The sequence below is a fragment of the Primulina tabacum genome, chromosome 16 (assembly GCF_025594145.1).
Source record: "Primulina tabacum isolate GXHZ01 chromosome 16, ASM2559414v2, whole genome shotgun sequence".
NCBI classification, from domain to species: Eukaryota; Viridiplantae; Streptophyta; class Magnoliopsida; order Lamiales; family Gesneriaceae; genus Primulina; species Primulina tabacum.
The window spans coordinates 11,952,111-12,024,199 of record NC_134565.1 but is presented as its reverse complement, the minus strand read 5'-3'; positions in this window follow the sequence as shown (position 1 = coordinate 12,024,199).

Here is a 72,089-nt window from a genome sequence, read left to right as displayed (position 1 = left end):
TAAATTTTTCAAAAACTTGTTATAAATCCTGGGAGGATGTTAAGACGACATCCCACACTCCCGGTAAGGGATACGACAAGTATAAAAGCCTATAAGATTTTTAAACAAAATAACTTACGACACCTCGTTATAATAATGTGATATACATAATTATTTAAACATGATTAATATTATATTCACCATATTATTACCATAAAATTATACAAATACATACATTTATTTTTTGTACACCAACGGTCATAAACGGTAACAAAACGGCTAGTTTTTGCCCTATAAATATCATCTCACAAACACATTCAATCACTCCAACTTTCTCTTCTTCTCTAAAATTATTCTTCATCAAATTTTTCGAAGAAAAAAGAAGATGACTTTCTCAAAGTTATTTTTAATTATTTTGGTTATCATACTCACGAGTCTTTTATTTATCGGAGAATATCCTCCTCGTGTGTTTTTTTTATTTTTACAAATACTTGTACTTGTTGTTTATCCATTACTTTGTATTGCAATATTCATTAACTAATAAAATGCATCGTAATTTTTTTAGTACCACCATGTCAAACTTGGCAAAACTCGAATTCATTCCTCTTGATATCACGGAAAAAAAATTATATGCCATGGACTCTCGATGTATAAATGCATCTTGAGTCATTGAGTCTAAATGAGACCATAAAAGAAAATGGCATATCGACATCCCAAGAAAAGGCAAAAGCCATGATATTTTTGCGTTGGCATCCCATGGCTTTGTGGAAGGGATTAAAAGAAAGATTCGAACAAATGAATTTAGTGAGAAATCATCAGGCACGACCCACTGGTTCAACGGCATTTCCTGAAGTAAATGTCGTAAGCAAAAATGAATTTAAATCTGGAAACCAAAATCAAAGTTATAAACAAGATTTTGGTCGTGGACGAAATCGAGGTCGTGGTCGTGGTCGTGGATGTGGACGTGGAAGTGGTCGTGGACGCGGCCGTGGTTTTGAAAATAATCGAGATAGTTACTTTTATAACTCATCTCAAAAGAACGTCCCAAACCATCCACAGAAAAGGCATCATGAAAATATGAGTGTTAATGAGAATCACTCAAAAAGATATGAAAGTTCTTGTTTCAGATGTGGTACTCCAGGACATTAGTCCCATATTTGTCGAGCCCCTGAGCATCTTTGTAAACTTTATAAAGAATCATTAAAGGGGAAAGAAAAGGAGACCAACTTCACTGAACAAAGTGAATCTTTGAGTGATTTAACTCATTTTGATGCTGGAGATTTTCTGATTGATTTCTCAGACAATGATCAATTTGCTGGTGGAATAAATATGTAAAATATTTTATGTACCCATATGATAATGTTTTATTGTGTGCTATATTTTTGCATTTTATTGTCAGTAATTTTATTTCATTGCATATATTTTTTGAAGTTGAAATATGGAAAATGCTATGAGCAAAGGTGAAGTTTGCATACCCGATAGTGGTACAACGCACACTATCCTCCGAGATAAAAGATATTTCTTGGAACTAAAACCAACAAAAACAACGGTGAATACAATATCAGGTCCTGTAGACTTGATTAAAGGATGTGGTAAAGCACAATTTTTGTTACCTAATGGTACAAAATTTTTGATCAATGATGCTTTATATTCACCACAATCGAAAAGAAATTTGTTGAGTTTTAATGATATATATTCCCATGGGTATGATACTCAAACAATGAATGAAGGGAATGAGAAATATATGTGTCTTATCACATATAAATCAGGAAAGAAATATGTGATTGAAAAACTACCAATGCTCCCTACTGGATTGCATTATACACATATAAGTCCCATTGAATCAAACATGGTAGTTGATAATTCTTCGATATTAACCAATTGGCATGATCGATTGGGACATCCTGGTTCAACAATGATGCGAAGAATTATAGAAAATACACATGGTCATCCACTGAAAGACCAGAAGATCTTTCAGAATAATAAGTTTCAATGTAAAGCATGTTCTCTTGGAAAACTTATTATAAGACCATCACCAGTCAAAATCCAAACTGAATCACCAATGTTTCTTGAACGTATTCAGGGTGATATTTGTGGACCAATCCATCCACCATGTGGACCATTCAGATACTTTATGGTATTGATTGATGCCTCCAGCAGATGGTCACATGTATGTTTATTATCAACTCGAAATGTTGCATTTGCAAGATTACTTGCTCAAATAATAAAATTGAGGAATCAATTTCCCGATTATACAATCAAGAAAATTAGACTTGATACTGCTGGTGAATTTACTTCCCAAACTTTCAATGATTATTGTATGTCTATGGGAATCATTGTTGAGTATCATGTTGCTCATGTACATACACAGAATGGATTGGCTGAATCATTGATTAAACGTCTGCAAATGATTGCTAGACCAATGATTATGAAAACAAAGCTCCCTATTTCTATATGGGGACATGCAATTTTACACGCTGCTTCATTAATTCGCATCAGACCAAGTGCATATCATAAATACTCCCCATTGCAGCTTGCATTTGGTAAAGAACCAGACATTTCTCATCTGAGAATTTTTGGATGTATGGTGTATGTGCCTATTGCACCACCGCAACGAAAGAAAATGGGACCTCAAAGAAAGGTTGGAATTTATATCGGTTATGATAGTCCATCAATCATTCGATATCTTGAACCTCAGACGGCGACGTGTTCACAGCACGTTTTGCTGATTGTCATTTTAATGAGGAAATCTTCCCAATGTTAGGGGGAGAACAAAACATACTGAAAAGGAAATTACATGGTATGTATCATCATTGTTACATCTGGATCCAAGAACAAAACAATGTGAAAAAGATGTACAACAAATTGTACACTTGCAAAGAATAGCAAATCAAATACCAGATGCATTTGCTGACACAAAAGGGGTAACTAAATCATATATACATGCTGCAAATGCCCCTGCTCGAATTGAAATTCCAAAGAAACAAATGGAAGATACTCATGATGTCATTAAACGCCTGAAGCGTGGAAGGCCAGTCGGTTCCAAGGATAAAAATCCTCGAAAAAGAAAATTCATAGAGAAACACGATGATCACAAAATAAAGAATGACGTTTCTGAAGAAACACATGATGATCACAAAATAGAGAATGGTGTTCCTGAAGAAACACATGATGATGAAAATGTTCTGTCAGAACCACAAACTGACGAGAATCATGAAATCTCTATCAATTATATTAATACTGGAAAAATATGGAACCGAAAAGATATAGATGAAATTGATGATATATTTTCTTATAATGTGGCAATCGACATCATAAATGATAACGAAGATCATGAACCAAAATCTTTTGGTGAATGTAAAAATCGGCAGGATTGGATAAAATGGAAAGATGCCATTCAGGTTGAATTAAATTCGCTAAATAAACGTAATGTTTTTGGACCTATAGTCCTTACACCTGAAGGTGTAAAACCTGTTGGATACAAATGGGTTTTTATTCGAAAGCGAAATGAGAAAAATGAAATAGTAAGATATAAAGCTCGACTTGTTGCACAAGGTTTTTCTCAAAGGCCTGGAATTGATTATGAAGAAACGTATTCTCCTGTGATGGATGCAATTACGTTTCGGTATTTGATTAGCTTGGCGGTATCTGAAAATTTAGAAATGCGTCTTATGGATGTTGTTACAGCTTACTTATATGGATCACTTGATAGTAATATATATATGAAAATCCCTGAAGGATTTAAGATGCCTGAAGCACAAAGTCCAAAACCCAGGGAATGTTATTCTGTGAAATTACAAAGATCATTATATGGGTTAAAGCAATCAGGTCGAATGTGGTATAATCGACTAAGTGATCACTTGATGAAAAAGAGATATGTAAATAATTCAATATGCCCTTGTGTTTTCATTAAGAAAACAACATCCGGATGCGTAATTATTGCTGTAAATGTTGATGATTTAAACATCATTGGAACGAATAAAGAAATTCAAGAAGTTGTGTCATACTTGAAGGAAGAATTTGAAATGAAGGATCTTGGAAAAACCAAGTATTGTCTGGGTTTACAAATTGAACAAAAAGAATGTGGAATGTTTGTTCACCAGACAAATTATACAGAAAAGATCCTTAAACGTTTTAATATGGATAAAGCAAATCCTTTAAGTACTCCAATGGTTGTTAGATCATTAAAAATAGAAAAGGATCCATTCCGTCCATGTGAAGATGATGAAGATATTCTTGGTCCAGAAGTACCATATCTAAGTGCCATCGGTGCCCTTATGTACCTTACAAATTGTACAAGGCCTGATATATCTTTTGCCGTGAATCTGTTGGCAAGATTTAGCACATATCCAACAAAGAGACACTGGAACGGAATTAAACATATATTCCGTTATCTACGAGGAACGACAGACTTGGGACTTTTGTATTCAAAAGATGCTAATCCAAGTATAATTGGTTATGCTGATGCTGGATACTTATCTGATCCACACAAGGCACGTTCCCAAACTGGATATGTATTTACTCGTGGAGGCACGACAATATCTTGGCGTTCTCAGAAACAAACGCTCGTAACAATTTCATCAAATCATGCCGAGATTATTGCACTACATGAAGCAAGTCGTGAATGTGTGTGGTTAAAATCAATGACCCAACATATCCAAATTTCATGCGGATTATCATCTGATGAGAAGCCTGTGATACTATATGAAGATAATGCTGCATGTGTTGCTCAAATGAAAGAATGATACATAAAAAGCGACAGAACTAAACATATTCCTCCTAAGTTATTCGCATTCACCAAGGAGCTTGAGAAGAATAGATGTATTGATGTTCGTCACATTCAATCAAGTGAAAACTCATCAGATCTCTTCACAAAGGCACTTCCTACGTCAATATTCAGAAAGCACATATATAATATTGGGATGCGCAATCTACGAAATTTGTGAAGAATTGTTCGTGTCAACATGAGGGGGAGTTTACGTGACTGCACTCTTTTTCCCTTACTATGGTTTTATCCCAATGGGTTTTTCCTAGTAAGGTTTTTAACGAGGCAGTATAAAAACACGTAATGAAGACAATCATTATGATCATCATCACAAGGGGGAGTGTTGAAAAATATATTTAAAATGTGAGTATTGAATATTTGAATGTTGAATATTTGAATGTTGAAAATAAGAGTTGTAAATATTGAAAATTAGTGTGTGATGATGTAGGTAATGATGTATTTTATTTTTGGATTATTTGTAAAGATTTCCTATAAATAGATCTCTCATTTGTGAAGAAAATCACAATTGAGTAGAGAGAAAAATATTATAAAGTGTGTAGTTTGGTAAATTTTGAGAGTTTGAGATTTTTACTTTTTACCATAAATTTTTACTTTTTCACAACAATTGTTTGTATCTTAGTAATTTTTGCAAAAATATCATTACATTACATGTTTGAAAGGTTTAAATTAGAAAATGTATTAATCTATCTAAGGATGTTTAAATTTTTATTTGAAAAAAAGTCAATTTTAATATTCTGATTACTATAAAAATATGATTTATGAAATCTTTTTGAATGATTAACCATTGTGATAAAATCAGTTATTAAAGTATATGGCTCAAGATATACCTGATAATAGTGCCTAAAATTTTTAAACTCACGCATATTTTGTGAGTGAGTGGAGAGGATTGAGAAAACATCTTGCGAGCCTTTATTAATCATGTAGGGATGTTGCAATCAACTAAAATATGGTTAGCGAGTAAGTTCTCGATGCAGAACTTGGGTGAAGCATCTTTTGTATTGGGAATACAGATCTATAGAGATAGATCAAGAAGATTGCTTGGTCTCACCCAGTCCACATACATTGATACCATCGTGAAACGGTTCTCGATGGAGGAGTCCAAGAGATGACATCTACCTATGTGTCATGGCGTGTCCCTATCCAAGTCTATGTCTTCCAAGACTGATGCAGAGATAGCAGCGATTACAAGCATTCCTTATGCATCTGCAATTGGTAGCATCATGTATGGAATTGTATCTACACGTCTTGGCGTGGCTTTCGCACTAAGTGTAGTGAGTAGATATCAATCGAACCCTAATCTTCCACATTGGAAAGCTGTGAAAGACATCCTCAAGTATTTGAGAAGGACCAATAAGTTGTTCTTGGTCTATGGGGGTGGAGAACTGAAATTGGAAGGCTATACCGACTCTAGCTTCCAAAGCGATATCGATGACTCGAAGTCAACCTCTAGATTCATATTCATGCTCAATGGTGCTGCTGTCTCTTGGAAGAGTTCCAAGAAAGACAGTACAGCGGATTCCACCACTGAGGCAGAATACATTGCTGCATCATCTGCAGCAAAGGAGGCTGTTTGGATAAGGAATTTCGTCCAAGAGTTGGGCGTCATTCTCAATGGAGTTGCTCATGTCCCGATGTTTTGTGACAACACGGAAGCTATAGCTGAAGCAAAGGAGCCAAGGTCTCATCAGAAATCCAAACACGTATTGAGAAAGTATCACATCCTCCAAGAGATTGTGGAAGAGAAGAAGTGTTGATTGACAAATCGGCTCCGCAGATAATGTTGTTGATCCACTAACTAAGCCTTTACCTTGACCATTATTCAAGAAGCATCGCGAATCGATGGGTTTGAAGCATATGTGTAGTTGGCTCTAGTGCAAGTGGGAGATTGTTAGAGTAGGTGCCCGTCGAGCCAAGTGTTGGCCGAGTGTTCACAATGAAACTCTATGTATAAACAATCTTTATTTTTAATAAAATTTGAAATTATTGTTTTAGCACATCTTTATCTGTATACACATGCTAGTTGCACAGATAAAGCCCTTGAATATACAAATAGTAGAAAGAATATGAGATGCTCATATGATGAGTATCATGAAACTCATATTTGCAATATTTATATTTTAAACAGTTCCTATTCGATTCAGCCGCTGCTAAGAAGGATATAGGCTGCTCGAGTTCGAGACTAGTATCTGCGATGTGAGTACCATGTTTCATTGGTAGGGAACATTGGGATGTCCGAATATACAGATAGGTGCTCCTTGTAGAGTGCACTGAACATCCCTGCATAAAGGATTTTCCAATTGGTTCTCACTTTTCGAGTGGAAACGTCCTAGTTTATGTTTATACACCATTAGTCCTTATGACCCGGGACAACATTGAGACTATACATGATAGCATTGCACTTTGACTTGTTTAACGACTCATATGGGGTCATCAGGTAGCAAGGTTGGGTGTTTTGTCGAAACATATAGGAGTCGATGCATTGTAGTCGGGGATTCACCGCTTACCTTTAGGTATGGATATCCTATTTGTATGTACTTTGAAATCTCTGATCAGAGTATGGTGGTAATTTAGAATGAGGTTTCTTAGATTACACCATCGATGCAACTACGACATGACACATAGTATCGATTCTTTGACAGCTTTCAATATACCAATAGTTGTCGAATCGGTCGGGATATATGAGTTGAATGGACCATACTGTACGCTAACCATAATTGAATGGTTCTTGCAGGCACCATCATTTGATACCTAGGAAATCATGTAAACGATGCTGCTACGCATTTAACATGATTGGTTGGGTACTATCAGACTTGAGTTCTGACGTTCTTATTATCAAGGAGTCGATAAATAAGAATGGAGCAATTGGGGTATGCTCATATAAGGACATGTTTAGTCCCGAATCACATGGAGATGTGAACCCACGGCTAGTTGTATCAATGAACCATTGAGGGCCACACAAGTGCTAACTTTCTAGATCCCGTTGAGAAGTAAAAATAGTTCAATGTATTGAACAGCTTATAAAGGAGTTTATAAGCGCAAAGAAAATTATAAGTATGACTTCTATAAGGGGAATGTGACTTTTAATTTGAGGAAGTATTACTAAATTAACAGTTGGCCAAGTGAATTATGTATTTAAAAAAATTGTGATTTTCATAAACATTGTTGTGAACTAAATTAAATTAATTCAAGTGTTGAATTAATTAAACACTAGTGAACCTAGTAGAGTCCGAATAACTAAATTAATTCAAGTATTGAATTAATTAAATAATATTTGGCCTTGTAGAGCCCAATTAGAGATAATTATTAAACTAGTGGGCTTGAGTAAAATCAAGTAAAGTTTAAATGGTCTCAAATTTGTTTAAGACATTTAAATAAAAAGTTCATGGGTTTTGTAATTGTTACAAGCCCAAGTAGAAAGCATGCAAGAGAGGTGAAGGGTTGAAGGCTACTTTTTCAATATCCAAGGCATGGCATGCACATGCTCATTTTAACTTTTTCATACACCAAGAAAAACACTCCTCCCTCTCTCCTAAATAGGACTTGGCCGAAATTTTAGTGAAAATTCTCCTTCATTTTGCTTCTTCAATTGTTGATTGCAGACACTTCTCAAAGAAAAATGCCTTCATTTTCTAGTGCAAGTGTAAGGTGGATCTTCTTTGTTAGTGGTGGGCTTGATTTTGAGCAAGAAGTGCTCAAGAGAAGCTTGTAGATCAATCTTGCCATTGAAGAGCTTAGTAGTTTGATAAATAAGTTGGAGCCATAATCAATCTTTTAAAATTGATAAGTATATCTTTAAAACACCCTACGTATTTTGTGTTTTATTGTATTTGCTACACATCTTAGTGTTTTAGGGTGCTCATTTTTCTTGCATGAAAATAATTTTGAAACTTCCGTTGCGCATTCGGGCACCTTAAACGATTCCCTTTCACGAGAAATAGAGACCGGCGATGATTTTGAAAATTTTAAAATGCGGTATTTTATTTTAAGTTAGAAAGGGGCATTTTAAATGATTTATTTATTTATTAGCACTTTAAATCCAAACTTATTCATTTGTGATTTTAGGAATTTAAAACCTTTAAAGTTTATCAAGTTTGTATTTTAAAATTTAATTTGGGGTTTGTTAGTAAAGTAAAAGATGGGTTAATATTTCAATTAATATTTTAATTAGCATTCTTAATTGTGTAATTAACCAATAATTTCACCTAATTTAACTACACAACTCACGCACACACACTATCTCACACACTCACTCACGCTTACACACACACTTCATTTCCTTCCCATTTCATTTTATTCTCTTAAAAGAAAACCTAGGGTTCATAGAGAAACATCACCAGCCATTCCCCTTCGAATTTTTCTAGCAATTTTCGTTGGGATTCTTCAAGAAAATCGAGCCACAAATCGTTCCGGATCAACCTTCGCATCTTCCCCGCTTCGGTGTCATCGTTTCGATAACTTTAAAGATTAAAGGCATGTATATTCTATTATTCATGCGTCTATCTCGTCATATTATGTGTTGCGATGTTTATTATGCGTAAAAATCTATGTATGATGTATAAAGTTTGAGCAGAAATTTGTTGGATCGATTTTTGAAACGTTTTTGGATCTAAAACTCGAAATTTGTTGTCAATTACTGCGACTTTTCAGTCGATTTTCTGGAATAGCTTTCAACTCATAAAACGTAGAACATTTTGATACCTTCGATTTGACAGTAAATTCGAAATATTTGGATAAGAAATGAGTTAGTTATGATTGTTTTTGTGGGACTGCTCAAACTGGATTTTTCTGAAAAATGTGTTCTTGATGTGTTCCAAAAGTTTTATTGTTGCAGGCTTTGTTGGGGATCGACGGGTGTTCGCTGCTGCATTTAAGTATGTTGCGTATGATGTTTGGATGGTTTTTGGTATGTCGGTTTACATCGATAGGAATTTGTCTGCATTAGAAGTTGTAGGATGCGTTTTGGTGTCAAATGTCGTGTTCACGGATTGGGTTGTGTTGTTTTTTATGCGTAGTTTTTTTGGGGTGTTTGTTCGAGTTTGAATCAGTGCCTTAGCATCCTAGGATGGGTCTTGAGGTGTTGGTTCAAGGCCCTTATGATTGAGTGAGTAGGATTAAGTCACAATTGTAGGGAATTCCGTTTGTTCACAATTCCATCGTTCATGCCCTCCACTTCGTTCTGTCTTGGTGTCGCTCTGTTCGAACCAATCTATCTCTGAATGATAAGTTATAAGTATGGATCCGATAATGATGCATCACGAAAGCCTGTGAGGGAACCAGAGAGATCCTGTCAATGGGAGAAAGCCTCAAAGGGAGCCCAAATGCAGGAAAGGCCCCAGAGGGAGCCCATTTACAGGAGAAGTCCTCAGAAAGAGCCCAAGATGAAGGATAGCCCATGATCATTATTACTTGTTTGTTTGATAAGTTCTTTTCTGAAATGTTCTTATTCGAAGTTCTGATTTCTTCTAAGTATGATTTTTGTTTATCCAAATCTATAGCTCTGATTTGTTAATTGTTTGACTTATGTTCATTCAACTCTGATATACTATGCTAAGTAAAAAGAAGAATGTTTTAAAAGTATTATGTATCAAATGTTTTCTGGTATTCGATTGGCCCCGCTTGCTGAGTGCTTCCTAAAACGCTCACCCCCCCTTACGACCCTCTCCCGATGATAATGAAAAACATGTTGAACATAAGGAGCATGAGAAGTTCTGGAGCTGGTAAAGAATTAGAAGGAAGGAATACAAGTTCTGGATGTTCAAGCCCATCAGTGTTCCTTTGTCTTTCTTAGTAATGTTGTACTTTTCGCTTCCGCAACATTTGTATTTTTCCTTTCATGTATAGACAATGGAATTTTATGAAATAGACTAGTATTTGACTATTTGCTACGAGGCTTATTGTTATTTAACAATGCCGGATGTCACCGACGTCTCGTTCTCGGGGCTTGACATTTAAGTGGTATCAGAGCCGCCAGGTTCATAATCTGGCTGAAAGTTTGACAGACAAATTTGGAGAAGTCAAATTTTAGCAAAAGCACATGCCTTCCTATCCAAATCATTCTGATACATCACACTCATCTCCGTTTGTTTAAATCCTCAAATTTAAGTTGTCGCCATAGTTTGATGGCTTATTCTTTCGCATAGAATCTCGAAACTCAATTTCGTCAACTGCTTTCAATCTGTGCGAAATTACCCCTTCTTTCAACTTGTGAAAATCCAATGAAAGATTTTGTTCGATCCAATTATTTTACTTGTTTGATGCGGTAATTTTGATTTTTGCCATTAATTTGATTCTAAACCTTTTTCATTCGGTTTCTCTAAGAAATGGCTGCCTCTCGCACTCGTGCTCAAACCACTCTTCGCATGTGTCAACTTACCATCGACAACCAAACTCGTAAGATTGCTACTCTAAAGGCTCAACTAGCTAGGGAGAAACAAGAGCTCATGGAAGCCAAAGCCCTACTTCAAACTGATATACAACGTTTCACCCATCACTTTGATCGAGCAGAGAGCCACCTCGCCCTAACCCTACATAACCCATCTCACGTGGTACTAATATTTGCCCCTAACCGAAAGTTGATAGTAAGGATTGAAACTGAGAAGGATCTTGCTAATCACTCTCGTCATCAACATGAAGACCTTGTTAGCAAGGAAGAACAATATATCGCCAAGTTTCATGGCACTAAGGATAAACTACAAGAACAAAATAACTATATGCACTTTGTCATCGAAAACATGGAAGAAAAAATACATATAGATGTATTGGAAAAAGAACAGTGATGACGAAAAGATGATAAGGTAGGGTAAACTGGTATCATGGTTATATGATACGAAAAGAAAGAAGTGTAACATTCTTTGGGAATGTACAAAGATAAGTTGAATTATATTGAGAATGTACCTATAAGATTTAAGTTGACTTAAATTTTTGTAATACACATATCTCATATAAGTTGACTTACATTTTTTGGAATTCACCTATCGAAGATAAGTTTCTGATTTAAGATGAAATTTTTGACTCGGTGATAATAAATTATTTATGATAAATATGAGGTAAGAATTATATGAGCTTTGATAATCAGATGTAGAAGTTAGTTTTTGTGTCAATAATTAACGGTATGTACATTTAATTTGGGATGCTAAGTGCTAAATTTAAATATGTAGGATTTTGCAATACCTTACGAAGGTAAGAAATAATATCTATTAAGAAATTTATATTATTTTTAGATCATTTCTTTATGAAAATAAAGTAAAATATTGATGGGCATCGAGGAAATGTAGCATACATAATAAGTTCTGACTCTTCTTATAGTACAAAAAAAGGGAGATTTGAGGAGAAAGACATTCAACGAAACTTGTTTGTGTTAAAGCATGCTAAGCTCATAGTCTTGATTAAGGAAAGATTTAGTAAAAGAAGAATTGTTTGAGGAATTAATTTCTTCCGCACAAGGTTGAAAGAAATTTTAGCTATGTTATAATTATTGGGACTTGAGTCCATAGGCTGATAATGAATTATGTTCTAAGATTCTATATTGGTTTTAAGTTTTGAGATAGTAATCATGATAATTTTAAGATATAATAAAATAAGTATGGATACGCATATATTCAGTGCCGATTTTATTTAATGTACTTGGGAATTGATTGGTTGGACAAGATTCATGTAATGGTAGATTTTCGGGGTAAGAATGTTGTTGGAACTTTTCAAATTCGCAATCTTGATTTTGATGATAACAAAACTTGTTAATTGTGTTACTAATAATCTACCTTAGTGTGCAGCATCTAAGATCACTCACGAGATGTTTACATCGCAAACTGAAGATCCAACTGATCACACAAAATGAATCAGTCTAACTGATTACGTCAATTGAGCAGTCCAGCTGATTGTCCAGTTGATAGGTGGTTCAGCAGGAGAACCTCAGAAGCCTGGCCAGCCGAAGAAGTGTTCAACATATGAAGAAACCCAGCTGATCAGTCCAACTGAACAAGAGTGAAATCAGTTCCACTGACCAGTTTGAAGAATCAGTCAGAATCTTTCAGTTATGGATGAAGACAAACTCTTTCAAGTGGAATCCAGCTATACGTGAAGGTACAAAGCTATTGTCCAGTCAAAGGACAATAATGGACGTTGCATCAGAGCATTAAAGACAAAACGTTTCAGAAAGGCAGTCGAAAATTCGAGACACAAAGTCCAAGAAACGAATTCAAAATGAAACGGATACAATAATTGAGTCTCACTGTACGATCAAACTTCGCGCCTACAAATAGAGGGTAAAGATCAGTGAGGAAAATCAACAGAAGAGAGAAAAGAAAAGGGCACGCTTCAAAGTCATATCAGCTTAAGAGAGAAGCATTCAGCCTAGTCGAGGGAACACTTAAACGTGTTATTATCTTTATATTAGAAGCATATTTCCTTCAGTGTGTGAGAACACTTTCCGGTAGTTTTCTGAGATCAGTTCTCACACACACACACACCACCACTCAAATACAGTCTTGCACAAAGACGTTAAACTTGTGTATGTAGTTTTTCTCACATAGACATTAAAGAAGTGTTGACTGCAAGGTCCTGCCTTCAGTCTAGTCTAGGAGTTCAGTTTAGGCAGTGGTGTAAATCCTAGCTGAGTGGATTTGTACAAGGTATTGTATAAATCAAAGCCTTCTAGTCGATCCTACTCGAGGCGGTAGAAGAAGTGACGTAGGAGCAGTTGAAGTCTACGAACATCCATAAGCATATCTTGCGTATTTAACTGTTTAACTATTGTTTTCAAACTGTTTGGATCAGTTAGAGTATCCGTCAGTTCAGTTGTCACCATGACTGAACGAATGAATGCAAAAACTAATCTATCCCTTTTCGGTTATTCAGTTTACATAAGATAAAATTTTTTTTAATATAATATTCTTCTTCACGAAGGATTATTTCGAGTTTCTTCCGCTTGGTTTTTAACCAAACTCGATTTAATTTATCGGTGTTAATAATCTTAGAACACGAGCCATTGCAGCTCATTGGATAATATTTTGTTTGAAGTATCCTAAAGATGCTTAGCAAACGATCCTTCAATTGGTATCAGAGCCGGTTGTTCTAAGAAGAACATTTAAAGAAAACTGTGTTTTAAAATTTTATTTTAAAAATAGTGTTAAAAGCTATTTAAAAGTATTTCATACTTTTTTCAAAACTATTTGAAAATATTTATATTTCTCTCTTTAGTAAAGAGTTGAAAGGATTGTCTCTGCGACTAATATTGTATCCACTTCTTTAGACTCTTTACTTAGGAGTTTTAATCAGCCTGCAGGGGAATGAGAATCATCTGCAAAGATGCACAGCTAAATTGCGCGTTGAACAAGTTTTCAGTTGCAAGTCTACCAGGCCAGCTGTTCTTCAGACGAAACTCATCCATTCTGGGACATTGGTTGATAAAAATCACCAGCTGTATTCCAGTTGAGCCTAGTAAGAGTCTGCTCGACCAGTTAGTCTGCGAAGAAGTCAATTTCAAGCAGTTTAACCCGTTTCTCTAGCAAAATGAACTCACAACCGATGCAGCAGTTTAAGCATTCAAACAACTAGTTAATGGTATATCCAGTTCTGTCGCATAAACCAACTGATATCTGATATTGTTTAATATGTGCTATTGTAGTAATAATTTTTCTTGTTCAAACTGATGTATGTACTCAGATGTAAATACAAGGAAATTTATTTATATAAATATCATATTTGTTTAGCTGTGTTTCATTGTAACTGAATGGATATTTCCAAATCTCTTGTCTACATTGCTTGAATGATTATAATCTCTGAATGAATGACTATATAAATATCTTTCAGATACGAGTTTTATTCAGTTTCTGAGGGGGAGCTTTTCTTTTTTCTCTCAAACTAAAAGTATTGTCAAGTCAGTTTTAAAATTCAGTTGTTGAGAAAAATTCTTTCCTTTTCATCAACTGGAAATAAGTTTCTCAATTTTGTCCATCTCTCTTAAGATTTTTTTAATTCAGTTTTGAAGAGGGATTTTTTGATTGTTTTCAAAATTTCCTTAAATTCATTTATAAAGGGGGAGTTTTTTTTTTTTTGAATATACTAACCCTTGAACTGAATATATTGCGCTTAACTGCTCAGGTTTTGTAATCATCAAAAAGGGGGAGATTGTTGGAACTTTTCAAGTTCGGAATCTTGATTTTGATGATAACAAACATTGCTAATTGTGTTATTAATAATCTACCTTAGTGTGCAGCATCTAGGATCACTCACGAGATGTTTACATCCCAAATTGAAGATCCAACTGATACGCACAAAATGAATCAGTCTAACTGATTACGTCAATTGAGCAGTCCAGCTGATTGTCTAGTTGATAGGTGGTTCAGCAGGAGAACCTCAGAAGCCTGGCCAGCCAAAGAAGTGTTCAACTGATGAAGAAACCCCAGCTGATCAGTCCAACTGAACAAGAGTGAAATCAGTTCCACTGACGAGTCAACTGATTTCACCAGCCCAACTGAAGATCAGTTCAACTTACAAGTTCGAAGCATCAGTCAGAATCTTTCAGTTATGGATAAAGACAAACTCTTTCAAGTGGAATCCAGCTGTACCTGAAGGTACAAGCCATTGTCCAGTCAAATGACAATAATGGACGTTGCATCAGAGCATTAAAGACAAAACGTTTCTGAAGGGCAGTCGAAAAGTCGAGACACAAAGTCCAAGAAACGAATTCAAAATGCAACGGATGCAATAATTGAGTCTCACTATACGATCAAAATTCGCGCCTATAAATAGAGGGAGAATATCAGTGAAGAAAAACAACACAAGAGAGAAAAGAAAAGGGCACGCTTCAAAGTCATATTAGCTTAAGAGAGAAGCATTCAACCTAGTCGAGGGAACACTTAAACGTGTTATCAGATTTAGATTACAAGCATATTTCCCTCAGTGTATGAGAACACTTTCGGGGACTTTTCTGAGATCAGTTATCAGACACACACACACCACCACACAAATACAGTCTTGCACAAAGACGTTAAACTTGTGTATGTAGTCTTTTTCGCATAGACATTAAAAAAGTGTTGACTGGAAGGTGCAGCCTTCAGTCTGGTCTAGGAGTTCAGTTTAGGTAGTGGTGTAAGTCCTAGCTGAGTGGGTTTGTACAAGGTGTTGTATAAATCAAATCTTCTAGTGGATCCTACCCGAGGCGGTAGAAGAAGTGACGTAGGAGCAGTTGAAGTCTCCGAACATCCATAAACATATCTTGTGTATTTAACTGTTTAACTATTATTTTCAAACTGTTTGGATCAGTTAGAGTATCTGTCAGTTCAGTTGTCACCATGACTGAACTAATGAATGCAAAAACTAATCTATCCCTTTTCGGTTATTCAGTTTACATAAGATAAAATGTTTTCTAATATAATATTCTTCTTCACGAAGGATTAATTCGAGTTTCTTCCGCTTGGTTTTTAACCAAACTCGATTTAATTTATCGGTGTCAATATTCATAGAACACAAGCTATTGCAGCTCATTGGATAATATTTTGTTTGAAGTATCCTAAAGATGCTTAGCAAACGATCCTTCAATTGGTATCAGAGCCGGTTGCTCTAACAAGAACATTTGAAGAAAACTGTGTTTTAAAATTTTACTTTAAAAATAGTGTTAAAATCTATTTAAAAATATTTCATACTTTTTTCAAAACTATTTGAAAATATTTATATATCTCTCTTTAGTAAAGATTTGAGAGGATTGGCTCTACGACTAATATTGTATCCAATTCTTTAGACTCTTTACTTAGGGGTTTTAATCAGCCTGCAGGGGACTGAGAATCATCTGCAAAGATGCACAGCTAAATTGCTCGTTGAACAAGTTTTCAGTTGCAAGTCTACCAGGTCAGCTGTTCTTCAGACGAAACTCATCCATTTTGGGACGTTGGTTGATTAAAATCACCAGTTGTATTCCAGTTGAGCCTAGTCAAAGTCTGCTCAACTAGTTAGTCTGCGAAGAAGTCAAGTTCAAGCAGTTTAACGCGTTTCTCTAGCAAAATAAACTCACAACCGATGCAGCAGTTCAAGCAGTCAAGAAACTAGTTAATGGTATATCCAGTTCTGTCGCATAAACCAACTGATATTTGATATTTTTTAATATATGATATTGTTGTAGTAATTTTTCTTGTTCAAACTGATGTATGTACTCAGATGTAAATACAAGGAAATTTATTTATATATACATCATATTTGTTCAGCTGTGTTTCATTGTGACTAATTGGATATTTCCAAATCTCTTGTCTACATTGCTTGAGTGATTATAATCTCTGAATGAATGACTATATAAATATCTTTCAGATATGGGTTTATTCAGTTTCTGAGGGGGAGCTTTTCGTTTTTCTCTCAAACTTAAAGTATTGTCAAATCAGTTTTAAAATTCAGTTGTTGAGAAAAATACTTTCCTTTTCATCAACTGAAAAGAAGTTTCTTAATTCTGTCCATCTCTCTTAAGATTTTTTTTTAATTCAGTTGTGAAGATGGAGTTTTTGTTTATTTTCAAAATTTCCTTAAATTCAGTTATAAAAGGAGAGTTTTTTTTTTTTTTAATATACTAACCCTTGAACTGAATATATTGTGCTTAACATGCTCAGGTTTTGTAATCATCAAAAAGGGGGAGATTGTTGGAACTTTTAAAGTTCGCAGTCTTTATTTTGATAAAAAAACTTGCTAATTGTGTTACTAATAATCTACCTTACTGTTCAGCATCTAGGATCAATCACGAGATGTTTACATCGCAAACTGAAGATCCAACTGATCGCACAAAATGAACCAGTCTAACTAATTACGTCAATTGAGCAGTCCAGCTGATTGTCTAGTTGATAGGTGGTTCAGCAGGAGAACCTCAGAAGCCTGGCAAGCCAAAGAAGTGTTCAACTGATGAAGAAACCCAGCTAATCAGTCCAACTGAACAAGAGTGAAATCAGTTCAACTGACGAGTCAACTAATTTCACCAGCCCAACTGAAGATCAGTTCAACTTACCAGTTCGAAGCATCAGTCAGAATCTTTCAGTTATGGATGAAGACAAACTCTTTCAAGTGAAATCCAGCTGTACGTGAAGGTACAAGCCATTGTCCAGTCAAATGACAATAATGGACGTTGCATCAGAGCATTAAAGACAAAACGTTTCAGAAGGGCAGTCGAAAAGTCGAGACACAAAGTCCAAGAAAGAATTCAAAACGCAACAGATACAATAATTGAGTCTCACTGCACGTTCAAACTTCGCGCCTATAAATAGAGGGTGAAGATCAGTGGAGAAAAACAACACAAGAGAGAAAAGAAAAAGGCTCACTTCAAAGTCATATCAGCTTAAGAGAGAAGCATTCAGCCAAGTCGAGGGAACACTTAAACGTGTTATCAGCTTTAGATTAGAATCATATTTCCTTCAGTGTGTGAGAACACTTTCGGGTAGTTTTCTGAGATCAGTTCTCACACACACACACACCACCACACAAATACAATCTTGCACAAAGACGTTAAACTTGTGTATGTAGTCTTTCTCGCATAGACATTAAAAAAGTGTTGACTGGAAGGTGCAGCCTTCAGTCTAGTCTAGGAGTTCAGTTTAGGTAGTGGTGTAAGTCCTAGCTGAGTGGGTTTGTACAAGGTGTTGTATAAATCAAAGTCTTCTAGTGGATCCTACCTGAGGCGGTATAAGGGGTGACATAGTAGCAGTTGAAGTCTCCGAACATCCGTAAACATAACTTGTGCATTTAACTGTTTGACTATTGTTTTCAAACTGTTTGGATCAGTTAGAGTATCCGTCAGTTCAGTTGTCACCATTACTGAACTAATGAATGCAAAAACTAATCTATCCCTTTTCGGTTATTCAGTTTACATAAGATAAAATGTTTTCTAATATAACAATCTTCTTCACGAAGGATTACTTCGAGTTTCTTCCGCTTTGTTTTTAACCAAACTCGATTTAATTCATCGGTGTTAATATTCTTAGAACACGAGCTATTGCAGTTCATTGGAGAATATTTTGTTTGAAGTATCCTAAAGATGCTCAGCAAACGATCCTTCAAATGCCAAACTCCAATCCTAGAATAAATCGTATTCCATGGCAAGGATAAGGAACATAATTCCTTCCTTTCTGCTTCTCAGACCTAGAAAGCCATGGAGTATGGTGAAGAAGTCTAACTAACAATGATCAGGGAGGTAAATGACAAAGTTACTCTAAAGATAGAGGATATTCCGGTTATTTGCGAGTTTCCGGACGTCTTCCCTGAAAAATTTCCTGGCACGATTCCTGACCATTAAGTGGAGTTTGAGATCAACTAGATCCCTGGGGCTGAACCGATCTCAAAAGCACCATACCGAATGACCCCAGCAGAGTTAAAGGAACTCAAGGAGCAACTCCAAGAGTTTTTGTTAAAAAAGCATATCCGACCTATTGCATCTCCGTGTGGAGCCCCTGTACTATTTGTGAAGAAACAAAACGGGAGTATGAGGTTATGTATGGACTATAGAGAGTTGAACAAGATCACGATTAAGAATAAATACGCACTCCCGAAAATAGATGACCTTTTCGACCAATTAAAAGGAGTCATGGTCTTTTCAAAACTCGATCTGAGTTCAGGATACCAGCAACTGAAGGTCAAAGCGGAAGATATCCCTAAAACAGCCTTCAGGACAAGATACAGCCATTACGAGTTTACGGCAATGCCGTTTGGACTGACCAATGCTCCAGCAGCATTCATGGACCTCATGAATAGAGTCTTAAAACCATACCTCGATAGGTTCGTGGTCGTATTCATAGACGACATCCTTGCGTACTCACAAAGTAATAAGGATCACGAGAAACATCTTCGTCTCACTCTAGAGACAGAGAAAAATAACTGTATGCCAAATTTAAGAAATGTGAATTTTGGCTAACAAGTGTCGCCTTCTTGGGACACATAATCTCTGAACTAAGTATTTCACAGGACCCCAAGAAAGTAGAAGCAATTGTAGACTAGCCTCGACCAAAATCAGTAACTGAGAATCGAAGCTTTTTGGGTTTAGCTGGATATTATAGGAATTCGTTGAAGGATTTTCTTCAGTAGCCATACCCCTCACCAAACTCACACAGAAAAGCTCTAGATTCATATGGAGCGAAGAATGCGAGAAGAGTTTTCTGATTCTTAAAAGAAAAATTGCATGTACAACAATGCTAGTACTTCCCGAAGATGGAAAGAACTTCACCATATATAGTGATGCATCAAAGGGAGGATTAGGGTGTGTACTTATGCAGAAAGGTTAGGTAATTGCCTACGCATCAAGGAAATTAAAACCTTTTGAGCATAATTACCCAACTCATGACCTTGATTTAGCAGCTATCGTACTTGCACTAAAAATATGGAGACATTATCTATATGGTGCTAAATGCGAGATATTCATCGATAATCAAAGCCTCAAATACTTATTCACTCAAAAGGAATTAAACATTAGGCGGATCGGTGGATTGAACTCTTGAAGGATTATGATCCAACAATAAACTAACATCCGGGTAAAGACAACAAAGTAGCAAATGCCTTGAGCAGAAGAGACGTAGGAAAAGTAAATATATCAGCTCTTTCAGCTCAACCATGCCTTCATGAAACCATTAAACTGAAGAAAAATCACGATTCTTTCATAAGAAAGATTAAGGAACAACTTCAAGAAGGAAAAGTCCAAGAATTTCAAACTGATGAGAAATGTGTCCTATGGATGAAAGGACACTTGTGTGTACCCGACCTCGATGAGATTCGACGAGAAGTAATGTCTGAGGCACACAATTCAAAATTCTCAGTTCACCCTGGAAGCACCAAAATGTATCGAGACTTGAAAAAGAAATACTGGTGGAATGAAATGAAGAAGAATGTAGCTGACTTTGTCGCTAAATGCCAAATCTGTCGACAGGTCAGCCGAACATCAGCGACCTGGCGGACTCCTACAACCACTAGAAATCCCAACATGGAAGTGGTAGCACATTTCCATGGACTTTGTAGTAGGATTACCAAAGTCAAGACAAAACCATGATGGGATCTAGGTTATCATCGATCGTCTAACCAAATCATCACACTTTTTACTGGTACAAATGAACTACAACCTAGATAAACTAGCCACACTGCACATGGAAAACATAGTAAGATTACATGGAGTTCCAGCAAGTATACTATCCGATAGGGATCCAAGATTTGTGTCCCGATTTTGGAAAAGTTTCCAAGAAGCCATGGAACCAAAGTCACCCCCAGCACGGCCTATCACCCACAAACATATGGCCAAACTGAAAGGACGATCCAAACCCTGGAGGATATGTTAAGGGAGTGTGCTCTAGATTTCAAAGAAAATTTGAGTGATCATCTACCATTTAATAGAGTTCGCATACAATAATAGCTACCACAGTAGCATAGAGATCGCCCCTTATGAAGCTCTCTATGGACGAAAATGTAGATCGCCCCTGTATTGGGACCAAATCGGGGAAAAAGCCATCACTGGGCCTGAACTAGTACAGTTCACGGTAGAAAAGGTAGCAATTATCAGTGAGCAACTCAAAGCAGCACATGATCGACAAAAGAGCTAAGCTGACTTGAAGAGAAGACCATTGGAGTTTGAAGTCGTAGAAAAGGCTTATGTCAAGGTTTCACCTATGAAGGGAGTGGTCCGCTTTAGTAAATTGGGAAAATTGAACCCAAGATACGTCGGACCCTTCGAGATTCTTGAAAGAGTTGGAACCTTAGCTTATCGACTAGCCTTGCCGCCAGATATTTCAAGAGTCCACAACGTTTTCCACGTTTCGCAGCTGAGAAGATACATTCCCGACTCGAGTCATACCCTAGAGGTCAAACCTCTACTACTTGACAGCAAATTGAATGAAGAATTGAGATACAAAGAAGTCCCTAAACACATAGTGGACACCAAAGAACAAGTGCTACGATACCGAACCATTCCATATGTCAAAGTACAATGGTCTAATCATACCGAAAGAGAAACTACTTGGGAACTTGAAGAAAGAATGCGCAGACATCACCGCTACCTTTTTAAAAACCAAGCTAATTCAAGACTCGATGACGAAACTTTAAACAAGGAGGGAAGAATGTGAATACCCAAAATTTTACTATACAAAGAGACAAAGTACCAAGTAGATTTTAGTTTTAACATTGAAGATGAATTATGTCATAGAAGAGAATAAATTACATGCAACCTTTGGTATGGAGGGGGAATGACTAAAGTCACATTGTTGATTAATGCCATAAACCATGCAACCTTTAGTATGGAGAGGGAAGGCCTAAAGTCACATTGGTGATTAATGCCATAAATGGATGGGAAAGGCCTAAAGTCACATTGGTGATTAATGTCATAAACCATGCAACCTTTGGTATGGAGGGGGAAGGCCTAAATTCACATTGGTGATTAATGTCATGAACCATGCCACCTTTGGTATGGAGGAGGAAGGCATAAAGTCATATTGATTCCTACAAATAGTGGCAAAGGAATGAGTAAATCATACAAAAACAACATCAAAAATTCTCTCGAAAAGTTGTAATTTTCGAGTACCAAAAATTCTGCCCAATTTCAAAAAGTTTTGCTCATTTTTTTTAACTTCCAAATCCAATCTTCACCGTTCAGAATATACCTACACATGTTTGGAGCAACATATCCAAAGTTCAGATAGATCTAATGGTTCAATTAGATGAAACAATTTTGCAAGGTGACTGGTTTTTCAGTGTCAAACTCCAAATTTTTCATTCCAAGATTTTTAGAACAATCTTTCAGGTAAGTGGGTTTATATGTTCCAAAGTTATGTATGTTTTAAATTTTGATCATCTACTGCATGTTGTGTATAAGTGATGATTTCGAAATTCTAAGTTACTTCAAAATCGTTTCGTTCCGTCCGTTGTTCGTTCATGCCCTCCGCTTCGTTCTGTCTTGGTGTCTCTCTGTTCGAACCAATCCGTCTCGGAATGATAAGTTATAAGTATGGATCTGATAATGATGCATCGGGAAAGCCTGTGAGGGAAAAGGCCCCAAAGAGATCCTGTCTAAGGGAGAAGACCTCAGAGGGAGCCCGAATGGAGGAAAAGGCTCCACAGAGAGCTCATTTACAGGAGAAGTCCCCAGAAAGAGCCCAAGATCAAGGATAGCCCATGATCATTATTACTTGTTTGTCTGATAATTTCTGATAAGTTCTTTTCTGAAATGTTCTTATTCGAAGTTCTGATTTCTTCTAAGTCTAATTTCTATTCATCCAACTCTGAAGCTCTGATTTGTTAATTGTTTGACTTATGTCATTCAACTCTGATATACTATGCTACGTAAAAAGAAGAATGTTTTAAAAGTATTATGTATCAAATGTTTTTGGGTATTTGATCGGCCCCGCTTGCTGAGTGCTTCCTAAAACACTCACCCCCCCTTACGACCCTCTCCCGATGGGAATGAAGAACATGTAGAACATAAGGATCAAGAGCAGTTCTAGGGCTAGTAAAGAATTAGAAGGAAGGAATTCAAGTTCTGGATGTTAAAGCCCGTTAGTGTTCCTTTGCCTTTCTTCGTAATGTTTATACTTTACGCTTCCGCAACCTCTGTATTTTTCCTTTCATGTAAAGACAATGGAATTTTATGAAATAAACTGGTATTTGGTTATTTTCTACGAGGCTTATTGTTATTTGATTAACAATGCCGGATGTCAGCGATGTTTCGGTCTCGGGACGTGACATAAACCATGACTTAACCACACAAGATTAACCCTTAAACAACCTAAGTCTAATTTGAAGTTTTGATTTGTTCTAAGTCATATTTCTGTTCATCCAACTCTGAAGCTCTGATTTGTTCAGTGTTTGACTTCTGTTCATTCAACTCTGATATATTATGCTACGTAAAAAGAAGGATGTTTTAAAAGTATTATGTATCAAATGTTTTCAGGTATTTGATCGGCCCCGCTTGCTGAGTACTTCCTAAAATGCTCACCCCCCCTTACGACCCTCTCCCGATGAGAATGAAGAACATGTAGAACATAAGGATCAGGAGCAGTTCTGGGGCTGGTAAAGAATTAGAAGGAAGGAATTCAAGTTCTGGATGTTCAAGCCCGTTAGTGGTCCTTTTCCTTTCTTAGTAATGTTTATACTTTTCGCTTCGGCAACCTCTGTATTTTTCCTTTCATGTAAAGATAATGGAATTTTATGAAATAAACTGGTATTTGGCTATTTGCTACGAAGCTTATTGTTATTTGATTAATAATGCCGGATGTCACCGACGTCTCGGTCTCGAGGCGTGACATAAACCATGACTTAACCACACATGACAAACCCTTAAGCAACCTAATTCATATAACCTAAGACTCTGTAAAGTCCTCGCTGCTGGAAAATTCTGCACAAGAAGAGTCAAACCCTAATGCACATTTGGCTTCAATTTATTTGATCCTAGCTGAAGACCCAATGGACCAGCCCCTAGCCGAATATTCTGGGATCAAGAACAAACCAAAAGCCCCCTCCTGGACTGACCTAACCCACGACTACAGCCCCTGCACACTGGCCTACCCAACTCGCCACACAAAACACGACTAGCTTGACTCCCTCGATAGATTCATGCCAAGCCCTACGACCAACGGCCCATGGACCCTCCCAAGCCTCGGCTCAGATCCACCAGGACCTGAACCATTGCCCAGGCCGAGCCCATGCACGCTGCTCTTGTTTTCTCACCCGTTCGAGCCGCCATATGCGCCAAAACACAAGAACATGATCGGCCCCTACACCACCTCGATCCATCTATAGTTGCAGCACTTAGAACTCCTCTAAACCTTCTCTAAATCGTCCCTTACCAACATAGCTGGCAGCCCCTTCAACCAAAACAAAAAACGTGAGAAACAAGTGAAGAAATCTCATATTTTTCATGTAAAAGCCGATTTCATATTTTTCATGTAAAAGCCATGTAAATTTGGTTCATAATGGTAGATCGATAAAATATCATGCATAAACATTCAACATACAAATCGTGATGTGATCGATGAGAAAAAATGGTCTAAGGCATGCCTTAATGAAGAATCGTACGTGAAAAAGACGGCCAACGAAGCGAGGGACAAGCACCGGAGAGACGGGAGAAGCTTCTATTGAACTTTTCTTGCAAAAAAGTGAACCCAGGCTGCGGCTATTTTTCGAGGGTGGTGCGGCCAAATGAGAGAGCGGAGGGTTAGGGTTTTGGTGTGAAAGAATATGATATACAATTATTTTAGGATAATGGGCCTAGGTTTAAAATATTAAGGTTTAGAGGTCTAGAACAAAAAGCCCATTAGCCCAATGGCACTCCAAAAAAATATTTTGTTTAGGTAGGGTTTGAAAAATGTTACCTGAACCCTCAAAATGTCTTCCGTTTTGTTAAAATTGAATACTTATTTAAAATATAACTCAACGTATAAAAATATTGTAAAAATAATAATTTTCTAGAATTCATATTAAATACATCATATATTAAATAATTAAAATAATTATTTAATAAAAATATTTTTCCTTAAATGTCCCCGGTCTAAGTTTGTCGGTCTTGTGTGAAATACTGTTAAAAGCCCAAATAATGCAATTCTAGTAATTCATGAAATAAAAACATATATATGTGTCATAATCATGTGTCTAATAAATTTAAAATACTAAATTAGACACTTTAAATAAAATCCTAGATTTTAATGCAGTCAGGTTACGTCGTTTGAATTTATAGACTTTACACTTTCGACAAGATTTCCTACCCAATTGAACACACCCTCTCGAGCTATGTCAAACTAACTCAACAGATTGAAGTAATTAAATTTCTTTAATTATTTATCAAAGATTAATTACATGTCGTTTTATGAAATCCCTTAACTTTTTAACTACTGGACTATGACTATCGACGTGTATCCGATTTCATATTTCTATGTAAATTATAAATCCACAGACTATGCTACTCGTTCCTATCATGGGCTATTCTCTCGAACTCGCTCGTAATACGAGATTATTATTAAATTTAGCTACTCTTTAACAACGACAGTGAAAATAATAGCACAATCAAGAATAAATCAAAAGTCGAGAAATAAATTAAATAAACATGGTTTCGGAGTAGGATCCCTTTAAATCCCAACAAATATAAAATTAGCTCCTAGAATTCATGACAAAAATAAGCAAAACAATATTTAAACAAGAAGATTTAAACTCGAAATACTAACTTGACGAAAACAAGAAGAATGGTGCTCGGAAATCTTCAATTCTTCAACTCCAAGCCTTCTTTTCTCTCCTCCAAACCTTGTGGATGCTGCTTAATGTCTACTTTTCGTGCCCACTCTCTTCCATTATGCCAACTTTCTGTCCCACTTGGTAAACTTCATCCGAAAGGAAAAAAATCTTCGCGCATAATTTTTTTCCAAAATTGAGACCCGCTCAGGCGGCAAGATTCTACCGCCCGAGCGCCGACTCCTCTGTTTGATTCTTCCAACTCGCAGCACTCGCACTCTTACTCGAGCGTTAGAAAGCGATAATATCCTACTGCCCGAGCACCGACCCTTCTGTTTTCCACTCTTCAAATTGCACAACTCGCGCCCGTGCGGTAAGATCCTACAGCCTGGGCGCCAACTCTTCTATCCGGAAATCCATCTTCGCGCCCAGGTGGTTGAGCCCGAGCGGTAAGATTCTACTGCCCGGGCGCAAACTCTTCTGCGAAATTCACTCTTTTTTCATGTGGTTTGTATCCTTCTACCCTGATTTCAGTTTTTCGGCCATTTCGCCTGCAAATTCATGAAGTATGAGTGAGTCATGATCAAATGTATATGTTAATTCTAAAACGAACAAAATGTAGATGAAATGCATACACACACAATGCAAACACACACAAAATTAATGCAATAAAACACGCAAAAACGACACATTTAAGATCCTTAAAGCGAGACTCAGTAATGCAAAATGAAATTGGATAGAGGAGCTCCCAATATTCTATGGTCATATCTTACAATCCCGAAGATCGAAAATGAAGAGACGCCTTTTAGCCTTGTATTTATAATGAGACTGTCTTCCCCACATAGATAGGGCGATTCATCGAGGTCACTTTTTATGATGAAGGGAACGAGGAAAGATGAGCAGCTGACCTAGATCTAGTGTAAGAGAAGAGAGAGACCGTGTCTATCGGGATGGAAGGTTATAGAAGTTGCATCGCTCGAGATTATAGCCTAAGAGTCATGCATATGATCTTTAAAGTAGGAGATCTGGTTTTGAAGAAAGTCCAATAAATAGATGGCGGGAAGATGGATCCGAAATGGGAAGGTCCGTTTAAAGTGATTGAGAAGCTTAGCTCAAGTGCATACCATCTGCAAGACCTCATAGAATTTGTAAAGCAAGAAACTATTTCATATTATAATTTGAACTTAATTTGTTAATATAATGATGTATTTTAAACAATAAATGTTATATATTAATTATTTCATAATTATTTCTATGGATCATTTTATTTTTTGATAATTTTAAAATATATATTTGGAGTATCAATTTAATTTTATTAAGTAAAACTAAAAATGAGAAATATTTATGAATTTTGAAATTAACATTTAAATTTATTATATAGTTGAAAAGCTTGAGGTTGAGGTTGAGGTTGAGCTTGTGGGTGCAAGTTGAGGGTTCGGAAAGTTTATGAAGTTATATTTAATATCATGTTTTAAATTTGATTTGAAACTAATTTCGAAAATATATTTTTAAATCTCATATGTATAACTTTTAGATGCTCTCCTTTAATAACATATAAAAAGATATTATGAAGTGCCTACTAAATGAGCTCCAAATTTTATTTTTTTTATATTTTTTTCCAAAATAAAGTATAGACAAAGTCCACGTCGTTATATTTTATTTATGTGTCAGTAAATGCCTTTTATATACGGTGGCTTTCAATTTGGATCCCATGTGGAAAAAAAAACTTATCGAAGGAATCATGTCCATGTCGATATCTTCGTCAGCATTCTAAATTTTTCAAAATATAAATTACGAAAAAAAAAAGTAAAAAGACCTTAATAGCGTAGTAAACGACCTACAAATATTATACAAACATTTCCATTTTTTTATTTTTCATTTATATTATATATTTTTTGACTCAATTTATATTAGATATTTCAAATAAAAAGTTTGGTTATTTTTGCGGTATAAAAACTCTTATGAGAGCGTTTCACGGGTAAAATTTGAGAGTTGGATAAACGATTTAATACATGAAAATTAATACTTTTTATATTCAAATTATTATTTTTCACTACAAAATTATTATCTTTTGTTAATTATGTTATGAAGAAATATTGTGTGATATATGTTGATTTAAGTGAAAAGTATTCAACCTATGAAAATATTATTTTTATGTCCAAATAGTATTTTTCACTGCAAAAATATCTTTTTTTTAGTTATGCTATACAAAAATGTTGAGTAACGTATGCTTATTTGAGTTAAAAATATTACTTTTTATGGAAAAAGTATTTTTTTATTTAAGCTATTAAATGGGTCGACCCGTCCGTGAGTACACCAATGAATCGGGTGATTTTTGTTTTGTAGACATCAAAGAATCATATTTAGATTTTATGCAATTTTTCAGACGGAACACGAATCCGATGACACTATTAAATATCGTTTTCACCCTATTTGTGAGGATCAAATTAGAGTTTAGAGATTGTTAAATAAACTATTGTGAAATTTTTGTTAACAACGAGTTGGCTTTAACAATTTTTAAGCTGTTAAAGTTTTTTATGGAGCGGCTAGACTTTGCAAGACCACTATAAATAAGTACGGAAACGGTCTGGTTAGCCTAATGAAAAAATATATGTTCAATGCAAGCACAAGTTTAATAACAACGATTAGAAATTATAAAGCAAAATAAGATGTGTAAGTGAATGAGAATATTTTATGGATGTTCGGAGATGAATACTCTCATGTTACCCGTTATTTTACTTAGGAAGGTATCTACCAAAAGACTGTGGTTTTACAACTGTGGTAACAACTCACTTTAAGTAGGACTTATCACTGCCCAAATTAAAACTCCTAGTATCACACGACAATTTCTGTATGTTTAAGAACTCTCAGTTCACCAGAAACGACAAGACAATCCAACAGTTATCTTTTGACAGCTTGAGTTGATAGGGCAACACAAATTGATCCTTGAATGATCTTAATAATATGATATCCGTGTGATATTAGAAACTTGATAAATGATAGTTTGAGAGTACTCAAAGATCTTGGAATAATGCAGATTCTAAGAATTGTCGTGGTTTCTTATGTCTTGAGTCTGTTTATATCTAGCTGAAAAACTCTAATGGTCAAAAATGTTTTTCAACGATCATCTGTACTAACCGGAGATAGAATGGTCTTGCTGCTTTCAATCATCGTACACAACATTAAACGTTTTTAATGTACCTTAGCCTTTCCAGCTTTAACCTTTATAGCCTCTGAAAGTTGATTGACTTTAGGCACTTTGGGAATATTATTTCAATCAAAGTTCGTAGGATACTCTACTTTATCACTTTATCTGAATCAGCTTGAGTTCAAATGCGACCAACTAGATTTTCTCATATGTAACCTGTTGTAGTGCGGTTGGATTTTAACAGTTATACTCGTGCACTTCGATTAAGACTAGTTCCAGTTAGAAGTCAGATGATCTCTCGTAACTAAAGTTCTGATATAAAGTTGGGCGGTCTAATTTGATCCAGCAGTTGATAGCCTGTAAATACATAAGAGAAGCTGTTGGTTCTTAAACAGCTCAATGTTGTTTATTTTTCAATAATCAAAACTTAGGGTAAAAGAAATATTCTAACAATTCAACCCTTTTTGTTAATGAAAACATCAGTTAATCAGTTAAATACACAAGATGTGTTATGGATGTTCGGAGACTTCAACTGCTCTTACGTCACCCCTTTTGTAATGTACCGTAATTTACACTACTTGAAATTTGCGGAAAAATAAAAAAAATTCTTAAATATAAAATAAACTTTTGAATTTGCATTAAAATATCTCGCTCGTCTAAAAACATTTTTCATAAACCAACCACACTCAAGTTTGCCAACCATCTAAAAGTATTTGCAATAAAAGATCACCATAGAAATTTTACTAACGAAAATACTTGTTTTAGAACATCATAAACAAATATGAAATCAAAGTATTTGAAACTTTCATAAATTCTTAAAAACATGGCGGTCCTCGGGTTTAGCCTCCAGCTCAGTCCAAGCCAGCTCACTGGTCCTCACCCCTCGTCTCCTCAAATTCATCCTCACCTGCATCAATCAAGTCTAGTGAGTCTAAAGACTCAACACGTATAAACTCGAAGTAGCAAGTAATACGTAATAAATTCACATGCAACTTTAAAATAGAACATACATACTTGAACTTTAACATGCGTGTAAAAGGATGATCTTACATACATTACATAGACGTGCCATAACGTGAAACTTTTCTTAAACATGCTTGCATACTTGTACATACTTAAACTTCATCATTTTGCGTGGAAGCATGTTTCAAAGCAAGTGACCCATTCATAAATACGCCTGATCAGACTAAACCACAGTACTGGGCTGACAGGGAAGATCCACTGCCACATCCATGAGATCCCCGTTCATGCTTTAACGGGTGGATTGGTCCCTGGTCATGCTTTACCGCTTTCAAATCCTGATCTAAATCCGTTCATGATTTAACGGGGTGCATTGGTCCCTGGTCATGCTTTACCGCTTTCCAATCCCGTACATAAATTTGGTCACAAGACATTTAACATACCTCAAAAACTTAAAAGTATTTTCTTTGCACGTCGAACATACTTACTTACTTGGCGTTGAGGGATTCGTTTGATCTCGCTTGGGGTCACTGCTGCACTTACTAACATGAATTACATGCACTTAACTTTCATAACTTAGACGTAGGTACTCGTGCTCACCACCGAAGTAATTAAATAACTTATGACATTCTAGATCACTCGGGACTTGACCTCGTTAAATCATCGTATTAACCCATGACATCGAACCCCGAAAAATCCCTAAAGTGATGATGTGAATATTTCCAAAAAATAGTAGACATGAACTCACTATTGGAACTTGAAAATAAGTGGAAACCAAACATTTCTTACAGAAGGGTCCGCGCTCGGGCAGTAACAAATTACCGCTCGAGCGTCATGTCTTCTGGAAATTTACCCTCGGACAGAAAGAGCGGCACTCGGGCGGTAAAATATTACCACTCGAGCGCCGAGTCTTCTGAACTACGCAATTCAGAAAGATATGCTCTCCAAATTGGATTACACAGACAGTGAACAACGTCTCGAGTCTCATCCTAGGACACTACAGCACAGACTCGACTCCACAAAACTGAAAGGGATCGATTTTAGGGTGCTCGAAACGCAACGGAAGCTCAAAATTTTGGTTTTTGCAAAAGAAGTTCGAGCACCACATGTACTAGTGTGTAGCAAATACAAAAACACAAAAATATGACAATCATAGTGTGTTTAGAAATATACCTATCAATCTTAAAAGATTGATGATGGCTCCAACTAAGGTGTAAACACCTTAGCTCTTCAATGGCAAGACAAATCTACAAGCTCTCTTTGTTCTTGAGTCCTTCCTTCAAAATCAAGCCCACCACCACCAACTAGGAAGATCCACCTTACACTTGCACTAGAAAATGTAAGGCGTTTTCTTTGAAAAGTTTGCTATCAATTCATCAAATGAATAAGCAAAAATTTTTAAGAAAAAGAAGGAGAAAATTCGGCCAAGGGAAGGAGAAGAGAGAGAGAGGAGAGTTTTCTTGGTGTGTGAAAAAGTAGTGTCCAACTTTTGCATGCCATGCCTTGGTTAAAAAAAAAGTTGTCTCCCAACTCTTCACCTCCCATGCATGCATTTTTATTTGATTATTAACAATTAAAAATCCATGGACTTAATTTAATTATCTCAAACAAATTTGAGACTAATTAAACATTACTTGAATTTACTTAAGTCACTAGTTGAATAATTATTTTACTATTGGGCTCTACAAGACCCAATATGTTTTAATTTATTCAACACTTGAATTAATTTAATTATTTGGACTCTACTAGGCCCACTAGTATTTAATTTGTGATTTTCATATACATTATTATGGACTAAATTAAATTAATTCAAGTGTTGAATTAATTTAATTTAGTCCATAATAATGTATATGAAAATCACAATTTTCAAATACATTATCTATTTGGCCAACTTTTAATTTAGGAACACTTCCTCAAATTAAAAGTTACATTCTCCTTATAGAAGTCATACTTCTATTTTTCCTTACGCTTATAAACTCCTTTATAAGCCGTTCAACACATTGAACTATTTTACTTCTCAACGGGATCTAGATAGCTAGTACTTGTGTGGCCCTCAGTTGTTCATTGATACAACTAGCCGTGGGTTCACATCTCCATGTGATTCGGACTAAACATGTCCTTATACGAGCATACCCCAATTGCTTCATTTTTAATTATCAACTCCTTGATAATAAGAACGTCAGAACTCAAGTCTGATAGTACCCAATCAATCATGTTAAACGCCTAGCAGCATCGCTTACATGATTTCCTAGGTATAAAATGATAGTGCCTGCAAGAACCATTATATTATGGTTAGCGTACAGTACGGTCCTTTCAACTCATATATCCCGACCGATTCGACAACCATTGGTTTATCGAGAGTTGTCAATGAATCAATACTATGTGTTATGTCGTAGTTGCATCGATGGTGTAATCTATGAAACCCTTTTCATAATTACCATCATACTCTGATCAGAGATTTCAACCTACATACACATGAGAACACATAGGATATCCATACCCGAAGGTAAGCGGTAAATCCCCGACTACAATGCATCGACTCCTATATGTTTCGACAGAACACCCAACCTTACCACCTGATGACCCCATGAGAGTCGGTAAACAAGTCAAAGTGTAATTCTAGCACATAGAGTCTCAATGTTGTCCCGGGTCATAAGGACTAATGGTGTACAATCATAAACTAGGACTTTTCCACTCGATAAGTGAGAACCACTTGGAAAGTCCTTTATGGAGGGTTGTTCGGTGCACTCTACCAGGAGCACCTATCTGCATGATCGGACATCGCAATGTCCCCTACCAATGAAATAAGGTACTCACATCGCAGATACTAGTCTCGAACTCGAGAGGCCTATATCCTTCTTAGCGGCGGCTGAATCGACTAGGAACTGTTTGGAATATACAGTATTCCAAATATGAGTTTCATGATACTTTTCATATGAGCATCTCATATTCTTTTTACTATTTGTATATTCAAGGGCTTTATCTATGCAACTAGCATGGGTATTCAGATAAAGATGTGCCAATAATAATTTTCAAATATTATTAAAATAAAGATTGTTTATACATAGAGTTTCATTGTGAACACTCGGCCAACACTTGGCTCGACGGGCACCTACTCTAACAAAAACGTCTTAAACGACGACGCACACCAAACAAGCAACAAATCCGTAAACTCAAATTTTGACACCAATTGTTTCTTACGATTTCTAATGCAACCAACGACTATCGACATGAAACGAAGCATCAAAACTCCTCCCAAACTCATACTCCAGATACCTAAGCATAGCAGTGATCACCCGACGGTTCCCAAAGAAGCCTGCAACAGATAAACTTCAAGAACACATCAATAGCATAATTTTCAGAAAACGTAATTTGAGCAGTCCCACAAAAAATGTCATAACTCACTCAATTTTTATCCCAATATTTTGAATTTTATATCAAATAGAAGGTATCGAAAAAGTCTACATTTCATATGTTAAAATTTTTTCCAGAAAAGTGACCGAAAAATCGCAGTATTTAAAAGAACAACAAAAACGAGATTTGAAATCTCAAAAGTGGTTTCAAAAGTGATCAAAACATGATTGCTCAAACTTCTACACATCACACATGATGTACTTTCACTCATAAAAACATTGCAACACATAATTTGACTAGATCGACAGAGGAAAAACAGAATATACATGTCTTTTGATATTTAACGTTACCGAACGACGACACCGAAGCGGGAAGGATACGAGAGACGATCCGAGACGCTTGTGGAACGGTTTTCTTGCAATAAAATCAACAAAATTTTGCTGGAAGATTCAGAGGAAGGGGGCGGCTGCTGAAGGTAGAAGAACCCTAGGTTTTCTCTTCTCAAAAATAATAAAAGTTTGAATGCAATATGTGTGTGTGAGGGTGAACGATTTTTAGTGTGTGTGAAAGTGTGTGTGTGCGTGAGTGGGGTTTAATTAAGGAATAAAGAAAATTCCTTAATTATAAATTAACCAATAATTAAATGGTAGTCAAGCATTAACTTTACTAATATCCCTTAATTAAAATAAAATGTACATGTTCTAGATTTTAAAATTTTTAAAATCTTAAAGTACTAAATAAGTCAATTAGACTTTACAAATGCTAAAAACCAAATAAATCATTAAAAAAAATGCCCCAATCTTAACTTAAAATAAATTATCACGTTTTAAAATTACAAAAAATCCTCCCCGGTCACGTTTCCTCGATCCCGCATCGAATAATCGCCTGAAACATGAAACTCGAGAAAACATTTTAACGTGCATCACATAAACATACATAATTTAAAATAATGCAATTTAAATAGGTCATGCATCACTAAAAATCATTTTAAATTTAAATAAATGATTTAACAATTAAATAAATGCATAGGTTTTACGTGTACTGATTTTGGGCTCTACACCTTCTACCTCCACGGGTAGGATCCAATAGAAGACTTTGATTTATACAACTACTTGTACAAACCCACTCAGCTAGGACTTACATTACTGCCTAAACTGAACTCCTAGCTACGATTGAAGGCAGCACCTTCCAGCCAACACTTCTTTAACGTCTATGTGTCAAAGACTACATACAAAAGTTTAACGTCTTCGTACAAGACTGTATTTAAGTGGTGGTGAGAGTGGTTTTGTGTGAGAACTGAACAAGGATGTTCTCACACACTGAGGGAGATAAGCTTCTAAACTAAGCTGATATGTCTTTGGTATCCCTTTGGGCTGATTGCTTCTTGAAAGCTGATGAGCAAATAACTGTGCCCTTGTTTTACTACACTCTCTCTGGTATTTGCATTGTAGCTCTCTTTGTCTTCACTGATCTTCATCTTCTATTTATAGGCGCGAAGTTAGATCGTACAGTGAGACTCATTTATTGTATCTGTTGCATTTTGAATTCGTTTCTTGGACTTTGTGTCTCAACTTTTCGACTGCCCTTCTGAAACGTTTGTCTTTAATGTTTTGATGCAACGTCCATTATTGTCCTTTTGGCTGGACAATTACTTTGTACCTTTGTGTATAGCTTGAATCCACTAGAAAGAGCTTGTCTTGATCTACAACTGAAAGATTCTGACTGATGCTTCGAACTAGTCAGCTGAACTGATCTTCTGTTGGGATGGAGAAATCAGTTGACTCGTCGGTTGAACTGATTTCACTCTCGTTCAGTTGTACTGATCACCTGGGTTTCTTCATCAGTTAAACACTCCTTCGGCTGGCCAGGCTTCTGAGGTTCTCCTACTGAACCACCTATCAACTGGACAATCAGCTGGACTGCTCAATTGACGTACAGTTAGACTGATTCAGTTTGTACGATCAGTTGAGTCTTCATTTTGGAATGCAAACAGCTCGTGACTGATCGTAGCTTATGCACACTAAGGTAGATTGTCAATAACACAAAATAATAAGTTTTGTTAACATCAAAATCAAGATTGCGAACTTGAAAATTTACAACAATCTTCCACTTTTTGATGACCACAAAACTTGAGCAGTTAAGCATAATATATTGAGCAGTTAAGCATAATATATTCAGTTCAAGGGTTAGTACATTCAAACATTGTTAAAAGCTCCCCTTCAAGAACTGAATTAAAGAAGTTTTGAAAACCAATTTAGAGATAGAGGATAAAAAAAACTACCCCTCCAAAACCTGAATTGAAAAAAAAATTAAAGAAAGCACTTTTCAGTTGAAGAAAATAAAAATTCTTCTCAACAACTGAATTTTAAAACTGAAAAAAAAAAACGATTTTTTCAGTTTGAGGGTAAAATAAAAACTCCCCCTCAGAGACTGAATAAAAACCCGTATTTGAAAAATACTTATCTAAGAGGTTATAATCATTCAAGCATCGTAGAAAAGAAATCTAGAAATATCCATTCAGTCACAACAAAACACAGCTGAATAAACATGATGTTTATTTAAATAAATTTCTTTGTATTTACATATGAGTACATAAAGGAAAACTTTCTACAACAATAGCATATTTTAAACAGCATCAGATATCAGTCGGTTTATGTGACAGAACTAGATATACCATCAGCTGGTTGTCTTGACTGCTTGAAATGTTGTATCGGTTGTGAGTTCAATTTGCTAGAGAAACGAGTTAAACTGCTTTGAAATTGACCTATGTGCTTACTCAACGGGTCGAGCAGTCTCTGACTAGGCTCACGTGGAATTTTGCTGGTGATTAAATCAACCAACATCTCAACATGGATGAGTTTCGTCTGAATAACAGCTGACCTGGTAGGCTTGCAACTGAAATCTTGTTCAGCGAGCAATTTAGCTGTGCATCTTTGCAGATGATTCTTAGTCCGCTGCAAGCTGATTAAAACCTCAAAGGTAAGAATCTAGAGAAGTGGCTACAACTTTAATTGCAGAACCAATCCTCTCAACTCTTTGATAAAGAGTAATATATAAATATTTTCAAATGGTTTTGAAAATTGTATGAAATACTTTTAAATATCATTTAACACTTATCTAAAGTAACTAATTTTAAAACACAGTTTTCTTCAAATGTTCTTCTTAGAACAAACTCTAAATGATCAAAACAGTTTGAAAACAGCAGTTAATCAGTTAAATACACAATATGTGTTTATGGATGTTCGGAGACTTCAACTGCTCCTACGTCACCCCTTCTACATCCACGGGTAGGATCCACTAGAATACTTTGATTTATACAACTATTTGTAAAAACCCACTCAGTTAGGACTTACACTACTGCCTAAACTGAACTCCTAGCTACGACTGAAGGCAGAACCTTCTAGCCAACACTTCTTTAACGTCTATGTGTCAAAGACTACATACACAAGTTTGACGTCTTTGTGCAAGACTGTATTTGAGTGGTGGTGAGAGTGTTTGTTGTAAGAACTGAACAAGGATGTTCTAACACATTGAGGGAGATAAGCTTCTAAATTTAGCTGATATGTCTTTGGTATCCCTCTGGGCTAATTGCTTCTTGAAAGCTGATGAGCAAATAAGCATGCCCTTTCTTTTACTACAGTCTCTCTGGTATTTGCATTGTAGCTCTCTCTGTCTTCACTGATCTTCATCTTCTATTTATAGGCGCGAAGTTAGATCGTACAGTGAGACTCATTTATTGTATCTGTTGCATTTTGAATTCTTTTCTTGGACTTTGTGTCTCGACTTTTTGACTGCTCTTCTGAAACGTTTGTCTTTAATGTTCTGATGTAACGTCCATTTTTGTCCTTTGATTGGAAAATTACTTTGTACCTTTGTGTATAGCTGGAATCCACTAGAAAGAGCTTGTCTTGATCTACAATTGAAAGATTCTAACTGATGCGCCGAACTAGTCAGCTGAACTGATCTTCAGTTGGGCTGGAGAAATTAGTTGACTCATCAATTGAAGTGATTTCACTCTTGTTCAGTTGTACTGATCAGCTGGGTTTCTTCATCAATTGAACACTCCTTCGGCTGGCCAGGCTTCTGAGTTTCTGCTGCTGAACCACCTATCAACTGGACAATCAGTTGGACTGCTCAATTGACGTAATAGTTAGACTGATTCAGTTTGTGCGATCAGAGTAGTATTCAGTTTGTGATGTAAACAGCTCGTGACTGATCCTAACTTCTGCACACTAAGGTAGATTATTAGCAAAACAAAATAACAAGTTTTGTTAACATCAAAATCAAGATTGCGAACTTGAAAAGTTCCAACAATCCCTATTGTAGCTACAAACAAATTAAATAAACCTATCCACAGAAACATGAAGTTGAGCCACCACCTCCACCACTACTTTTTCCTCCTCTCTTTATTCTTGCATTTTCTTTATACCTTGCCCTCTCATCTTTTGTTTTCTGCTCTTTAGCTCTCTTGTAATCTTAACTTATTTTGGCATAACATCGTTGCATAAACTCAAGTATTTCCTGCAACTGTCTGCTAAGGGTAGCTTGAATGTGATCGAGCTAAGCATCCATATGGTTTTTGACTTGTGGGATCTGGCCCAAGATTTCAACATTCATATTGACCGCTTGCTTTATAGTTGCATCTTGATCAATGTCCATCTTTTCGATGTTGTTCTCTATAGAACTCAGGTTTCAAAGAAGCTATTTTTTCAAATTTTCAAAATCTACATTATGAGCAAAGTGTTTGATTTCGATGCTGGTTACTGATTTTGACAGGTCCTTCATTTGAGAGAAGATTTGCTAAATCATAGTGTTAGGATCGGTTATAAGGGTCGAAGTATTTAGAAGGGGGTTGAATAGACACTTAAATATATTTGACTCTTTTTCGATAAAGATGAATCAGTTTAGCGATAAACTGAATTCAAGAATTTTGTTTTCAATGTTAATCAGTTAACTAGTATAAGTGCAAAAATAAACTGACTGACAGATTGAATTGTGAGGCCCGGGGCCGAAGAGGGCGGGGGGTGATCGCCGGTGCCATGAGGTTGCACGGACAATGAGCGGCTCTTGAGAGGCTTCTAGGTGGAGAGAACAAGAATGAACTGATCCAACACGGAATGAGAGGGATTCCGAGACTGTTCAATGTAATGGACTGTACAGTTGAAGAAGGCTTAAAAGATTTGATTGGTACTACTCATATCACGAAGGTGCATCTTCTTTTCGGTAGCTCATATAAGAACTTCAAAGTTAAGCGTGCTTGACTTGGGGCAATTTTGGGATGGGTGACCCCCTGGGAAGTTTCCTAGGGTGCGTGTGAGTGAGGACATAAGCACGCTGGAAAGACTCGTCTTGGTACAGTGAGGACAGTCGTCGAATATGGGGCGTTACAGTTGGTATCAGAGCCGACTTCTCTTAGTACGGTGTGGTTCGGGGACAAACCAAGCGGAAGCTGGTGGGCATGTGAGGCCCGGGGCCGAAGAGGGCGGGGGGTGATCGTCGGTGCCATGAGGTTGCACGGACAATGAGCGGCTCCTGACAGGCTTCTAGGTGGAGCGAACATGAATGAACCGATCCAACACGGGAATGAGAGGGATTCCGAGACTATTCAATGTAATGGACTGTACAGTTGAAGAAGGTTTAAAAGATTTGATTGGTACTACTCATATCACGAAGGTGCATCTTCTTTTCGGTAGCTCATCACATAAGAACTTCAAAGTTAAGCGTGCTTGACTTGGGGCAATTTTGGGATGGGTGACCCCCTGGGAAGTTTCCTATGGTGCGTGTGAGTGTGGATATAAGCACGCTGGAAAAACTCGTCTTGGTATAGTGAGGACAGTCATCGAATCTGGGGCGTTACATGAATACTCAAGAAATTGCTGAAGTAAAGAACACGAAATATTTTACGGATGTTCGGAGAATTCAAATACTCCTACGTCACCACTTCTACCATAAGGAGGATATGATATTCACTAAAAGACTTTGAATAATTTCAGAAACTGTAATAACCCTACTTCAATTTGGTCTTAACACTACCAAACTCAAACTCTTACTCTAGACTGAAGGAAGAACCTTCCAACAACACTTGTTTAATGTTTATGTGTCAAAGGCTACATACATAATTTTAATGTCTTTGTGCAAGACTCACTCAACTTTTCAATACGTTCGATTCTTTGTGTATATGTGAGTGATGGTGTGTGTGTGAGAGAGAACTAATATATGAATACAACACGAAAGTGTTCTCACACACTGAGGGAATGTGCTTCTAATCTAAGCTGATAAAACGGTGAAGTGTTCCCTCAAATCTGGGCTGGTTGCTTCTTGTAAGTTGATATGAATTGAGTGTACCCTATCTTCATATCTCTGTTGTTCACACACTTATTTGTTGATGGTCTTGATCTTGTATTTATAGAGGCAATGTGATCGTACATTAAGACTCATCAAATGTGTTCGTTTCAGTTTGAATCTATTCCTCGAAATTTGTGTCTTGTCTTTTCTGAAATCTATTCTGGAACGTCTCGACTATAAGCTCTACTGCAACGTTCATTATTGTCTTTTGATTGGACAATTGCTTTCCTTAATGTGCACAACTGGATTCCACTTAGATAAGTTTGTCTTATTTTGCAAACTTTTCGGCTCCTAACTGATACTCTGAACTGGTCAGTTGAACTGGTCTTGAACTGGTGTGGTGAAATCAGTTGCCTTGTTAGCTGAACTGATTTCACATATTCAGTTGAGCTGGTCAGTTTGGATTTTCATCAGTTGAACTCTTCATCAGCTTGCCGGACTTCTGAAGGTCTTCTGCTGAACCACCTATCAACTGAAATGGTCTTTGATATTTCAATTGGTCTAGTTCAGTTTGGACAATCAGTTGGCACTTTCAGTTTGTGTGTCGATAGATCCAGTGTTGGATCGGTAACTGATCAGTTGAAGCCTGATCAGTTTCATCTTTCTGAGCACTTAGGTAAATTTATTAGAAAGAAAATAACAAGTTTTGTTAACATCACAATCAATATTGCGAACATGAAATGTTCCAATAATCTCCCCCTTTTTTATGATCACAAAATTTGAGCAAATAAAACGTTTTAAAAAAATAAAAACTTTAAACATTTAATGATTCTCACAATTTTCAAGAGTCAAAAACGTCTAAAAGCTTTTAAAGAAATTTTCAGTTCGAGTGATAGCATAATTGGTTAAAAACTCCCCCTCAAGAACCGAATTAAAAGATTTAAACATTTTTCAGTTCGAATGATAGCATATTTCAAAAGCCAAACTGAAACTCTTAGTCTATACTGAAGGCAGTACCTTCCAGCCAACACTTATTTAACTTCTATGTGTCAAAGACTACATACACAAGTTTAATGTATTTGTGCAAGACTCACTCAGCTTTTCAATATGCTCGATTCTCTGTGTATATGTGAGTGATGGTGTGTGCGTGTGTGAGAACTGATCTATGAATACAACACGAAAGTGTTCTAACACACTGAGGGAAATGTGCTTCTAATCTAAGATGATAACACGTTGAAGTGTTCCCTCAAATATTGGCTGGTTGCTTCTTGTAAGCTGATATGAATTGAGTGTGCCCTATCTTCCAAATGATTAAATTCCCACCGGATGGATTTTTAGAAGAATTAGATTCATTAAATACCTGTGTAGGTTCAAAGGCTGGAGTAGTTATTTTTGCAGTCAGAGCTTCAACGACTTGAATTTGAGTGGGCTGCGATTCAGTTACATCTTGCAAGAATTCTAGAATCGGTTGGACCTGTGCATCATCAGTTATGAATGCACTATGAATTGCCATCTCTTTGTCAGACAGATTTTCAGGAGATATAATATGATCTTCATGCATCATTGCATCAGTTGGAGTGGTTGGCAATGACTCGACATTTAGTTCCGGCTCTCCAATTACATCTTTTTTCTCATTAGTCCTATTCTTAGGCAGTGGAGAAGAAGTGTCCTTCTTGGTTTGATCAATGTCAAACTGAGACAATGATCAGAACTTCATCCACAGAGATCAATGACATCTCCGGGAGATCTTCGGATGGATTCACAGTCGGTGGGGGAGATGAATAATTCGTGGTTCCAATGGTGAGAAAAGAAGAATCTACTTGATTCTGTGTTTGAGGAGCCCGAGTTTGTTCTTCCATTATAGCTTCTTCATTAGCATGAGTGTGGGGAAATTCGGCTTGACTTTCTTTTGAAAATTTTTTGTTCACCAGCCTGATTCCCTCTTAAATCAAAAGTTGCCTTAGAGTTTTCTTCTTTGGCAGCTGGAAGTCCATGCTCTAATCTTTCAACTTTCACCATCATGGACAAGGATAAAGCGTCCATGTCTAACTAACTGATAAATGCAGCATTGTCCTTAGTAGTCGGACCTTGTGCAGTAAAATCTTCCTTCTTTTGCTTGATAATGTGATGTAGACTTTCCTTGATTTCTAAGTCTATGAAGCCTCACCGTTGGAGAGCTTCAAGGATGAGGTATGTTTAAGCACATGTTACGAATTGTATTTCTAGCTCGGTCACAACATTAAGCTTTTTCTCCTTTCCTATGATGCTAAAATGAAAAACAGCTCGATAATCTACTCACATGTAGAACTGGTTCAGTGTGTCCTTCGAAATTTCATCAAATCGTAGCATGGCCAAGTTGATGGCAACTTGAACATTGGACAACTCTGGTTTCTCCGCAAGTATACCTTTCCCTTTGGATTTTGGGTTGATCAAAGATAGTCCCAATTGCATTGAGGAGACGTCATGCTCAGCAATTGTGATGGCCTTGGATACAACAAATATGGGAACAACAAGGATGGGAATAAGTTGAAGTGGTTTAATGACAAATTTTGTTTGCTTGAACTTTTTCTTCTTCGGATTTTCAACCTTCTCCTTCAGTTCAGCCACTTTCTTACTTATGCTGAAAAATTTACTAAGTGTGATATTTTCTTTGTTATCCTCAAAGTCAGTATCAAATTAGAGGAACAACTTCATTTTGGTCTCTTTAGTCGATGCCCTAGCTGATTTTACTTTCTTCTTCTCTGCGGCTAGAGTTTCACCTTTTTTAGCCTTTATGGCCAACACATCAAATAAAAATGACATTTTTTTCTTATGATAATTTTCAACCAAGTTCCAGTAGATTAGTTTGGCACGGTGAATTTTGAAAAAATCTACCGGTTTGATTTTGATTTGTTCCAAAAAATAATATAGAGTTATCTCAAACCATGAAGATTGATCTTATTTCTTCACCATTGTTGTGAAGGTCTTGAAGAGAATGTCATACCATTTGACATTCACACTGATGCGATGGTTGCTATCACAATGAATTTTTATGATGTTATTCAAAAGTCCCAGTCTTGGCTAATAGTGTCTTGGTCACAACGTTGGCGAGAATCTTGTATTCCACTTTCAGATCTTTCTTCAAACAGTTGGGAGAAGAAATATGTGAACCTGATAGAAAGAAATCGAATCTCCAATGTGCAGAGTTTCCTTCCGGAGAGCAGAAAAATCACTATGATTGTCGGTAGGTCAAACATTTCAGCGAACAACTTCTTTGTGATGCAAAGGTTTGATTCTTGGACATTGCACAAGATTGATTAATGCTCAATCTTTGCAGTCTCGAACAATTCATTGAGAAAAGTCTCAGAGACTTGAAAATTGCATCCCAGAAACTTACATCGGCCAGAGGCTTCCAAAAATCTTAACATATTGACCATGGTTTCAACCTTCATGGCCCAAGACGGATGTGAAGTTTACGGAAAACGTTTTGTTGTAATAGCTAGTCATTTTCGTGAGCTTGCGAAACGGTCATATTTTATCTACAAAATGGTTAAAGTGCAAAGAAATCAAGCGTACAAATATAATAGAATGCGAAGAGTTGGTAAGGTAATCGGAAAGAATAAAATGTTTTAAAAACTTAATATATATAATTTGATTTGATAGACATGACACTCCACGTGTCTGTAATTCACGGGTTAAAATTTGAAAATTTTAAAAGTTAGCGAGTGATATTAGGTAGTTCATTTATCCGAGTAAAAATAAAAGTAATGTATGATCTGGAGTTGTACCAGCTTATCATATTGTTTTATGAGTTAATTTAAATTTACTGAGCCAATAATGTTTTGAAAATAATACAAGTTAGCTTTGGATAGTGGATTAGAGATTTAACGCTCGGAAATCAGTCTACGTAAACCACATGTATGAAAATTAATTAAATTGCTTATTTATTTTATTAATATTTAAATGATATATTTTATATGATTAAATGTTTAAATTTCATGATTTCATGAAATTAAGTATTTTGTCTGGATATCTGATATTAGGTCGGGGAAAGGAGACCAGAGACGACCTAGATAAAAATATTTTTCGATAAATGTTTTTAAGGCTCGATAATATGATTAAATAGGATTAAAATTTTCTAAAAATGTTGGAGTCCAAATTATTTCACGAGTCGAGCCTTATTTTATCTGGAAAGCCGGTTTGAGTTAAACGAAAGACTTTTTTTGACTGGAAGTCAAACTTCAAGGACCTAAAAGTTATTATTTTTGAAAAAAAAAATTGTAAACTTTAATTTTATAATTAATTGAGTTATAATGGGGCCTAATTTACCTACGATTAATGGCCTAATTATTCCTAAAATTAAAACCTAAAAACCCTAACTTTTTAAACCCTAGATTTCGAAAATTATAAAAGCATAAACAAGGGTTATAAGGGTCCTAGTGCTGCTGAAACACACACACCACACACACACAATTTTCAAAAAATTGGAGAGCAAAAATCCAAGGTTGTTCATCTTCTGTTCGTTCTTCTTCGCGACTCGTGTCAACAACCGAATATTCGAGCGTTCCAAATGCAAATATATGTTTTAAATCTTTCTTTCATTCACCATTCAAATCATATTATGTGTGTTTTATGTTTTGAAGCATCAAAAAAAAGTTGCACAAACTATTTAACGATTGAATGACTGTTTTTCAAAGTTTTGACGTTTCTATATTAATATGAATTGTGTTACGAATTCTAAGGGGATTGCTGCTAATACGAGACGTTTATGTGTCGTAAAAAGAGTCGTTTAACGGAAGAACGTAGGCTGGAAATGAGCAAGGCTAAGGGGAAGATGAACCCAGGGTTTTCATGGGTCTTTGGGGGACATGCTTGTGATTAGGGATCGGCTAAGAGGTGAAGCAGTGCCCAGGGCTTGGTTCGGGCCCTGTGCTGGATGGAGACTTGTGGTGGAAGGGAAACTAGGAGGCTAGGATGGCTCAACGGCGGCTTGTGGACAGCCACGAGCCAAAGGGCGCTGTGGTTCGCGCGGCTTGATGATAAAAGGGAGGGACCGTGCACGGTTCAGTCAGGTCTATGGGGTTCCAAGACAGTATAAATGGGTCTGGTCTGGGTCAGGACTCGGGCTGGACACGGGCAAGCTTGGCTAGGGGCGCGGCCGCAGGGAGACATGGGGAGGAGGGGAGCCTCGACTTTGGTTGGGGAGAGTTTAGGAGGATGGGATGCGTGAAGGCTAATCTGTCACGTCTAGGCGTAGTTCAGGGGTCTGAAATGGTCCAGGAGCGTGGTCTGTCTTGAAGATGGCTCGAGGATGGTTCTGTGCAATGGTGACCTGATAAAGATAACAAATTGTATATTAATTAAATGTTTTATAATATAAATTTATAGTATTTGTTTTATTAAATATTTAAATATTATATATTTTATAATAAATTGTATAAAATATATGTTGTTGAATAATTATAAGTTTTTATTATTTTTACAGGTTCGATAAAACAAGAATACATTGGCGTTGCAAATGGGATTAAGATGATTTTTGGACCTGTAGAAAGTTGATGTTAATATCTGCAATATTGGTGACAAGCGTGAGATAAAAATCTTCACACAAGTGAGATCAAATTAAGCTACAAATAAAGTTACCAAAGAAGTGACAGTTTTACCATGCTCTAGAATTTTGACCATATCTCTCAAATTACTTGGTCAAATGGTTAAAAAAATAGCACAATTCAAACAACTCAATTATCTACATGTTTTGTTTTATGTGGAAAAGAAAATTGGATGTGAAGAGTTTCAAAAGTGATGTTTATTAAAATATAATTTCTTGGAACACCAATGAAGACTTATGTGTAAAAAAATAATATTTTATTTGTGGTTGTCTTCCTAAATTTTGCTATAAATAGGGGTGCATTGTAATTAATTGAGATATCCCTCATTTTATGATCAAATCTTTGAGTTCATAATATTTCTTTCTTCGTTTTTCCTTTATTTCATTATTTAAATATAATTAGCATGTTAATTTCATATTCAAAGTTTTACACTTTGAATAATGAGTAGCTAACTTCTCAAAGTTGAGATGAAAAGGTTAAACTCTTGGCATGATAATAAGGTTATTAAAAGGTAAGAATTTATGTTTTATATTATTTAATCATTATTTATTTTTTATGTTATATTTATTTCTTTAAGCATTATTATACCCTACTTATAAGTGAGAGTTTTGATTTATTGTTGCTATATGTTACACTAAATTCTTGGAACCATTTAAATGTTAGTTTGGTATTACCAACCATTTAAAATGGATGCCTTGATTTATTATATATGAATATATCATAATATTACTTTTTTTATATCATTTAAATGTTTGTTTGTTATTACCAACTATTTAAATTGGATGACTTGATTTATTATATATCATAATATTAATTTCTTGGTACCATTTAAATGTTAGTTTGGTTTTACCAACTATTTAAAGTGCGAACCTTGATTTAGTGTTTACAAATATATATATGGCACAATAAATACTTTACAACATTTATAAGTTTTGGTATATATAATTATAAGATAATAATATATAACATAATATAATTATGATTATTTAATATATTGGAACCATTTTATTAAGTGGATTTCAATAATGTTCATTAATGTTAACTTTATTAAAATATCAAGAGTGGATCCTTTAATCTCAACTACTTAAATTAAAATTTGAACAATTAAAAATTACCAATTAAAGATTCAAACAATTTAACGGAAAAAACAAAAACAAAAACAAAAAGATATTGTAGTGGACTTGTAATTACCTTAGCTTCTCTGTGGATACGATATTTGGACTCACCGAATTATACTACTTGTGGACAACCTGCTCTTGAGAGCGCAACAATCAAAGTCGCATCAAGTTTTTGGCGCGGTTGTCGGAGAAGTATAATTGAATTTCAAGTTTATTTAATTTTGTTTATAGTTTATTTTTCTTTATTTGAATTTTTATTGCTTTTGTGTGTTTTTATTCTTTTTCTTTTGCATTTGCATGAGCATTTCGTCACATACGTTTAGTGGTCGACTCATTCGAAATAACCCTTTATTTTTACAAAACATGGCGGAAGAACCTATCCAAGAAAAAGAATATGAAATTCAATCTCAACATGATCATGATAGACGAAGAACACTTAGAGATCACATGAATCTTACACGTACTAGTGCACCTTCATGTCTAGTTTTTCCCCATGATGCATCTCATTTCAATTTTAAGCCTGGTATTATCCAATTTTTACCCAACTTTCTTGGCTTAGATTTTGAAAATTCATACATGTATTTACGAGAGTTTGAAGAAGTGTGCAACACATATAATGATCTAAATTGTAGCATGAACACCATTCAACTTAAGATTTTTTCTTTTTCTTTAAAAGATAAAGCTAAAACTTGGCTACAAAATCTTAGATCGGGATCCATTCGAACTTGGAATGAATTGCAACAAAAATTTTTGAAAAAAAAATTTTCATCTTATAGAACAAATTCTTTCAAAAGGCAAATAATCACTTTCACTCAAAAACAAGGAGAAACGTTTTATCAGTGTTGGGATAGATACAAAGAATTGCTTAATCTTTGTCCACATCATGTTTTTGAAATTTGGAGAGTTGTTTCTCAATTTTATGAAGGCTTAACACCTAAAGATAGGCAAATGGTTGAATTTATGTGTAATGGAACATTTGAAGATAAAGATCCAAACGAGGAATTGAGTATCTCGATTGATTACTTGAAAATGCTCAAAATTGTGATACTATAGGTACAATCGAACCATCAAACAAGATTCAATCTCCCACATCCGGTGGAGGTATGTACACCCTCAAGGATGAACATGATCTCCAAGCCAGGTTTACCTCTTTGGTAAGAATAGTTGAAGCACTTGAATTGAAAAAGAACGGTCAATTAAAATCTGTTCAAGAAATTGCGTGTCACATCTGTGATACAAGTGATCATTCTACAAAAGATTGTCCCACTTTACCCTCTTTTAAAGAATGTCTTCATGAACAAGCCAATGTTTTGAACAATTTCAAAAGGCCAAATTTTGAACCATTTTCTCAAAATTACAATCCAGGTTGGCGAAATCATCCAAATTTTTGTTGGAGGAATGATAATGCTGCACAATTTTCACAACCACATTTCCAAAATCAACAAAATTTTCAAAATTATGTACTTTATGTTCCTCCACCTGAAAGGAACTTGGAAGATATATTGAATTCTTTCATTGCAAAGCAAGAGTCTATCAATACTCAAACTGCTCAAACCATGACAGATTTGAAAGTTACTCTTGCTAAATTTACATATGCACTTAATGTTCATGAAAAAGGTAAATTTCCTTCACAACCATAGCCTAATCCCAAGGATCATCATTCACAAACTGGAACTTCTGGAATTCAACCAATGGATCAGGTAAAATCTTTTATTACCCTTCGCAGTGGTAAGGTTGTGGAAAAATCCATTCTTGAACCTTGTGAAGATGATGATAAATCAACTCCAAAGGGTAAGGAAGTGGAACTCATAACTTGCGAAGAGGATGATCAACAGACAATGTCACCACTATTCCCTCATGCATTGAAAAATACAAAAAAAAATCAAATTTGAATTTTGATATATATGATATTTTTAAAGAAGTAAAAGTTAATATTCCTTTATTAGATGCAATAAAGCAGGTACCATCATATGCCAAATTTTTGAAAGACTTGTGCACTGTGAAAAGAAAATTGAATGTGAAAAAGAAAGCATTTTTAGGCAAACAAGTAAGTGCAATCATTCAAAATAATAATACTTTGAAATACAAAGACCCTGGTTGCCTACTATTTCATGTATTATTGGAGAACGAAAGATCAAAAAAGCCTTGTTTATCTTGGAGCTAGTGTGAATTTATTTCCATATTCAGTTTATCAAGAACTCAATCTGATCGAGTTAAAACCTACTTCGGTAACACTTTTACTTGCCGATAGATCTGTTAAAGTTCCAAGAGGTATGATAGAAGACGTGTTGGTCCAAGTTAATAACTTTGTATATCCTGTCGATATCATAGTTTTAGATACACAACCTATCGAAGCTTGTAATGCAAATCCTGTAATTTTGGGTCGTCCATTTTTAGCAACTTCTAATGCTCTTATAAATTGCAGGAATGAAATAATGAAGTTGTCATTTGGTAACATGATTTTGGAGTTTAATGTTTTTAATCTTTGTAAGCAACCATATGACAAAGAAGATATAAGTAAAGATGAAAATCTTATTGAAACTCTTGTGGAAGAAAACATTCAAGAAGAGAGTACCCGTGACCAATTAGATATTTGTTCAATTGAAACTGTTAAAGAAAATATTGAAATTGATCTTGATGATTTTATCAGGTATCACTCGTTACCAGGATCAGAGAAAGAATTTGAGGCAAAATATGAGAACAAAGACAAACCACCCATATTGGAGTTAAAACCCTGGCCAGAAGAATTGAAGTATGCATTTCTTGGAGAAGATGAAATATATCCGGTGGTAATTTCTTCCAAACTAGCAAGTGATCAAGAAGGTAAATTAGTTGATATGCTTAAAAGACATAAAAATGCAATTGGTTGGACACTGAAAGATCTCAAGGGCATTAATCCACTAATTTGCACTCACAAAATTTATTTAGAAGAAAATGCTAAAACATCTCAACAACCACAAAGAAAATTAAATCCACACATGAAAGATATTGTGAAAACTGAAGTTCTAAAACTACTTGATGTTGGGATTATCTACCCTATTTCTGATGGTAAGTGGGTAAGCCTAACACAAGTAGTTCCAAAAAAATCTGGCATCACAGTGATAAAAAATGAAAAAGGTGAATTGTTAACAAGTCGAGTCCCATCTAGTTGGCGGATGTGTATTGATTATAGAAAATTAAATGACGCCACTAGAAAAGATCGTTTTCCATTACCATTTTTGGATCAAATTTTAGAAAGAGTAGCAGATCATCCCTACTACTGTTTTCTTGATGAATATTCAAGCTATTATCAAATTCCCATTGCACTCGAAGATCAAGATAAAACTACAATCACATGTCCTTTTGGAACATTTGTATTCAGAAGGATACCATTTGGATTATACAATACCCCAGCAACATTTCAAATATGTATGCTAAGCATTTTTAGCGATATGGTTGAAAATTGTTAGGAGATTTTAATGGATGATTTAACTATTTTTGGGACTACATTTGATAATTGTCTTGAAAATTTAGAAAAAATTTTAAAATGATGCGAGGAAAAAGGTCTTATTTTAAATTGTGAAAAATGTCATTACATGATTACTTCTGGGATTGTTTTGGGACATGTTGTGTCATCTCATGGAATTGAAGTTTATAAAGCCAAAGTTGATGTCATTTCCAATTTACCCCCTCCAAAAACCATTAAAGAAACTCGCTCATTTTTGGGACATGCTGGATTTTATAAGAGGTTTATAAAGGACTTTAGTTCAATCTCTAAACCCATTTGTAACCTCTTAACAAAAGACACAGCATTTGAGTGGACTTAAGAATGTCAAAATGTTTTTGATAAAATCATTCGACATTTAACATCAGCTCCTATCATGCAACCTCCTGATTGGTTTTACCATTTGAAATCATGTGTGACGCGAGTGATTATGCAGTCGGTGCAGTATTGGTTCAAAGAAGAAACGGTAAGCCTTATGTGATATACTATGCAAGTACAACTTTAAACAATGCTCAAATAAATTACTCCACAACTGAAAAAGAACTATCTGTTGTAATATTTGCATTAGATAAATTTTGTTCTTATTTGATTGGAACAACGACTATTGTGTTTACTGATCATTCTGCTTTTAGATATTTGTTGACCAAACAGGATGCAAAACCACAACTGATACGATGGATTTTGTTGCTCCAAGAATTTGACATTGTGATCAAAGATAAAAAAAAGAACCGAGAATGTCGTAGCCGATCATTTATCGGGACTAGTAACAGGATCATCTTGTGAAATGACACCAATTAACGATAATTTTCCTGCTGAACATCTATTTTCAGTTACTACTACACCTTGGTTTGCCAACCTAGTAAATTTTCTTGTGACAGGAAAAATGCCACCGCAATGGAGTTCCCAAGATAAAAGAAATTTTTTGAATCAGGTAAAAAACTTTTATTGGGATGATCCGTATCTGTTCAATTATTGTCCATATCAAACTTTTTAAGCGTTGCATACCCGACAATGAGGTAAGTAGTGTCATTAAATTTTGTCTCATCAAATCTTCTGACGTTGAGGAGATGCAAACTCTCCTGTCCGCTGATGGTCGGAAAATCAAAGTTTCCGATCAAAAGAAGGAATTGAAGCCGGAAATCCAACTGCTGGCAGATATTGTGGCCAAAGGGATTCTAGCCGGAAATCAAAGTTTCATGACTGCTATCATGGCTGGCAAAAGACTGAACTGGAAAGGGATCATCTTCACCCTTCTGAAGAATATGTTTCAGTCTTCAAAACAGTCAAAAGGATTCGCGGTGCAGCTCAGATATCTGCTGAAAAACTAGGGCTTAGTGGGTGATTCATCTGAGCGATCATCCAAATTCAAGATCTTCAACGCCAAGAGTGTTCAGATACCAAAGCTCAAGCTAGACATCTCTCCTGAGAAATTTGTCAAAGTGAAAAATTAGATATGGACACAGGGGGCTCCCAAATCAGTTAAGAAAGCCATAATGGAAACTCAGAAAAAGGCAATCAAACATAAATTGATTGTCAGCGAAACTGACTCTGAAAGGACCATGTCTCCCAAGATCTCCAAGAAGCCCAGAACTCAGAAGACAAAACATTCAATCGCTGTGGGCATCACTCCAACAGAAAGGCTGATCCATTCAGGAGCTGAACAGCCAATCAAGGCTACTCCACTGAGAGCGATACCAGTTGGATCTTCAACTGATGATCAGTCACCTTCTCCTGCTGCCTCTCTCAAGAAGACTATTACCGAATCTGGTGATAAGAAAAAATCTGTTGGAGTTAAAGCTCCACTCATCACTATCTCTGGCCCAACTCCTTTGCCATCTGCCAGACCTAAAATATAATGGCCCGAAAATTCGTGTTTGAAAATTTGCGAAAAAATTTAAAATTTTCTTTTTAAAATAATCAAAATGCCTCATTAACGAAATAAACTGATAAATCAAGTTTAATGTTCAAAATAGCAGCGGAAGAAATTATTGCTCACAAAATAACAAGTTAAAGTAATCCAACAACTGATAAAAATGTTTGAGCATAAAAAGGGCAAATGCTGTAAATGAGGTCCTCGGGTTCCACTACTGCCGACCCAAGCTAGCTCACTGGTCCCCGCCCTCGGTCCCGACCTCATCAGTACCTACAACAATCAAGTCTAGTGAGTCTAAAGACTCAGCATGCATATATCGTAAATAACGAGTAAATAATATAATAAAATTTCATGGGAGTAAAAATATCATGTCATGAGGCATAATGTGAAAATAACTTGTCATGAGCAATTATAATACGTGCATAACTGACTGAAAATCATAAGTGAAATGTTTGCTCAATCGAGCCCTATCATAAAATAACATGTCATAAATTTTCTGTTGAGATTATGTTCTACGGAAGTGGCCCCTGCACTGAACTGAACTGAACTGACCGGTAACTGACGACCGGGTGAAGTAATGAACGTCTGATCAGACTAATGCCACAGTATACTGGGTGGAACTGAACTGATCTGACTGGTAACTGACGACCGGATGATACAATGATCCCATGATAGTGAAATGGCCACAAGCAATATCGCATAAATCTCAAAAATGAATATTTTATATTTTTATGCACGTAATATAATTAAATGGCATAATGAAATATCCTGTATTATTTTACCACATGGATTGGATCGTTCCCAGGCTCGTTGCAACCTAAATTTATCATAAAAAATATGCAAATGATTTTCTTGACCAAACTTTGTAATTGAATCCAAAAACGAGACAATTACGCCCAACGACTTTGTATTTAATCATGACTCCGTGCCAATCCGAACCAACACCGAACCATCATTTAGTCATGATTAAAATACACTTAAAATGATGAAATAATGCTCCTAAAATGGTAAGGGCCTTAATTTTGGTGAATGGAGGCCAAAACATGAAACGCTCTTTCGAGAGTCAATTTGGCACATCGCACCGTAATTCCTCGTACGACCTCTAAAATGATCCGAATCACGAACGGCCAAAAACATGACCTTCCAAACTCAATGAGTCACTGTTCAGACCAAGTCCATAGGCTAGAAGCCAACCAAGAACTTGAACGAGCCTCTGAACCAATACACCACTTACTGTCCACAAAAATACAGCAGCCGTGCCTTCGCTTCCTTGTTTGGTTTTCGAGACTACCGTCCATTGGGGCTTGAAACACCAACCAGAGACTCTTACCAACATCCTAGGGTATGGTTTGAACCATGGCTAAGGGCCCTAGGCCAGCCACAATTCGAACCACACCATAAATGCGCCACACGTCCCACCCGAGACCAAATCTACGCGCATGGGGAGTATTGCTTCATTTGCTGTCATGGACCTTTCCAGTGGCCATTTGATTGACCATGGCATGATCTAGACATCATAAGGTATGGTATGAACCGTGGCTAAGGGCTAAAAAGCCAACCAAGGTTCACCCCAATACCATATACTTGAAACTCACACATGCAGAAATGAAAGGGGGTCGAAGGGATTGTCTTGTTTTGTTTGAAAACCGATGCAACCATGGACCAAGCCTTGAAAGGCCGACTTGGTCACGTCTTAGACATGCCAAGGAGGTGTCCCAACCATGGCTATAGCCCCTAGGGCAGCCAAGACCAGATACGTCCTCCTTTGACAGCAAGAATAAAAAATCGAAACTCAAAATGACACTAAGGATGAGTTGCTGTAAATTCTGTAAATCAACAAAACAAATACCCACGTGAAGCATAATAGAAACGAAATCTGTGCAGAATTTATTTCTTGTTCTTGTTACTGAAAATTTCGGTTTTCTCCTTCATGATTGATGGACACATGATGTTTTAAAATATTAATATGACTTGATTGAAGAGTCAATAAAAATATAAACATGCTTGGTTTCGTTTGGAAAAGAAAACGAACGAATATGACGACGCGATGCGGAGGAGACGGAGTGATCTTCCTTCCTTCCTTCTACTCGATTATTTTTCTCTCATTTACTCTCGGTTTTTCTCACTATTCTCTCACGAAAATGCTCTGAAATGTGCACTGAATTTCGGTGGTGAGGGGGGGGGGGGGGGGGGGGAATGATGGTTAGGAGAGTGAGGGAGTTGCAATATAAAAGGGGTGGCAAGACCAAGTCTTGCTCTCTTTTGAATTTGAAATGGTTTGCTAACAAAATGATTGTTGGAGAGGGATAATGGATATGACCGATTCTTCATGTCCACCAAGGCTAGGATAATGATCTAATATTAATTAATGGGGTTTAATAGATGAAAGGATTATCATGCCAAGAAATAATAAAGAAACGTCAAAGGTGGTGAGTTGTCAAAGAATTGTTGTCTCACTAAGGGGTGGCCGAAATTAATCAAATAAATGGAGGGAAAATATTGTTTAGTTAGTGTATTTTAAATCTTTAGAGTCTTACCTATCCTTTAAATAATTTAGTGAATTAACACCTTAGTTATGGAACCTAAATGAACTTATTTCCTACTTACCTCAAGTTACTTAAATAATTCCTTAAACCTCCTTTTAACTTAAATAACTTACTAGTTAGCTAAAATAAATTCTGAGAATGATTTCTTAATCTTAAATTTTATCTCAAAACTCCAACTCCAGTCCGGCCTCAATGAATTAGCTGAAAAGATAAAAATTATACTACTGCATAAAATAATTAAATTTAAAGGAAAGAATAAATACTCATGCAAAAATAATAAAATCATTTTACTTTAAATGCTAGAAATTATGCATGACTTATACGTAATCTAATTTACGGGTTCTACATAAAAGGATAGTGATCAGAGAACTAGTTGATGTAACTAGGTCAGGACTGAGCATTCCTAATGTTCTAACTGACTCAAAGGGCAAATAAAAGATGATAGAAGAGTTCAGACCAACAAAAACCATTCAAACCCACATTGACCTCATCTGGAAAGAGGTCAATGAATTTTCTGAGGCTAAGCTCAAAACTTATGATGAATGAGTAAAATTTAGAACTGTCATGTTTGCCAGGCAACTGCAAAAGAAATCAGTTCTGAAGAAATTTATTGCCTTGGAAACCATTGTTCTAAGATTGGTCAAAGCAGCTTCAGTGGCTCAGGCATTGCAGAGGAAGAAATATTTCTTTGATCAAGTACGGGCGAAGAAGCTAAAACAGATAATTGTTCAGCTGCGCCAAAACTATGATCCCACCAACCCAACTGCCCTTAATGACAAAGCAGTTTATGACCAGCTGGACATGGATCTTTTATCTCTGCAAATGGTGATTACGAATTGGGAACTAGATCAAGAACAGATCATTCCAGAAGATTCCCAAGGTCTTTTAATCAGACGAGCAAGCTGAACAATCAGTTCAACCAGAAAAGACATCTGAGGAACCACTTGCTGAATCTACTGAGCAAGTAACTGCTCCTTCTTCTGAGGATGCACAATCGTCAACTATTGTTCCTCATTCCTCAGCTGCAGGATTTGAACTCTACAATGATGCTGAATTTTCATTGGCAAACATTGATGAAGTCAACAAATCAGTTGCCTCTGATATTCAATAGACCACTACAGAAACAGCTGAGGAACTATTTGCAACTGACGAGCCAGTTTCTCAAGCCACTTTTTCACCAACTGAAGAGCCAGTTCAGTTGACTGCCACAACTGAACAGGCAGTTTTTACAAAAATTGAAGAAGCAGTCAGTCATCCGCCATGACTGAACAAACATTATCTGAAGAGGTGCCAGCTGAACAGCCTAACCTAATTTCACCTAATCAAACAACTGAAGAATCAGCTGAGCAACCAGTTGAAGAAACATCTACTATCTCAGCTGATCAACCACCTGAGGAACCTTCAGACTCTGCTGCTGTTCCGACTTCTTCTTCTCCTCAGCCTCAACAAGAAGCTATACTAGAGGATATCTCAGAAATGGTCAATCATGTAACTGAAACAACTGACAGGGCCCTGGTGATCTTTAATCAAGAAAACAGGGAGCAGGAACCAGAAACTTCTTGAGCCATGTCTCCTGGCATATCAATAGAAAACGAATCCTTGTTCGAAGAAATTCAGGCTATTCAGACCAATCTCGTCGGTGTAATGACTGCCATTACTGACATCAAATCAACCCAATTTTCGCACAATATATGGTTAGACTCTTTAAAGGATAATACCGTGGGAAAACTGCAGCAAATCCAGGAAGACGTAACTTCATTATTCTTTCAAATGGAAGAACTTCAAAAAGACAGAGTGTCAGCTGAAGCTCATTTCCAGACTCAAGCTTTGGTCACAAGACGTCTTGATTTTCTGGAAAACACTGTCTCCAAAAGAATGGATTTACTGCAATATCCTGATGAATGCGGTATCAAACCTATCTTCAGATGTGCGAATCTTATCCAAAAATGTTGATGTGTTTGACAAGAAGGGGGGAGAACAAGAAGAAAGAAAAGATCAGCCAGAGAAATCTTCAAAGTTGATCAAGAAGAATTAGAAGATTTTTGGCAGATTTTGTTATTCAGTCAGAAGATTCCTTATTCTTTTATCTTTTGTACGAATCTGTACATTGAAAGAGTTATTTTATCTACAATGAGTTCAGTTGATCAGTTTCAGTTCTTACTTTCTAAGTTTTGTCAAACAACTAAAATGGAGAAATTGTTGGAAACTGAATTTGGGATGTTTGACCAACTGAGCATCTAAACTAATCTAAAAAAATGATAAATGATCTGAAATATGCAAACTATCGATTGCCATTAACTGAAGGATAATACGCAGATCTTCGAAGGCAACTAAACCAGCAACTGAACTACGTAGACAACTGACTGATCAATTACTACAAACAGTTGTGAGCTTATCAACTACATTCAATCAGCTGATCCCTCAACTGAACACGTCATCAGTTAAGACATTCAACCGACAAAAGTTGACTGCAACAAGTAGTGGGATCGCCTCATTTAGAAATGCTGCAGTGTACGACTGTCAGAAGAATGTTGACGTGGCATGCAAAAGATAGAAAGGTTCAAATTATATTTAATATTACCGTTGGAGGGAATCCTATAAATAGCAGAGAAGAGCAACTGAAGAATAACTCTTGAACTCTTGAATCCTTGAACTCAGAACATTTATCGATTCAGTTACTCTGCTGAAATTCTTGCAAACATTGAAGCTGACACGTATTGTATACATTTATAGCTTTCAGGCTATGCTTCGAGCTCTCAACACAAACTGTATCACTCGGTCTTGAAGAAATCTGTAACGTACCCGTACTTTTTACTACTTAAAATTTGCGGAAAATTAAAAATTTTCTTAAATAAAAGGCGAACCTTCAAAATTCGATAAAATAAACTGTTCATCCCCAAATATTGTTGCAACAAAATATCTCAAAAGAAGTTTACTAAAAGTACTTGTTTAAAACTCATAATTGATAACATGAAATCAGAGTATTTTGGACGGTTCATAAACTCTTAAAAACTGGGCGGTCCTCAGGTCTAGCCTCCTGCTCAGTCCAAGCCAGCTCCTTGGTCCCCACCTCCCATCTCCTTAAATGCATCCTCACTTGTATCGAACAATTCTAGTGAGTCTAAAGACTCAACACGTATAAACTGGAAGTAGCGAGTAATACGTAATAAAATCACGTGCGACTTTAAAATAAATCATACATACCGGAACTTTAACGTGCATACAAGAGCTTGAACTTACATACATACATAGACGTGCCATAACATGAAACTTTTCTTAAACATGCTTGCATACTTGTACATACATGAACATACATCAACTTCATCATTTTGCGTAGAGGCATGTTTCAAAGCAAGTGACCCATACATAAATACGCCTGATCTGACTAAACCACAGTACTGGACTGACAGAGAAGATCCACTACCACATACATGAGATCCATGTTCATGCTTTAATGGGTGGATTGGTCCCCGTTCATGCTTTAACGCTTTCCAATCCTGATCTAAACTCGTTTATGCTTTAACGGGGTGGATTGGTCCGTGGTCATGCTTTATCGCTTTCCAATTCCATACTTAATTGGTCACAAGACATTTAGCATACCTCAAAAACTTGAAATATTTTCTTTGCACGTCAAACATACTTACTTGGTGTTGAGGGATTCGTTGGATCTCGCTTGGGGCCGCTGCTGCACAAACTAACATGAGTTTGAAATACTTAACTTGCATAACTTAGACTTAGGTACTCAAGCTCACCACCGAAGTGAATAAGTAGCTTATGACATTCTAGTTCCCTCGGGACTTGACCTCTTTTAATTATCGTACTAACCATTATCTTGAACCCCAAAACAAAACCTGATGTAAAGTCTAATTTTTTTCCCAAAATATGAAATACACGGACCCCGTGCCCGGGTCCGTGTAGGTTCGCAAAAGAAATGCTCGAAAAGAAGTAAGGACACGGACCCCGTGCTAGGGTCCGTCTAGGGGTCCGTGTAGGCTCGGTTTACTGACACTAAGAAGGAAACAAGGGCACAGACTGAAAGGGATCGTTTTAAGGTGCCCGAATGCGCAACGGAAGTTTCAAAATAATTTTAAGGGCAAAAACCGAGCACCTTAATTCTATAATGTTTAGCAAATACGAAAAACACCAAGATGTCATACATAGGGTGTTTAGAATTTTTACCTATCAATCTCTTGAGATTGATGATGGCTCCAACTAAGGTGTAAACACCTTAGCTCTTGAATGGCAAGACCCTCTACAAGCTTCCTTGTTCTTGGACTCCTTTCTTCAAAATTAAGTCCACCACTAACAAAGTAGAACCACCCTAATTTTGCACTAGAAAAATTAGGGTATTTTTCATTGAGAAGTGTAGGAATTCCTCAACAAAATTGAAGAAAAAATGAGGAGAATAGTACTAAGGATTTCGGCCAAGGTGTGGAGAGGAGAGAAGGAGGAGATTCTTCTTGGTCCTTGAATAAGTGATGTGTATCCCAAAGGCATGTCATGCCTTGGATGTGAAAAAAGTTATCTCCCAACTCACATTTTTGACTTGGGCTTGTAATAATTACAAGGCCCATGGACTTTTATTTAAATGTCTCAAACACTATTGAGATCATTTAACCTTTACTTGATTTTACTTAAGCCCACTAGTTATATAATTATTTTTAATTGGGCTCTACAAGGCCCAATGTTGTTTAATTAATTCAACACTTGAATTAATTTAATTATTTTGATTATACTAGGTCCACTAGTGTTTAATTAATTCAACACTTGAATTAATTTAATTTAGTCCATAATAATGTTTATGAAAATCACAATTTTTCAAATACATTATTTATTTGGCCAACTTTCAATTTAGGAACACTTCCTCAAATTAAAAGTCACATTCTCCTTATAGAAGTCATACTTCTATTTTTATTTGCGCTTATAAACTCCTTTATAAGCCGTTCAACACATTGAACTATTTTACTTCTCAACGAGATCTAAAAAGTTAGCACTTGTGTGACCCTCAATGGTTCAATATTACAACTAGCCGTGGGTTCACATCACAATGTGATTCGAGACAAACATGTCCTTATATGAGCATACCCCAATTACTCCATTCTTACTTATCAACTCCTTGATAATAAGAACGTCAGAACTCAAGTCTGATAGTACCCAACCAATCATGTTAAACGCCTAGCAGCATCGCTTACATGATTCCCTAGGTATCAAATGATAGTGCCTGCAAGAACCATTCAATTATGGTTAGCGTACAGTACGGTCCCTTCATCTCATATATCCCGACCGATTCGACAACCATTGGTATATCGAGAGTTGTCAATGAATCGATACTATGTGTCATGTCGTAGTTGCATCGATGGTGTAATCTATGAAACCCCTTTCATAATTACCACAATACTCTGATCAGAGATATCATACTACATATACATGTGATCACATAGGATATCCATACCCGAAGGTAAGCGGGGAATCCCCGACTACAATGCATCGACTCCTATATGTTTCGACAAAACACCCAACCTTGCCACCTGATGACCCCATGAGAGTCGGTAAACAAGTCAAAGTGCAATGCTAGCATATAGAGTCTCAATGTTGTCCCGGGTCATAAGGACTAATGGTGTACAACCATAAACTATGACGTTTCCACTCGATAAGTGAGAACGACTTGGAAAGTCCTTTATGGAGGGTTGTTCAGTGCATTCTACCAGGGGCACTTATCTGCATTATAATGGCCCGAAAATTCGTGTTTGAAAATTTGCGGAAAAATTTAAAATTTTCTTTTTAAAATAATTAAAATGCTTCATTCACCAAAATAAACTGATAAATCAAGTTTAATGTTCAAAATAGCAGCGGAAGAAATTATTGTTCCCAAAATAACAAGTTTAAAGTAATCCAACAACTGATAAAAATGTTTGAGCATAAAAATGGTAAATGCCATAAATGAGGTCCTCGGGTTCAACTACTGCTGACCCAAGCTGGCTCACTGGTCCCCGCCCTCTGTCCCGACCTCATCAGTACCTACAACAATCAAGTCTAGTGAGTCTAAAGACTCAGCATGCATATATCGTAAATAACGAGTAAATAATATAATAAAATTTCATGGGAGTAAAAATATCATGTCATGAGGCATAACGTGAAAATAACTTATCATGAGCAATTATAATACGTGCATAACTGACTGAAAATCATAAGTGAAATGTTTGCTCAATAGAGCCCTGTAATGAAATAACATGTAATAATTTTCTGTTGAGATTATGGTCTACGCAAGTGGCCCCTTCACTGAACTGAACTGAACTGACCGGTAACTGACGACCGGGTGCAGTAATAATCGTCTGATCAGACTAATGCCACAGTATACTGGGTGGAACTGAACTGAACTGAACCGGTAACTGACGACCGGGTGATGCAATAATCCCATGATAGTGAAATGGCCACACGCAATATCGCATAAATCTCAAAAAAATGAATATTTTATATTTTTATGCACGTAATATAATTAAATGTCATAATGAAATATCCTGTATTATTTTACCACATGGATTGGATCGTTTCCAGGCTCGCTGCGACCTAAATTTTAACATGAAAAATATGCAAATGATTTTTCTTGACCCAACTTTGTAATTGAATCCAAAAACGAGACAATTACGCCCAACAACTTCGTATTTAATCATGACTCCGTGCCAACCCGAACCAACACCGAACCGTCATTTAGTCATGATTAAAATACACTTAAAATGATGAAATAATGCTCCTAAAATTGTAAGGGCCGAAATTTTGGTGAATGGAGGCAAAAACATGAAACGCTCTTTCGAGAGTCAATTTGGCACATTGCACCGTAATTCCTCGTACGACCTCTAAAATGATCCGAATCACAAACGGCCAAAAAGATGACCTTCCCAACTTGATGAGGTACTGTCCAGTCCAAGGCCATAGGCTAAAAGCCAACCAAGAACCCGAAATTCACCTCTGAACCGACGCCCCACTTGCTGTCCACAAAATACAGCAGCAGCGCCTTCGTTTCCTTGCGTCGTTTCAGAGACTACCGGCCATTGGGGCTTGCACCACTGAACAAAGCCTCCTCTCAAGTTCCTAAGGAGATATGTGAACCATGGCTAAGGGCCCTAGGCCAGCCACAATTCGAACTACGCCATGAAACCGACCGAAAAGTCCCACCCGAGAGCACTTCTGAGCCCGTGGGGTTATCGGCTTCGCTTGATGCCACGGACCATTCCAGTGGCCATTTGATTGACCATGGCACGATCTAGGCATCAAGGGGTATGGAGCAAACCAGGGCTAAGGGCCAGAGGCCAACCGAACTTCACCCCAACCCACAAAACCGAAGCTACATGCAGAATAAAAAAATGGGGATCGAGGGGCTGTTTCTTGTTTTTTATTTGAAAACCGATACCACCATGGACCAAGCCTCAAAAGGGAAACTTGGTCACGTCTTAGACATAATAAGGAGATGTTCTAACCATGGCTATAGCCTATAGGGCAGCCAATATCAGAACCATCAGCCTTTGACAGCAACCATAAGAAAATCGAACACAAATGGCAATAGGGACGTGTTGCTGTCGTTCTAGACTTCCAGCGGGTATGGGGCTGAGACCAACGTTCTTTCATGACCCTAACATGTCCTAGTACATGTCTTTATGCAGCCTCAAGCCCCTGGAACGAGCCACCCCTGAAATCGAAATGAAACATACCCAACGTGAAGCATAATAGAAACGAAATCTGTGCAGAATTTATTTCTTGTTCTTGTTGCTGAAAATTTCGGTTTTCTCCTTCATGATTGATGCACACATGATGTTTTAAAATATTATTATGACTTGATTGAAGAGTCAATAAAAATATAAACATGCCTTGGTTCGTTTTGAAAGAAAAACGAACGAGACGACGACGCGGCGCGGAGGAGACGGAGTGATCTTCTTGTTCTTGCTTCTACTCGATTTTTCTCTCCTATTTTCTATGGCTACCTCACTATTTCTCTCTGGTTTTTCCTCTGAATTTCGGTGGTGAGGAATGGGGAATGATGGTTAGGAAAGATGGAGGGGGTTGCAATATAAAATGGATGGCAAGACCAAGTCTTGCTCTCTTTTGAATTTGAAATGGTTTGATATCAAAATGATTGTTAGAGGGATAGATGGGGTGACCGATTCTTCATGCTAAACAAGGCTAGGATAATGATCTATTATTAATTAATGGTGGTTAGTAAAAGAAAGGATTATCATGTTAAGAAATGACAAGAAAAGGGTCAAAGGTTGAGAGTTGTCAAAGAATTGTTATCTCACTTAAGGGGTGACCGAAATTAATCTAATAAATGGAGGGGAAATATTGTTTAGTTAGTGTATTTTAAATCTTTAGAGCCTTACCTATCCTTTAAATAATTTAGTGAATTAACACATTAATTATGGGACCTAAATGAACTTATTTCCTACTTATCTCAAGTTACTTAAATAATTTCTTAAACCTTCTTTTAACTTAAATTAACTTATTAGCTAGATAAAATAAATTCTGGGAATGATTTCTAAATCTTAAATTTTATCTCAATACTCCAACTCCAGTCCAGCCTCACTGAATTAACTGAAAAGATAAAATTTAAAATACTGCATAAAATAATTAGATTTAAAAGGAAAGAATAAATACTCATGCAATAATAATAAAAATTATTTTACTTTAAATGCTAGAAATTATGCATGACTTATACATAGTCTGGTTTACGGGTTCTACAACTCTCCCCCCGTTAAAAGAAATTTCGTCCTCGAAATTAAAACTTACCGAATAACTCGGGGTACCGACTCCTCATCTCTGCCTCAGACTCCCACGTAGCTTCCTCCTCTGAATGGTTGAGCCATTTGACTTTCACTCGTTTAACTAGCTTGTTCCGAAGCTTCTTCTCCTGCCTGTCTAAGATCTGCACTGGTCTCTCCTCATAAGACAGGTTCGGAGTAAGCTGCAACGGCTCAAAGTTCAAGACATGCGAAGGATTCGCCATATACTTTCTGAGCATAGAGACGTGGAACACATTGTGTACTCCGGCCAGATTCAGCGGAAGAGAGACATGATAAGCTAGCGTCCCAACTCTGTCGAGGATCTCAAATGGTCCAATGAATCTCGGACTGAGCTTCCCTTTCTTTCCGAACCGCATGACATTCTTCATAGGTGCTACCTTCATGAAAACATGGTCGCCAACGGCAAACTCTAGATCTCTCCTCCTCTGATCTGCATAGCTCTTCTGTCGGCTCTGAGTAGTCCTCATCCTATCCCGGATCTTGACTACTACATCGGCAGCCTGCTGAATAATCTCCGGACCCAACTCTGATCTCTCCCCTACTTCGTCCCAATGAACAGGAGATCTGCAGTTGCGGCCATATACTGCTTCATACGGAGCCATACCAATAGACGACTGGAAGTTGTTGTTATAGGTGAACTCCACTAATGGCAAGTTCGACTCCCAACTCCTAGAGAAATCAATAACACAAGCACGGAGAAGATCCTCCAAAATCTGAATAACTCTCTCTGACTGTCCATCTGTCTGTGAATGGAAAGCAGTGCTAAACAGCAACTTCATACCCATAGTCGAATGTAAACTCTTCCAAAACGAGGAAGTAAATCTCGGATCTCTGTCAGATACGATAGAAACTGGAATACCATGAAGTCGGAATATTTCCCGGATATACAACTCTGAATACTGAATCATGGTGAAAGTCGTCTTAATAGGCAAGAAGTGCGCTGATTTGGTAAGACGATCTACAATCACCCAGATAGCATTTGATCCTCTGACTGACTAAGGCAATCCGGTCACGAAGTCGATGGTAACATTCTCCCACTTTCACTCGGGAATGGGAAGAGGCTTGAGCAAACCTGCTGGTCTCTGATGCTCCTCCTTCACTAACTGACAAGTCAGACACTCGGATACAAACCGTCTGATGTCTTTCTTCATCCCAGGCCACCAATACAATAATTGCAGATCTCGGTACATCTTCGTACTCTCTGGATGAATAGAGTACGGCGCCATGTGGGCCTCTGATAAAATATCTGCTCGGATAGAACCACTGCTAGGAACCCACATCCTGTCTCGGTATCTCACAATACCGTCGCTGACTGAATACAAGACACTGCCATTGGCCTCATCTCTCTGCTTCCACTTTACTAACTGCTCATCTGCTGACTGACCACTACGAATACGGTCAAGAAGAGAGGACTGAATAGTCAAGGTAGATATACGGGGAACTCTACCTTGAGGATATGACTCTAGATCAAACCTCTGCATATCAAGCTGAAGAGGTCTCGAAATCGCTAAATGAGCCATCACTGCGACTTTTCTGCTCAATGCATCCACAGCTACATTAGCTTTACCCAGGAGGTAGCTAATGTCATAGTCATAATCCTTCACAAGCTCCAACCAACGCCTCTGACGCATGTTCAGCTCCTTCTGCGTAAAGAAATACTTGAGGCTCTTGTGGTCGGTAAAGATCTGGCACTTCTCTCCATACAAATAATGCCTCCAAATCTTCAGGGTAAATACTACGGCTGCCAACTCTAGATCATGGGTAGGGTAGTTCTTCTCATGGATTTTCAACTGACGAGAAGCATACGCTATCACCTTCCCATGCTGCATCAATACTGCGCCCAAACCGAGCTTCGAAGCATCGGTATACAGAAAAAACTCACTAGGCCCTGACGGCATGGCCAAAATTGGCGCGGAGATAAGAGCTTGCTTCAAAGTATCGAAGCTCTTCTGACACTCCTCGCTCCACACAAATTTAGCATTCTTCTTGGTCAATGATGTGAGTGGAACGACAATAGAGGAGAATCCGTTAATGAACTTCCGATAATATCCTGCTAGCCCAAGAAAACTGCGGACCTCTGATGCATTCTGCGGCACAACCCAATCTCTAGCTACGGCAACTTTCGCTGGGTCTACCTCAATACCACTGCTAGAAACAATGTGGCCTAAGAACGCCACCTTCTCTGACCAAAATTCGCACTTACTGAACTTCGCGAATAACTTGTGCTTCTGCAAGGTTTGCAACACTGTGGTCAGATGTCTGCTGTGATCCTCCTGATTCTTCGAGTAGACGAGAATGTCGTCTATGAATACTATCACAAACTGGTCAAGATACGGCTGAAATACGCGATTCATGAGATCCATGAAGATTGCTGACGCATTCGTCAGACCGAACGACATCACAAGGAACTCATAGTGGCCATAACGAGTCCTAAAAGCAGTTTTGTAAACATCATCATCTTTCACCCTCAACTGGTGATAACCGGAACGCAGATCTATCTTGGAGAATATCAAAGCTCCCTGCAACTGGTCAAACAAAACCTCAATCCCCGGGAGTGGGTATTTGTTCTTCACTGTAACCCTGTTCAATTCCCGGTAATCAATCCAAAGTCTCATCGTGCCATCCTTCTTCTTTACAAACAAGACTGGCGCGCCCCATGGTGAAAAACTCGGGCGAATGAACTCCTTGTCTAGAAGTTCTTGAATCTGCTTCTTAAGCTCTGCCATCTCTGTCGGAGCTAGTCGGTACGGTGCTTTGGAGATCGGAGCCGTACCTGGCATGAGCTCAATAGAAAACTCCACCTCTCGCTCGGGTGGTATACCAGAGACGTCCTCAGGAAAAATGTCTGGGAAATCTCTAACAATAGGAACATCTGCGGCTGACTGACTGGGCGCCTCAGGGACAGATATAAAAGTTGCTAAAAACGCCCGACACCCTCTATGCATGAGCTTCCTAGCCTTGACATAAGGAATAATGCGCGGTAAGGGAAAGTACCTGTCCGGCTCGAATAAGAACTGCGTCATTCCAGGCGGTCGGACTAGAACAGATCTCCGCTGGAAGTCAATCAAAACTCTGTTCCGCAATAGCCAGTCCATCCCTAGGATGATGTGAAACTCTGGCAAAGGCAACACGATCAGATCCGCATAAATGAGGTTGCCATGGAGCTCAAGATCTATGTCTCGGATCACATTGGTAGCTGCCATCTCCTCACCAGAAGGCAATACTACTGAATAGGCTACATCTAGCCCAACGGTCTTGAACTTGAGGAAATTAGCAAAGACCTCCGAAATAAATGAGTGAGTGGCTCCTGAATCTATCAAGGCCTTCGTAGCGGAACCGATATAAATATTCTCCCTGAAAGGTTGGAATACTAAGCTGAACCCAATAATCACAAGAACTAACTTATAGACATGAAAAGATCAAAGTTCTTCTAACTTAAATTTCCAAAATAATACTGAGTAGAGCATGCAATCCTACTGCAATTCTATGTTCAAAAATCTTAAACCCAAAACATTAAATCCCAAATGTAAACTTAAAGCTTAAAGGTACCTCTCATAAGCATGGTCTCCGGGTTTGTCTCTGTCGCATGAAGGGCAAAAACTCTGCCTTGGGTAGTCAAATTCCTCTGAGGGCACTGCAGAAGTAAGTGGTCTGGACTACCACACTTATAACACTTCCCTGAACCAAAGATACGTGCTCCAGGATGGCGGCGTGTGCACCTAGGGCAAACTAGATGCTCAAAAGTCCTCGAGACTGCGCGTCCCCGCTGCTGCTGCTGCTGCTGACCTCTGTTTCTAGGCGGGCCGTGAAAAGGCCTCTTGTTCTGATGCTGCTGCTGAGGAGGAGGGCGGTGCGGTACCTGGATTGGGCGCTTGCCCTGGCGATCCCTCTTAATGCCGCGCTGGTCCTGCTCTGCAGCTAGAGCTCTGGAGACAGCGACCTCATAAGTAGTAGGGTCAGCTACCCTAACATCACGGCGCAATATCGGCTGTAGACCCACCAGGAAATGCATTAACTTGGCTTTAGCATCATTCGTGATCAGGGGCACAAAATGAAAACCCCTCTCAAACTTACGGATGAACTCCGTAACAGTCAGATCTCCCTGTCTCAGGCTTATGAATTCCGTGGTCAACCTGGTGCGCACCTCTTCAGTGAAATATTTGGAGTAGAATACCTACGTGAAGCGCGTCCCACTCAGTGTAGCCAAGTTCAAAGCTACTGATGCTCCTTCCCTCCATAAGCGGGCATCTCCTCCGAATAAATAGGTGGCACAACGAACTCGGTCCGCATCTCCAAGCTCCATGAACTCGAAGATAACCTCGAGGGACTTGATCCAGCCCTCGAAAATCATGGGGTCGTCGTCCCTAAAAACTCCTTAGGACGCTGTTAGAGTAGGTGCCCGTCGAGCCAAGTGTTGGCCGAGGGTTCATGTTTAAACTCTATGTATGAACAGTCTTTATTTTAATAATATTTGAATTTATTGTTATGGCACTTCTTTATCTGTATACCCATGCTAGTTGCATAGATAAAGTTCTTGAATATACAAATAGTAGAAATAATATGATATGCTCATATGATGAGTATCATGAAACTCATATTTGGAATACTGTATATTCTAAACAGTTCATAGTCGATTCAGCCGCCGCTAAGAAGGATATAGGCCGCTCGAGTTCGAGACTACTATCTGCGATGTGAGTACCATGTTTCATTGGTAAGGGACATTGTGATGTCCGAACATGCAGATAGGTGCTCCTTGTAGAGTGCACTGAACAAGCCTCCATAAAGGACATTCCAAGTGGTTCTCACTTATCGAGTGGAAAAGTCCTAGTTTATGGTTGTACACCATTAGTCTTTATGACCTGGGACAACATTGAGACTCTATGTGCTAGAATTACACTTTGACTTGTTTACCGACTCTCATGGGGTCATCAGGTGGCAAGGTTGGGTGTTCTGTCGAAACATATAGGAGTCGATGCATTGTAGTCGGGGATTCACCGCTTACCTTCGGGTATGGATATCCTTTGTGATTTCATGTGTATGTAGTATGAAATCTCTGATCAGAGTATGGTGGTAATTATGAAAGGGGTTTCATAGATTACACCATCGATGCAACTACGACATGACACATAGTATCGATTCATTGACAACTCTCGATATACCAATGGTTGTCAAATCGGTCGGGATATATGAGTTGAAGGGACCGTACGCTAACCATAATTGAATGGTTCTTGCAGGCACTATCATTTGATACCGAGGGAATCATTTAAGCGATGCTGCTAGGCGTTTAACATGATTGGTTGGGTACTATCAGACTTGAGTTCTGACGTTCTTGTTATCAAGGAGTTGATATTTAAGAATGGAGCAATTGGGGTATGCTCAAATAAGGACATGTTTAGTCCGAATCACATGGAGATGTGAACCCACGGCTAGTTGTATCAATGAACCATTGAGGGCCACACAAGTGCTAGCTTTCTAGATCCCGTTGAGAAGTTAAAATAGTTCAATGTGTTGAACGGCTTATAAAGGAGTTTATAAGCGTAAGGAAAAATAGAAGTATGACTTCTATGAGGGAAATGTAATTTTTAATTTATGAATATGTTGTTAAATTAAAAATTGGCCAAATAAATAATGTATTTGAAAATTGTGATTTTCATAAACATTATTATGGACTAAATTAAATTAATTCAAGTGTTGAATTAATTAAACACTAGTGGGCCTAGTAGAGTCCAAATAATTAAATTAATTCAAGTGTTGAATTAATTAAATAACAACCTTGTAGAGCCCAAGTAGAAATAATTATTTAACTAGTGGGATTGAGTAAAATCAAGTAAAGTTTAATTGAGCTCAAATGTGTTTGAGACATTTAAATGAAGTCCATGGGCCTTGTAATAGTTACAAGCCCAAGTCACATTGCATGCTTGGGAGGTGAAGAGTTGGGGAATATTTTTTATTAAACAATTGCATGGCATGCTAAAGGTGGACTCTACTTTTTCAAGGACCAAGAAAAGTCTTCCCTTCCCTCCTACACAATAGACATGGCCGAAATTTTCTTGAGATAATTCCCTCATTTTTGCTTCTTCAATAGTTGAGGATAGCACACACTTCTCTTTGAAAAATCTTCTTATTTTTCTAGTGCAAAGTAAGAAGGGTTCTAGTTAGCAAGTGGTGGGCCTAATTTTGAAGGAAAGGAGGAAGCTTGTAGATCAACTCATCCCATCAAGAGCTAAGGTGTTTACACCTTAGTTGGAGACATCATCAATCCATTGTGATTGATAGGTAAATTTCATAACACCCTATGAATGTCATAGTTTGTGCTTTTGTATATGTTACATACTAGTACATGAGGTGTTCAAATTTTTCTTTAAAATTTTTGGTTTTCATGCCTTGAAAACAATTTTGAACTTCCGTTGCGCATTTGAACACCCTAAAATCGATCCCTTTCAGACGCATCTTCATGAATCTATCATAAGTAGCCTCGGGCCCTGTGGGCCTGGCTGCCACAGCATTGTTCCCCGCAAACTGTGGGAAGAACTGAGTCATCTCAACTAGCATCCGGGCATTCATGTCAGGTGGAGGTGGAGGTGGTAAGTCCCTCTTCTGTCTCTGGTTCATGCCGTCCTCCTGGCGAGGCTCATCCTCTCTAGTGCGCTCAAGGATGCGTCTAGGGGGCATACTGTTCCATACATAACCCATACGTAATTAACATGCATAATTCCATAATTTATTTAAATTTAAATACTGAACAATAAAAATCTGGACGTAAAATATTTCATGAAAACATGCTGTTAAATAATTCATGCTTTGAATAAAATGAGTAAATGTAAAACTTACAGACCGAAGACGTGACTTCATGAGCTTCTCGTGGTCTGTAGTAGTACAATACTTTACAGAACCATTGCTCTGATACAAGCTACAATGGCCCGAAAATTCGTGTTTGAAAATTTGCGAAAAAATTTAAAATTTTCTTTTTAAAATAATTAAAATGCCTCATTCACAAAAATAAACTGATAAATAAAGTTTAATGTTCAAAATAGCAGCAGAAGAAATTATTTTTCGCAAAATAACAAGTTTAAAGTAATCCAACAACTGATAAAAATGTTTGAGCATAAAAATGGTAAATGCCGTAAATGAGGTCCTCGGGTTCAACTACTGCCGACCCAAGCTAGCTCACTGGTCCCCGCCCTCGGTCCCGACCTCATCAGTACCTACAAAAATCAAGTCTAGTGAGTCTAAAGACTCAACATGCATATATCGTAAATAACGAGTAAATAATATAATAAAATTTCATGGGAGTAAAAATATCATGTCATAAGGCATAACGTGAAAATAACTTATCATAAGCAATTATAATACGTGCATAACTGACTGAAAATCATAAGTGAAATATTTGCTCAATAGAGCCCTGTAATGAAATAACATGTAATAATTTTCTGTTGAGATTATGGTCTACGCAAGTGGCCCCTGCACTGAACTGAACTGAACTGACCGGTAACTGACGACCGGGTGAAGTAATAATTGTCTGATCAGACTAATGCCACAGTATACTGGGTGGAATTGAACTGAACTGAATCGGTAACTGACGATCGGGTGATGCAATAATCCCATGATAGTGAAATGGCCACAAGCAATATCGCAGAAATCTCAAAAAAATTAATATTTTATATTTTTATGCACGTAATATAATTAAATGACATAATGAAATATCCTGTATTATCTTACCACATGGATTGGATCGTTCCCAGGCTCGCTGCGACCAAAATTTTAACATGAAAAATATACAAATGATTTTCTTGACCCAACTTTGTAATTGAATCCAAAAACGAGACAATTACGCCCAACGACTTCGTATTTAATCATGACTCCGTGCCAACCCGAACCAACACCAAACCGTCATTTATTCATGATTAAAATACACTTAAAATGATGAAATAATGCTCCTAAAATGGTAAGGGCCGAAATTTTGGTGAATGGAGGCCAAAACATGAAACGCTCTTTCGAGAGTCAATTTGGCACATCGTACCGTAATTCCTCGTACGACCTCTAAAATGATCCGAATCACGAACGGACAAAAATATGACCTTCCCAACTCCATGAGGTACTATCCAGTCCAAGGCCATAGGCTAAAAGCCAACAAAGGACCCGAAATGCACCTCTGAACCGACGCCCAACTTGCTGTCCACAAAATACAGCAGCAGCGCCTTCGTTTCCTTGCGTCGTTTTCGAGACTACCGGCCATTGGGGCTTGCACCACCAACCAAAGCCTCTTCCCAAGATCTAAAGGAATGATTTGAACCATGGCTAAGGGCCCTAGGCCAGCCACAATTCGAACGACGCCATGAAGCCGACCGAAAAGTCCCACCAGAGAGCAATTCTGCGCGCGTGGGGTTATCGGCTTTGCTTGCTGCCACGGACCATTCCACTGGCCATTTTATTGACCATGGCACGATCTAGGCATCAAGGGGTATGGTGCGAACCAGGGCTAAGGGCCAGAGGCCAACCGAGCTTCACCCCAATTCACAAAACCGAAGCTACTTGCAGAATTAAAAAATGGGGATAGAGGGGCTGTTTCTTGTTTTTGATTTTAAAACCGATACCACCATGGACCAAGCCTCAAAAGGGCGACTTGGTCACGTCTTATACATAATAAGGAGATGTTCTAACCATGGCTATAGCCTATAGGGCAGCCAATATCAGAACCATCAGCCTTTGACAGCAACCATAAGAAAATCGAACACAAATGGCAATAGGGACGTGTTGCTGTCGTTCTAGACTTCCAGCGGGTATGGGGCTGAGACCAACGTTCTTTCATGACCCTAACATGTCCTAGTACATGTCTTTATGCAGCCTCGAGCCCCTGGAACGAGCCACCCCTGAAATCGAAATGAAACATACCCAACGTGAAGCATAATAGAAACGAAATCTGTGCAGAATTTATTTCTTGTTCTTGTTGCTGAAAATTTCGGTTTTCTCCTTCATGATTGATGCACACATGATGTTTTAAAATATTATTATCACTTGATTGAAGA